A 51155-nucleotide genomic window follows, 5' to 3' on the forward strand; every position below is an offset into this window, starting at 1 on the left:
GGAGAGTACAGTAGCAGTGCTGGTTCCGCGGAACTTTCCCCGCCGAGGCAGAGTTCCCCACACCCACATCGTCGGCCAGCCGCCGTCGCTCGGTTGGGCAAAAGTCCGCGACGCGGATGTCGAGGGAAAGCACCAGCGGAACCGCCGAGGCTCAATCGGCAGCACCCCCCCCCCAAAACGATCCCAAAAACCCCTCATTCGCCCGCATCGCCGCACATGAAACCTTGTTACGTGCGATGGTTGAATGGCGCTAAGCGACCGACCTCCATTACAAGCGGAAGCTTAAGCCCCTCCTCGACAGTATGCGCATCGATTTGGGGTTCGACGGGATGTCGGACGATGACGGCGAGGGGGCGGCGGCGCCGACGGCGAGAGGACTGGCGACGAGGAATCCGAGGAGTAAAAAGCCGATTTTTATTTTTATAATAATGTACTTTTTTTAGTAATTATGTATTTTTTTTAATGAAGTATGGTTTTTTTAAAATAAAGTGGTTGCATTTTCTCCGTATTCGCGTCGAAATTTTAATTCCGTAAATTATTTAATTCCGGAAATTGTCTAATTTGTGAATTTGTGAATTTTTTTTAATGTGGGAATTCCGTCGGGAATTCCGCTACTGTGCAGTGGGAATTCCGTATGACGTGGCAGTGCAGTGGGAAATCCGTATGACGTGGCAGAAGGTGTTTTTGAGAATTCTGCAGCGAATTCCGCCGGGAATTCCGCTCCACTGCTGATGCTCTAAAGTGACTTATAGTATTTTTTTTGGAATAGGAGTAATTATTACAAATTGACTCATTAGATACGAAGAAATATTCTGAATAATTTGCATAATAGCAAAGCTAGTACTGATTAAAAATTAAATTATGATGCAAGATTGTCGTTTCTAACTCAACTGCTGTAATTCAACTCAAGGGTAAACTGGAAAGGTGTATAGACCATTTTACAGATCATACTATTCAATTACCAAAGAGGTGTGTATAGCTCAGCATATCTCAAGCCGTAGAGATTACGATTCTTATAAACTTATGTATTTGAATATGGTCTTCAAAATGGCGTACAATAAATCATTACAATCTAATCCAAATGTTATCGTCACATGCAAATTATCGGTTTAGTGAATCATCACATTTCGTGTAACTTGTATTAACTTGAATGTTTGTGCATTCTACCAGACTTTCCACCGCTTCACATAAACCTTTTGCAATTTTATCATACTATAAAATAGAAGAGTACTACTATTTTTTTAATTAATCAAAATAAAGAATTTGGCTAATTTTAGAAATTAATAGAATTAAAATTCAAAATTATGCTAATAGTCAGTGCATGTGGCAGCATCCCATTGGGTGACGGCTCTACGCGCACCAAAGAAGCAACTGAGTGATCCATTATAGGCTAGATTGTTTGTTAGAGCATTCACAACGGTGACCTATCTCTAGAGCTCATCTCATAGCTTATCTTCATTTTTTCCTGTCATATCAGCTGGCTCATTTTAGAGCCTATCTCCCTACAATGAGAGTCCATCCCATTGAGCCTATCTCAGAGCCCATTTCATTTCCAAATCATTACTATTTTTATATATTTCACTTTTAATTGTTAGTGTAAACTAAAGACAACGTAATATACACAAAAAAATAAATCTTATTAAAAAAAAATAAAACATCCTACATTAAAAAAATAAATAAATAAAATAAGATAAAGATAGATAAAATGTGAATTGATGTAAAATTGTTGAAGTTCATATCACCGTGGAGAGAAGTAGAATTGAAATTGAGATTGGAAAGGGATGTATGTGAATTGATGTGGAATGCCTCCCTCCACAGTGGAGGCCGAAGGGCGCCGATGAGGTGGCCGATCGCTCGGTTGTGGCGATCGGCCACCATTGCCCATGCCCGCGAGCGATCGGCCACCATTGCCCATGCCCTTTAGGGTATGAGAAACAAAGAATTAAAAGTGTGTAAGTGAGAAAAAAAGATACATAAATGAATAAGACTTCAGATTAATTTTCTATTTTACGTAAGAGATTAATTTCGGTGGAAGAATGAAAATTAGAGGATATAATATATATTTTTGGACAGAAATGGTATATGTTTTAACATTTTAAATGGGAATGAAATAATAATTAATAAATTAATGTTGTTCATGAAAAGAAATTGCTTGATTATTCTAAACACAGTTTTTTAAATTTAAATTTTAAGACCTTCCATCGCCTCACAAATAAATCCTTGGGTACTCATAAATGGTACTCCTACTACATTATCTATATTCTATACTTTCCACCGTATTCACATAAATCCTTTGCATTTTTATTCATTTCCTTCTTACTAAAGATATCATTGGTAGTGTAACGTGAAGTTAAAAATATTCAAAAATATAAGATTATATAAATAACTGCTTTAATTTGACAATAAAAAATTCCCTTTAAACTTCATTATCTAAGAGCATTAGCAATGGGGCGCCCTTAGACGCGCCCTATGCACCGTCACGTCATCATTTTTATCTTTCTACCCTCCCACCTGCAATGGGCCGCCATAAGGCGCGCCCTATGCATTTTCTTTTATTTGAATATTTAAATAACTATAAAAATTGAGAAAAAACTTCATTTTATTTATAAAAATTAATACATTACAATACGAATTAAAAAAATACGCAAACTCAGTGACGGCGGTTACGGGCCCACACTTCTTCAATCTGTCGTTCATGAGCTGAGCATGGTCTTGTTGGTTGCGCATTGAGGCCTGTCTAGATATAACCTTATTGAAGCCCGGTAGTAATCCTCTAGCGGTGGGCGCGGTCGCCGTGCCGGATGAGCTAGATGCACCTTCATCATCGTTCCAGTCGGTGATGCTCCCACCTTCATGCTCGACTATCATGTTGCGCATGAATAATGCACGCATACATGACATCGGCGATGACTTTCTTGAACCAGAGACGGGTCGGCCCTTTCGTATGAACAAGTGAATGAGAAACGAGGTTTAAATAGACAAGATTCGGAAAAAAAATCAAAAACGCGTGCCATCGTCCGCGAGCCCACAATGGTGCCCGATGGCCTATCGTCCGCGCTTCTTCCGCGCCCGAAGCTTAGGGCGTGGACGTAGGGCGTGCCATCGTCCGGGCACCCACAATGGAGCCATCGGGCGCGCCCGAGGATGATGGCACGCATCGGGCATGCCATCGGGCGCCCCATTGTGGGTGCTCTAAGATTTGAAAGATATTTTCTTCAAAAAATAGATTTGAAAGATAAAAGTATCTTTAGAAATTCTACAGTAAAGCCCTGATATTTTTTTTAATCTGCTTGTTGTTCTATTCAAAAGATGCGTAATCTAATATCATTACAAGAATTAAAGATGAATATGTAAATAAAATTTTTCACCGATTGATGATGAGTGTGTATAGACGAAAACTACAAAATTAAAGGCGTTACCATTTTGTAGGACCCGCACTGAGCCAACCATTTAAATAAAAATCAAGATGCTGATGTGGCGTCGTTTTCGAATTTCAAATCCCAATACACACATGGCGACCGCCCTTCTCTAGCGTGGGGCCCGCCTCGTAGCCTTTCGGTAGTCGCACACACTTGACGTGGGCCCCAGATACGTGCCGCTACATGGTGCCACGCTGGATCACAGTCAGCACCGCCCAAGCCATCACCTGACTCTGTTTGTAAACTGAATGGGCTGACAAAACTTTTTGTTTGGTAAATCTATAGATTATAACACACTAGCTTATTCAAAGCAAAATAAAATGCTGTACTGAATTTTTATTCAAAGCAAAATCAAATGGTACTGATTTTTATATGGTGTTGTGTAGTTAGTACCTAGGAATATAATAGGTGGAGAAAAGAAAATGATGTTGCTTTAAAAATGTGTCAAAATATTTTAAAAATAAATCTATACTACTTTCATTGAGTGAAACAAATATAGAATATAATGATGTAAGTACATAAATAAAAAAATTAATATAACTTTTTTGTAATAAATTTTTTGTAATAGAATATATATGTATGTTTGTCATTTCTAATTTTTAATTGACATTTGAAAATATTAATATTGGGAGAGATACAAATAAAAACATGCATGACTTTTGTAAAAACTTCAAACTATTTTCTGACGATGAATATTTGTGATCATTGCATCTTCCTTGTTGCATAAATGCAATCATAGATTTGAATCCTGGATGAAGCGATTTTTTTAACAAATCTCATTTATTATCTTCAAAGATTGACCAAAATAAGTCACCGAAACACCAAAACTTCCAATATTATCAGGCTCGTTCTCTCATCTCCTAATTTTTAATTTTCTTTTTACACAAATTCATAAACTATTCACCATTACCTGTTAAGATCAAGTCATCAAATTTTTAAGTAAAATTAAACAAATCAATATATCAACCATCAAATCTACAAAATTCAATCAAATAAAACAGCAACATAACTACAAAATAAAAAGCCCGGCACAATATACAATACATCAATGGATCTTCGATATCATAAGCCACAAAAACAAAAACAAAAACAATAACAAAATGTTTGAATCAGTAATTCTCATATGTATATTTGTTAGTATACACTGTTAGAAATGGAGAATTGAATGCAGAGAAAAACTAGGGAAGAAGACGGGGAAAACTACCTTAACAAAAGAAAAGAAACCGTCGATCAAAATGAGAGAGAAAATTGGGGATTTCCTTTAATGACTACACTCTGAATTTGTGATAAGTTTGCCTACACATTACAATCAAATGCCTTAGCTAGGAAAAGTGCTAAACACTAACTAAAGTTGCATGACAACTTCAACTAACTAATAAAATCCTAGTTACTTATATTTTGATTTTTCAGTTTTAACATACATTTTCATATCCAATCATATGCAGTTTTTTGTTTAACAACAAGTATGTGGTTTTTCAAATCGTATAACATATTGAGTTACGATTATACACTTATACACATGCAATGCAATTGTGTTTCTTTTAAGAGCACTTTAAACTGTTTTTGGCGCTAATTAAGCACATTTTTGCACTCAACTCGGCATGTATTTATAGACGTATAATAACTTGATATGTTGATTGACCTGAAAGTTGAGCATTATTTAGCTATGCACTTCCAAAGATCAAATTTAATAATGTATTGGCCATCCGTGACAATAAGAGAACTCAGCCCAAAAGACTAGCAGCCTGTTAGGTGAGGGAGTCCATTTAGTCTATATATCCCACACCAATTTTTTTTACACCCAACGTGGGACATTGAGTTCGTAACAAATATACACATTTCAAATGCCTACTTCATGATCATTAATTGGAGGCAACTGAGAATCATAATAGTACTTGCATATGCATAGCTAGAAATTCGTGAAATTAGAATATTTAAGCTCAATTAATATAGGCAAAAAATTCACAACGTTACGAAGATGTAAGTAACTATTGTTATATAGGCCATCTTCAACGGACAACACACCTCGACTTGTTAGTATTAACATGCACAAGAAACATAGCCATCCAAACAAACTTGAATTGTTAGAGTAGTAATTAACCAAACCATACAAGCCGAATGCCATATGATATATAGCTAAACCAACCTAGCTAGGCTGAAGCCGAGCAACTGCATTTGCACTGCGACAGGCACTTCTTGCAATCGGCGAGGCGCGGGTAGCCGCCGCCGCCGCCGCAGTCGCATTTCTTGACGCAGTTGGAGCGTGACGCGCCGCCCCAGAGGCAGCGCCCCATGCACTGTATTATCGGCACGCATCTGGGGCAGCCCGACTTCATCTGCCGCACGATGCAGTTTCTGCAGCCGCCGTTGCCCGAGGGGCTGCAGCCCCTGCACGGCGGTACCGCCAACAACAGTATCAGCATCGCCAAGCAAAGTATAAACGCCCCTCTCATTGGAAAATATTGTTTTTAGGAAGAGATTGGTTTTAGCAAATTATAGAGACGGTGCAGCCTTTGTAGTTAAAGACGGTCTTATCTTATCTTATGCCATCATCTGATTTAATTCTGTGTATGATGATTTTTTGTTGGCTGATTAGTTTCTTTCATTGTAGTTAACTGGATTTGACCTCTTGGTTATTTAGAGTATCAGCAGTGGCGCGGAATTCTCGGTGAAATTCCTAAAAACACTTTCTGTCACATTATACGGACTTCTTATTGCATTGTCATGTCATAAGGACTTCTCACTGCATAATGGCGGACATCCCTAAGAACTTCCCACAATAAAAAAATTTAATGTAATAAACGGGAATTCCGCGCGGACGTCCGTGTGAGTCAATGCAATGGCGGACGTCCGCACGCCCGTTGCGGCGGAATTCCGCGTAATGCCACGGAACTGCGGTGTCCTCTGCGGAATTCCGTATCCGTGCATACCATGCACAATGGCGGACGTACGTCGCGAAATTCTGGCACGCCGGTCGGAATTCCTTCGGGACGGGCACCATTGCTGATGCTATTGTTGATAAATTTAGTGTGTATGCGACATGAAAATTGAATGCGTGGAGATGGCCAGAGGGTTTGCCTTGGATTGCTAAATATTAATGGCTCCTCGAAATTGATTATCAACAGTGCCGCGTAGCTTCAGAAGAAAAACAGAAAAAAGAAATGGTGAATTTATTATTCTAACATAACGTATGATTCTTGCTATAAAAAAATAAAATATTTTTTCTTTTTTTGATTGCTTCGTTAAAAATGAAACTTTTTCTAAAATATAAATAACACTCTTTCAACCTTTTCATCTTTCTAATTTACTTTTTCTTTATTAACTTATAAAACAACGCTATATAAAGTCTTGTATCGATATCTAAATATTTCATATTTATTGGATTAAAGGGAGTACTTTATTAGATAAGTACAATAAAAAAAGGTTTTATCAACATTATCTACTCACTACCTTGGCTGTTATTGTCCTAAATTTTATGAGAGCATTCGCTTATTGTTGGCAATTGAAAATAAATTAATATATTACAACTATCCCAAATTCGTGTTCATATATACTTGAAACTATTATATAATTCTAATGAGTCACTTCTTCTATCACCAATTAATTTTAGGATGGAACCATGAATTTCTATCACTTATAATATCATTCCACAAGTTAACATGCAACACCCATAATGTCATTGCACCTAGTTCCATTCTTCAAATTAATTTGCATTATGTACTATTTATGTAAGTGTTTCAAACATACAAAATTATTAAAATTAGCCGGTATCTTTAAAAAAAGCCTACTATAACTTGAAGGGGCGTCAATACCTTGCGTCAAACTTAAAATATAATTCTAATTACAAAATGAATGGAGTACCATATTACTAATGAAATGGGTTCAGCCCATATATCTCATCTTTAGCCCAAGCGAGCATCACAAAACATTACATTTTCGTCCATCCCGAGCATTAAATCATTTACATTCACAATGCAATAAATATAGACACAATCATAGACTTCCCACAAACCTTTTTTCTCCGAGAAAAGGGTGTGATTTCATTGCTACTTCCACCAAGGTAAATCAAATCCGGATACATTTCCCATGCAAGATAACCATAACACATCTATTGAACGACTTCTAAACCTCGAAAAATAAAATATTGTTCATAGAGCTAATTTGAATCATGAATCATATTACCTCTATCTCTATCTCTGAAAGTTTGTCCCAATTTACTATTTCGATCCGTCCCTGAAAGTTTGTCCCATTTTACTTTTTACCATTTTTTGCAGTGGACCTCATATTCCACTAACTCATTCATACTCACATTTTATTATAAAACTAATACATAAAAGTAAGACTCACATTCCGCTAACTTTTTCAAATCACTTTTCATTACAATTCTTAAAACCCGAGCGGGGTCAAAGTGGGACAATATTTGGGGACGGAGGTAGTATTAAACATTACAGTACTCCATAATTTATCAATGGTGTCGAGGAAAAAGAAATCAATCCTACGGTGGAAATGATCCCGCAAAAAATAGGACCCACGTGTATATTCAACTATAGGGTTTCAGATATTCTGCTTCAAATTTCCAAAACACCCCATTTTTATCATCTCCTGCAACGTTCTTCCCATCCCTGCTGTATTCATCATCTCGAAATCAATCAAGATGAACTACAACTTTCTTCGAAACAGTGCGGCCTCGATTCCTGTAAGTTTGATTTCCAAAATTTTGCTCATTTTTGTTCTATGGTAATTAAGATCGATATCTATCAGTGTGCAACTACAATAGCGAAAGCTTCAGCAATTTAGGGTTATCTTTTCATTCCTTTTCTATGGGGAAGTCTGGGGGTAGAAAGAAGAAGGCTGCCGCCGCCGTAAGCCAGGCGCAAAGCCAAGTTAGCGGCGGCGAAAATCACTCGCCGCCTGTTGTTAATGGCGGTGTTAATTTCAATTCTGCGGTTTTCTTAAAGAGAGCTCATGAGCTCAAGGAAGAAGGTAACCGTAGGTTTCAGGCTAGAGACTTTGTAGGTGCTCTTCTGCAGTATGAAAATGCCATTAAGCTCACCCCCAAAACTCACCCCGATCGAGCCGTGTTCCATAGCAATAGGGCCGCCTGTTTGATGCAAATGAAGCCAATTGATTACGAGACTGTGATATCCGAGTGCACGCTGGCACTTCAGGTGCAGCCCAATTTCGTGCGAGCTCTTCTTAGGAGGGCTCGTGCATTTGAGGCGATAGGGAGGTACGAAACGGCTATGCAGGATGTGCAGTCATTGCTGGCTGCTGATCCTAATCATAGAGATGCGTTTGAGATTGCTGGAAGGCTGAGGATGGCGCTTGGGCCACGACAGGAGGCTCAGCAGGACCTTCAGAGCCGGCCGTCTCCAGCAGCATTAGGGGCGTCTGCAATTCGTGGGGCCCCCGTTGGTGGCCTTGGGCCGTGTTTACCGGCTAGACCTGTCCCAAAGAAACCGGTGCCTCCAGCAAATGCGCCATCTAATATGTCGGAGAAGTTGTTTCCTGTCCCTCCGATTGAGAATGGGGCCGAGGCCAAGAACCATTTGCCTAAGATTGTGTTGAAGCCTTCAAATGGCACTGCAAGAGCCAACCCGAATGCTAGCAAGGATAACAACCATAACGAAAAGTTGCCCTCTCGATCTGTGTTCTCTTCAGTTCATCAGAAATCTGAAGAGCCTGTGATACAATACAGGCCGTTGAAGCTTGTTTATGACCATGACATAAGGCTTGCACAAATGCCTGTTAATTGCAGTCTGAAAGTTTTGAGGGAAATTGTAGGTATGCGTTTTCCAATGTCGAAAGCTGTGCTGATTAAGTACAAGGACAGTGATGGGGACTTGGTGACTGTAACATGTTCGGCTGAGCTTAGGCTGGCGGAGTCATCAGTCGACAATATGATTCCAAAAGACCCTGATACTGAAAAGGGAAACGCCCCTGCGATGTTGAAGTTGCATATAGTTGAAGTGAGTCCGGAGCAGGAGCCGCCTTTACCGGAAGAGGACGAGATTGTGGAGGCTGAAGGAGATGAGAATGTGTCCCAAATTTCAGCTCTGGAATCCCTTGGAGATGCTGCGGACTCTGAGATTGGTAGCATTGACAAAGTTGCTCAAAAGGAGAAGATGGGAGGAACAGAGGATCCGGAGTGTAAGGAAGTGGAGATGGATGATTGGCTATTTGAGTTTGCACAACTGTTCCGGACCCATGTCGGGATTGACCCTGATGCTCATATTGATCTTCATGAGCTCGGGATGGAGTTGTGCTCCGAAGCCCTTGAGGAGACAGTGACTAGTGACGAGGCTCAAAGTCTTTTCAACAAGGCTGCCCTCAAGTTCCAGGAGGTGGTTGCTCTGGCTTTCTTCAACTGGGGAAATGTTCATATGTGTGCTGCGAGGAAAAGAATGCCTGTAGATGAATCAGCTGATAAAGAAATTATGAATGCACAGCTTCGAAATGCTTATGATTGGGTGAAAGACAAGTATACCCTTGCTAAAGAGAAGTACGATGAGGCTCTAATGGTCAAACCAGACTTCTATGAAGGATTGTTAGCTCTAGGCCAGCAACAATTTGAAATGGCTAAACTGCATTGGTCTTTTGTATTAGCAAAGAAAGAGGATCTATCGAAATGGGATCCGACCGAGACCATTGGGCTCTTTGACAGCGCAGAAGAAAAGATGAAGACAGCAACTCCAATTTGGGAGAAGCTGGAGGAGCAGAGAGCTAAGGAGTTGAAAGATCCTAGTGCAGACAAGGATGAACTATCGAAAAGGAAGAAGAAACAGGGTGCTGGTGCACTAGATGATTCGGGTCATGTAGGGGACGTTTCACCTGAGGAAGCAGCAGAGCAAGCTGCTGCTATGAGATCACAAATTCACTTATTTTGGGGCAATATGCTTTTCGAAAGATCTCAAATTGAATGTAAACTCAGCATGCCTGGATGGAACAAGAATCTGGACGTTGCTGTGGAGCGTTTTAAACTTGCTGGAGCTTCTGAAGCCGACATCTCAACAGTTCTGAAAAATCACTGCTCGAACGAAGAATCTTCTGTTGGGAAATCAGAAAAAGACTGAGTTGTGCCTACTGGTGTGGTTTATAAAGATGACCGAAAATCACAACAGCTGTTTGGTTCATGTGGGACTGATGCAGTGCTCGATAACCCTCTTATGATGGTATGATATACTCGATCATGGTTCTAGAATGGAGTCGGAATTTTATATTTAGCTCTTCATCAGGATCGCCTACCCATGGGATTTAAGCTCTCCCATACTTTAATGTTTCCTATCATGTCCTTAGCTTCTAGACTTGAAAGCCAGCCTAATTTTGCAATGGTCATAAAGAAAGTTTTGTTTTTGCTTGTACATCTAATTTGTCGAATCATGTTTGCTTCTCACCATCTTCGAGAAATCTGATTTTGAGCTCTTCGAGACCTTTGATTGAGTTCTTGGAGTTAAGATTTGTGATTTGTCTACATCTGAGTTTCTTTTTTCTGAAATGATTCTGCTTTATCTATCTTTGTTGCTTCATTCAAACTGTGTTCTAACAGATTATGTATGAATTGGAATTATGGCTTCTGCCAAAGTATCTGTTTTCATCTTATGCTAATCTAATTCCAAATTATTAGCCTGTTCTTGTGTTTATAATAAAATCAATTATGTGCTTATATTAAACCTAAAATGCTTATTTAATTGCTGGAATATTGATGATTTTCTTTTTGGATTTGGTTTCGATTAGCTAAATATTAATACTAGTATACTAGTGTATCTTTTAAGTTTTAGCTAAAAAATCAACATTGAGTCAGTGTCTAGTTTATAATTTGAGTATTGACAAGCTCAATTGACATTTAGAGTATTTCTCAATTATTTTGACTCAATAGCTAAAAAAACATAACGAGCAACAAGTTCTTTTAAAATTTTCAGAACACTACTACATATTTCAAAAATGCATAAAAAAACAAAGAAATAAAACAAATGGACGATGGGGTATGGCCCTAGATTTGCCACGCATAAAAAAACCATGTGTTTGCCAAAACAAAACAGAAAAGAATACAATAGAATGTTGTAGAAGCCATATCTTTGGTAAAACTTACTCCTACTACTATACGTGAATGTATAGAAATATAAAATTACAAATAATAAAAATTAAAAGAAAAAATGAAGAATGTATAAGCCGCAAATTATTTGCAAAAGAGCAAAAATGTTGAAATCCAATAAGCCTAATCTCTGTCAACCTCAGAGTCACAAACGCATGAACAAGCAACCCATCAAACACAACAAAGTAATCACGCAATTCGCCACTTTCTTCTACTCCTAATAAAACTGATCACTCTGTTGTTTTCAACCTACTCTTCTCCTCTCTAATTGGAAAATAATAACCCCAAAATCATGATTTCTTCTGTCGCTTCAACGTCCACAAAAATGGCGTCAACCGCTTCTGTCAATCAATTCCCCCGTATATTCCAGCAGAGCTCGAAATTAATCCCCAACGGCGCCTCTTCTCCGTTCAATCGGATCAATTTCCCGTCGCTCTCAGCGAAGCCGGCGGCGAATTTCTCCGTGAGAGCAGTGGTGAGCGACGACGAGTGGGGGCCCGATCCAGAGGAGCCGGCGGTGGCGGTTTTGGAGAAGAAAAAAGCGCCGGAAATCGACGAGCTGAAGAAGCAATTGATTGCCAGTTTCTACGGAACGCAGAGGGGGCTGAGCGCCTCCGCCGAAACACGGGGAGAGATCGTGGAGCTCATATCGCAGCTCGAGGCTAAGAACCCTACCCCTGCCCCCACAGAGGCTCTCACGCTGCTCAACGGGAAATGGATACTCGTGTATGTTCTGCTTCCGCCATAACTTAATTTGGGATTTGTGTCAAAAATAATCTGTCTCCATTCGAATCTAAACAATTGCAATATGGAATTACATCTTGTTAGTGAATTGATCTTGAGATGATATGTAATTGATCTCTGTAGCTATACATCGTTTTCGGGTTTGTTTCCCCTGCTGTCGAGGGGTGCTGCTCTGTCTCCGGTGAAAGTCGAAGAGATATCGCAGACCATCGACTCTGTTTCATTCACCGTGCAGAACTCCGTCGTGTTTGCCGGACCATTGGCCACAACTTCCATCACCACCAACGCTAAATTTGAACTCCGGAGCCCCAAACGCGTGCAGGTTTGCCCTTCTATCTCTTTAGCAGCGTTTGTCCCATTTAAAATGGAGCATTTTCTCTCTTTGTACATTATTGATAATGTTTTTTATTTTAGGGGATACGTCATTTTAAATAGCGCGTCTCCATAAATGAAAACGAGTCACTTTAAGTTGGACGGAGGTAGTATAACATAGTGCTTCACTTCTCTTTGTTATGAGTAATTAGGGTGTATATAAGTATTAAGGTGTCCGTTCGGTTATCATGACTCGTTATTATTATAGTATGATTATCTATATAAAATTAAGTATCAATACATTTTACAATTAAACCTGATATTGATTTTTTATATAGTACTAGTGTAATATAGAATATCTGAGTTAAATATATCAAGCTTTATCAATTACTATGAGTCTTACAGATTAAGTTCGAAGAGGGGGTGATCGGCACACCACAGCTGACGGACTCTATCGAACTGCCGGAAAATGTGGAGTTTCTGGGGCAGAAGATCGACCTCTCGCCATTCAAAGGCCTGCTCACCTCCGTGCAGGACACGGCCTCATCTTTGGCCAAGACTATCTCCAGCCAACCGCCATTGAAGTTCTCCATCCCCGATCGCAACTCTGAGTCGTGGCTGCTGACGACATACCTCGACGATGACCTCCGGATTTCGAGAGGAGATGGAGGCAGCATATTTGTGCTCATCAAGGAAGGCAGCCCCCTTTTGAATTGACTCTTTAGATGCCACTCACTCTTTTCTCTGGGGCTTGTGAAATAAATAAGTGTGAGCGATCAAGAATAACTTAGATCAGATACTATCTATGTAGTTGGAGTTATCAATGTTCAAAACAATATTATGACAATACAACGGATTGGTGATTGGTTTTAGGGCATCCGCAACACGGTGTTTGGGTCAGTCCCGAGGGACGGAACACGTCATTGGAGGGGTTTGTGGGATAGGCATCATGTAATGTCCGTTTTTTTTAATTAAAGGGTGTTTGCTTTTTGTGAATATCTTGTTTAAGATATGGTGTGGTATGTTTTATTTGTTTTACATTATTTATGGGTGTGAATATTTAGTTTATGGTTTTTGAAAAGCAAATTAATATCCTAATTAATAAATTAAATATCTCTCTCTCTCTCTCCCTCTCTCTCTCGGTTCTCTCCCTCACCCCACGATCTTCTCAACCCCCCCCCCCACTCCCACAAAACCGATATCTTTCCCTTCCCAATCACAATCAATCATCGGTTCTCTCTTCTCCCTCACAATCTCAACACCGGTAAGCTTCCTCCCTTCTCCCTCTCGGTTTTTACCTTCTTCCATTCACTCCCTCTCATCATCTTCTTGGATTCCTCAAGGTGATACCCTCCTTCGTCGTGAATCGGAGTCGTAAGAGGAAGTAAAGCTTTTACACTACGTTGAACTATCCGGGAAAGGTAATACAAGGCCTCAACTCTCGTTTAATTCGAAAAACATGCATGTAGGACGTTTTGGGAAGGTTTAGATGCTGAATAGGTTTTGTGATTATGTGTTGTTGTCGAGCATGTTTTGTTAGTAACTGACAGTGGGTTCCGACCCCGTTTTGACTGAGCAAACGATCTCCTTTTGGTACGAAATTTTAACCGTATAAACTTGGATGTGTCTTCGGTGTGGTGTGTAAATTTCAGCTTCATTGGATGTCGTATGATTTTACTATGATTTTTGCAAGTAAACTGCGCAGTTCTGCGTGTGGTGTGTTCTGGGTGATGTTTGTGTGTGCTTTGGGTGTGTTTCTGAGTGTTGTGTTTTGTGAAGCATGTGGGTGTGTTTGGCCAAGAGATGGCTCGGGAAAATCAGTGTTTGGTTCGAGGGTTTCGTGTGTGTTGGCCGAGAGTTGTAGGGTTCGGCCTAGGGCAGTGTTGTGGAGAGTTTTGAAGGGATGACCCAGGCGTTTGGGTGTGTTTTGGGACGTAGGAGGTGTGGTGTGAATGTCGTATAGGGTTTGAGAATCGGAGGTTGGAGGAAAGTGAGTGTACACTGGACTGTGCCGAGACAGGTGCCGAGCTGTGCCGAGACAGGTGCCGAGCTGTGCCGAGACAGGTGCCGAGCTGTGCCGAGACAGGTGCCGAGCTGTGCCGAGACAGGTGCCGAGCTGTGCCGAGACAGGCGGCCGAGACGGTCGGCCGAGGTGCCGAGCCAGGCGGCCGAGACGGTCGGCCGAGGTGCCGAGCCAGGCGGCCGAGACACCGAGCCAGGCCGAGACGCCGATCCTTTTTCCGAGCTTTTTCCGAACCTTTTCCGAGCCAAGTGAGCCGTTGCACAGTCCAGGAGTTTGAGTGTTGTGTGTGTGTCGTGTGCGCGTTTTGAGTACGTCGTATGCGTGTCGGGTGCGTGCGGGGTGTGTTTTCGGGCGTGTCTTTGTGTGTTTGGCTTATGAGATGTTGTTAAGTGTGTGTTCGTGTAACGTGCTAGATGTTGAAGTCGTCCACGTAGGAATCATGCATTGTCGTTTAAACATCGTCTACCCTGACTCTAATCATGATTTATTTATCTTTCAAAAGGGTGATCTTTTTCGAGGAAAGTGTGGTTGAAGGGAACTGTTTTAAAAGCTAAGCAATCGAGGTGGGCTTTTCTACCCTACTTTTATGTGGGTTATCTTTAAATACGGACTTTGTTCCGGAAATGTTTATGGAGGTGAACTGTTTGTCTTGCCAATTGTTTTGTTTTGAAACCTATCTGAAGTGGTTTACCACATATGTTTAATCGAATTCGGGTCTGTTGGGCTGCGAACCCTCAGGCTAGTGTACACGAGACCGGGAGCCATCTGAGAGCAAGTTGGCCGGTCTAGTTGACCTGGGGTGTGGCCACGCCCCTTGTCATGGTTGGATCAGATAGTGTATGATAGTGGGAATAAGGGTGGCAATATCTGAAAATGACTGCGCAGTCGAATTTATGAAATATATTTTGTGTACTTGGGTTACTTTCTTACACTTAAAACCCCAAGGTTACACTGATGTGGCATGACAAACTATGATTTTGGCGTGTGTCCACTGAGTGCAATAAGTACTCAGCCCTGCATGTTGTTTTCTTAATGTGCAGGTTGAGCGGCGATGGGGATGACGGATGTTGAGCAGTGAAAGCCAAATGAGTGTTTTACTTGGTCTTTTGGATGGTGTCGTGTCGTCATACCCGGCATCATCTGTCTTTTGGTCTTTTCCGCTGCTTTGTAATCCGATACATTGTTTTTATTTAACTCTGTTTACATTAACTTTAGAAATGTCTTCTTAGTACAATGTTTGAAGTGAACTTCTTTTTAATAAATGCTTTTGGGTCAAATATTCCTGTTCTCCCCTTTCTTCCCCGCTTCTTTATTCCTCCCCTAGTCGCGGTCCACCGTACTTCCTATCCTTAGGAAATGCGGGCGTGACACATCACGATTTGAAGTGAAGGGTAGCCTGATGTCCCGCCATGTGCCCTGTTAGTGGGCTTTGTTTTGAACTTTCTTTTATAAAAAAAAATCAAAATATTTGATTTCTCTATTTACTATGGAACGCAGGGTGTATTTGAAAAACTAATCACTAACTAAATTACAAGGTAGGCAAGATACATTGAGCTAATAATTTGATATCTTCAAGTTAACTCTCCTACTAAGAAAATATTACTAAGAATAAACGAATCAACCTTAACTCATCCAATTTCCTAAACAAGAACCAACAACATAGTACTAGTTTGCAATATACAGAAACAAACGAGTGCAGACATCATAAAACACCTCAAGTATAATCCCATGAAACTCGTCTCCATTCATCCCAAGATAGTAATTCAAGAGCCTCCTCAAATCCTTGGGCCGACGAATCCCTCCGCCCACAATCATCTGCTCCATCGACTCCCTAAAGTCCTCCCGAGGATCCCACGTTGACATCTCCTCAGCCACCATCACCCCAAACTTAGTAGCCGCCGCCCTCTGCCGCCGCCTAACTCTCTCTGCCTCATTCCTCCCTTCCATGATCATCTGATCCAGCCTCTCCTGCACCATCGCGTGCGCGATGCTTGAGATGCTCTCATACCTGCCCGAGCCACTCGAGCTCTCAGCCTCCTCGGACGAGGAAACACTGATCCTACAGCTGCAGCACAATCCTCTGCTCCGCCGCTGCTGCTTGATCGAGTTCTTGGATCTTTGCTGCATTCTTGAGTTTAAACTATTGTGTCATGTCTTTGAAAAGTGATTTTATGTGTGTGTGAATTGGTTTTTGGGGTGATCATGATTGTGTCCTGAGGTTAAAGTGTGTGTTGTGTGTGAAAAAAGGTGGAGGCGTGACTTGGTTGGGGAGGAATTGAACAGATAAGGAGGGAACCATTTGGTTTGTTTATTATGGTAATGATGGTTATGATTTTACCTTAGATCTGAACTGACTTTAGTTAATTTAGTGTGACATGTATTAGGTGGCATGTTTTCAAATGTTAAGAACATATGTTGAATCATGATTAATTTAGTTACATGATTAAGAGGGTGTGTTTGTCTAAGTTTACATTTTTAAAGTTGTAGTTATTTAATTGCAATGTGAATTAGAAAATTGGTATTGAATCAACTTGTCAATATTTGTAAAATTGCTACATGAAGTAAATTAGAAACGTGCCCACGCGATGTTTGGAAAGGATCCACATTAAGGACCACTGAACGAGTTATACTATCACACTTTGTTAAAGTTAAAAGAGACAATTCAAACATGTAGTGATGTAGTTTAGGACAATTTACTTTTTCAGGACAAAGAAATTATTATTACTAATTTACCCTAATATTGTTAGCTTATAGTTAGTGTTGGAAACTCTACACTTACAACTTATAAGCGATTACATTTCGAAACTAAACATACGCAATACAGAAGATGAGAAATACAAGAAACGAAAATTTAAAATACATAAAATAAAATAAACTAAATATTAGGAGCCTAGTCCAGAAGTTCTCTTTGTAAGATAGAGTTATTAGTTGACAGTGCTCTAAATTGGTATTGGATGGCCTCCAAAATATGAAAGGGTTTCTTCTTTTATCGATGGTAGCACAACATACTAAGAAGCTTCGACGAACGCAAATAAGGCAAGGGTGAACTGTGAAGCTCTATCAATGTGTGAAGCTAAGATTTTTGCCACCAACAACCTTTTGATGTTACGATCGATATTTGATAATTAATCGGTACACTATTAGTGGAAAGCTGGAGGGTAACCGTTAAAGGGGACACATGCACCATGACCTCCGTGCAGCCCTAAATGGACCACATGTGCCTTGCACCCAAGTGGCATGGGAGACTCCCGAGCGCAGGGAGCCGCTACGAGAACCAACGATATGAGTCGTCCTCAGTTTGGCCCCCAACGAATTTCGATCCAAAAGTGGTCTATGCCAAAAGCCCAATAGAGTCCAACAGCTAGCCCAAAGACCGATTGCAAATAACCGAGGTACAAGGTTCATGACCTACGGGCTCTGGCCTCGTGGTGCAAACACTCGACCTTTACAACCCCTTACTTGAACCGGTTTTGCGTATATTAATTAATGTTAATCAATCAACGTGGGATAACTTTGAATCTTCTTTAATGTGGATCCACATTTTCCCAAAAATTCACCATCAAGTGATTAACTTGTGATTAATTATTTATCACTTTTTTCAGATTGGAGCAAATTATTATAGTTCGATTATCAACTCATAACTATATCGATCTTGTCTTTTTATTCAACAAAATTTAATGGTTAGTCACAATAAAAAAATTATTAAAGCCACTCTTCTAATTATTTGATTTCATGATTTTCCAACAATTAGAACTAATATATTTACTATGGTGATATTAAAAAATGGCACTTGAGATAAAAAAAATTAAAAAAGTAGGTTACTTTATTGTATGTAAACGTGCTTATTTGTCCTTTAATCTATAAATTAATACATGTAGAGCTGATAACTTTAGTGTACGCCAAAGTACTTATTTGTCCTTTAATTTACTAATTAATCACAAGGTAGAGCTTACAACATGTGTAATGAGGGCGAAGAGGTCAATTTGCAAGATTGAACTCGTGAATTCATACCCAAAAGAGGAGTCATTCATGAGTTGTCAAGCTTCAGTTTTTCGAATTATCATGTGCTTGAATCCAGCATGTTGAGTCGTTAACTACAAGTTCGAAGTAAAAATAAAGCTGAAATAAAATACTATAATTACTTCTATTTAAGCAAATGAGATTATTGATATTTGAATCACAGTGCCTTCTAGTCAATCTCATAATAGTTGAAATCAAAATATAAAGTCACAATTTTATAGTTTCTCTAAAAATTGCAGTTGAAATCAAAATATAAAGTCACAATTTTATAGTTTCTCTAAAAATTGCTGAAAAAATATAATAACATAAGCACAAGAATATAATCCCAAGACAAAATTATGAACTCATCTCATGTATTGAAATATACACCAAATAATCACATTTGTCACAATGTACATGGTATTTAATTCAAAACATTAGATACTAACATATACTCCAACATACACACTACACTACTCAAAAACTAAATTAATGAACTTTCTTGGTAAAAAAGCTCCTAATACTAAACAAGTGACTCCGCCGTATCACTTCACCCGAAACGCTTCCTCCGCAGCCGCCACCACTGCCCGCGGCAGCCCGGCCTTCACCATAACCACAGCTCAAACGATTCCGGTAGCCAATACACGTAGGCACATTCAAATTCAACACTCTCGCCTTCGAGCCCCCAACTTTCGTCAAACCATAATTCCCATCTCTTTTCGCCACCTTTTCCCGCCCACCGCGGAGCTGCCACACGGGGCTGCTCCTTCGCAAGTGCACCCCCGCTCTATTAGGGCTATGCGCCCATCTCCTCGACTTCGACTCCCCCGCCGAGTTGCTCCTCGAGCACGGCGCGCTGCTCGCTTTCCGAGCCGCCGCGTACGGCCGGGAGCCGGCGGACCTGCTCCTCGAGAACGGCCATATGTTGATGTTGAGCTCGGCCGCACTCACCACATTATTCACTGCCCCACCACTCTTCTTGAATAGATGTCTCCACCGCTTCGACTCCGGTTGAGTTGCTGCGGTGGGTTTCGGCGGAGGCTGTGGCTCGGCGGGGAGATGGAGGGGGAGGAGGAAGCCGCCGGAGAAGAGCTCGTCGGCGGAGGGAAGATTGGGCTGAGGTAAAGAAGGGTTTCGGAGCATCCAAAACTCGAATTCCGGTGAATTGGTTGTTGAGTGATTTTGAGGGGAGGAACGTGGTTGTTCCATTCTCTCTCTCTGTCTATCCAGTTTTACGTTATCTTATTTTTATGAGGTCTTTGTTTCACTAACAACATCTCCAATAAGAATATCGCAGTCATAGCTCAGCCACAAACTCCTCCTGCCACATCATCAGCACTAAAACTCCTTCTGTCACATCAGGACAAGCATCCATATCCCAGCCACAATAAACAAAATTATTAAAAACAAATAATTAATAATTACATAAAATACGGAATTAAATTTACGACACATATATGAGAAAATTCAATAATTTCATTTAAATTAAAAAAAGTTCATTAAAAAAATTTACATAATTAAAAAAAAACCCATCTTCCACACACGAATTACGGAATTACAAAATTAAAAATTACAATCACGCAAATACGGAATTAAATTTACAACACAGATACGGGAAAATGCAATAATTTTATTCAAATTAAAAAAAGTAAATTATAAAAAAATTACATAATTAAAAAAATCGGCTAGCCGATTCCGGGCGCTATAGCCGATCCGCCGATCGGCTAGCCGTTTTGCCGCTCGCCGCCTACAATTGTTCGGCTATCGACCGGCCAGCCCCGGGAATCGGCTAGCCGGTCCGCTAGCCGATCATTGGAGATGCTCTAATAGGAAAAAAATGTGGGTTTTCGAGTTTGGATATAGAAAGAGACCCTACATGGAGTGAACAAGGAGTGGGAATAAGCATTCAGCAATAAAGGCAATGAAAGCGACGCATATATGAAAAGCATTCCTAGGATATCGGGAAAAAAAACACCAAATCCGTGAACATTACATATTGGCAATTCATTAATGAAATAATTTTACAAGTGAATTTAATTAGAATATATAAATATATAATTAAAAATTATGTACCCGCTATTTTAATTCCTGAAGAGGGAATGAAAAAAATCAATACTAAAGAAACGAAGTCAGTTACTTAAGTTGGTTGCTCACAACATTTAGCTGTTTCCTCCACCACCAACACTTGTTCACTTCTTCTGATTTTCTCTCTTCCGTTTCCAAAACCTAGTAAGATTTTTATTTTGAGTTTATGGAAAATGCATGCCACTGTAGTTTGGAAATCATAAACGTCGTTGAAGATGTGCTTGAAAATGTTCATTTATCCGTTTAGTTTTTATTTTGTTCATTCTAAGGAGGATTTTCGTTGCCTGAGATGCGATCTGATGGCGCACTTCGAAATCTGTGAAAAAAAACAAAATGTATGCATGTTTTGGGGATATTTTGAAGTGTTACTGTGAATGACTGATTTTGGATAATGCGTACGGTGTTTAATGAAATTTTTTGTGAGTAATCAATGCAAAATGTAGATATTTTGTTAGAGTTTACTCAGAATTTTTTGTTAGACTCAGTGGAAATTGTTATTTACCCTGAAGCGCATAAAACCTTTGCCAATTTGCTCTGTTTGCTGTTAGTAGGGTGTAAATGGAAACTTTGATGTGTTTATGTTAAGAACCTCCTGTTCTCACTTCAGAATAATCGTCCGATGGACGTACGCAACACCACAATCCGGCGCCCTCAACACAAGGGTCGGCGGACAAATGAAGAACTAGCGCGGAGATCTTCTTCGTCGGCATTGATAAAAGTTTATAGTATTACGCATGGCACGTTGGGCAATAATTCTTCATTAATCGAGAAGCATAATTAATGAAAGCCCTATTTATATATCTAAGGACTCTAGGATTGGTTCGACTTAACCTAGACATCGGGAAAAGAACCAACAAATAAAAACCCGACGGGGCTTATAAACCGCCCGACTCCATAATGTTTGCAAATATAAAATAAACAAAATATTCCAAAATAAAGCTGAAAATAAAATATGACTAACTATAGATATTACGCGCCTCACTTGGCGACGTAATTCTTGAAGAACTCCGGAGGCTTGATATTCTCCCTCGGCCTCAACTTCCGGGTGGCCGGCTCTTGCTCGTGCGCCGCGGTCTCTGGCGGTGTGCTTTCCAGTGCCGCTTCGTCCTCTCCGCTGCCAGGCGTGTGCACAGCAGGCTCTCCGTCGTTGTTGGGGGTGTTCACCGGGTTTGGAACGTTTGTAACAGTTTATAAGCTTATACTGTTTCGTTGTGGTTATATTCAACTGTTTTTATCCGTTGCTTTAGGTAATGGCGTACAGGCGTAGCATCATAGCTAGATCGAAGTTGTTCTACCAACAGCACCAGCGACTTTCGCCTTCACTTTCGCACATTAGTGGAAGAGACCGTGAAGAGTTGGCAGCAAAAAGGAATCCTGAGATGCTCAGCAATTTTGTGATATCCAGAAACAATGCAGGCAATTCTCGGCTTATGCGTTGTGAGGTTCCCGCGGGCTTTCGGCTGATTTTCCACAGAAACATGTTGAAGGTTCCTTTGGACATTGTGGTGGCTGAAAAGGCTGTTGAGGCAGCTCCAGTGGCGAATGAAGTGGCCACTGCAGCTTCAATTTCTGACTTTGACATAATTCAATTTGTGCACTGTTACACTGGTTTGGAATGGCGAGGTGAGGGTGTTTCTCTGAAGCCAAAATCTAATGCTTTACTTGAACTTAACACTTTGTGGTTGGCAATGTCATCTCATTGGGAATTTTTATTAGGTGGGCATCAATTGCAGCTGCGGCTCTTTTTATGCGTCTCACGCATATTCCTTTTGAAGTAAGTAGGATGCGATATTACCAAAATTCCAAGGAGTAAGTTCCAAACCAATTTCTATGCATATTTTGGGGATTTTCCATTAATTTGTATAATGACTGTGTAGATAGATTATTGCGCCAAGAAATTGATGTTTTGGATGTAGTGTCTGATGCAACTTCTATCTCATAACTATACACACAGTTGTGTTGTACTGTTTCGGAAGTTGCGGCCGTTGCCATAAACAGAGAAATGGTAAGGAGAAAGAATAGAAAATTGATCATAGGAAACAATTTTATATTGAAAATGCTGTAACAAGGAGTATAATGGGATATGAGTGAGGCACTATACCTTTCTTCCTTTTTCCCACTTGAAGACCTGTGTGTGTCCTTAGCTTTGATTTTTGGAGATGCATTAGAGGATGTAATTGAATATTCTCTTGCAGTTCAGTTAATTTACAGTCCTATAAATAATCTACTACAACGTCTATTAATCACTTCCAATTCAGATTGTGGAATAGGTGGTGAGATAACCCTCGTTTAAAACTGGTGGAATACTATGGCTTACGGATTTATCAGGTCCTAATTACGTGGAACTTCCAATCCTTGTGGCATTGGCATTTTGGGCTAACAAGAATGTAAGCTAACTTCTCCATCATATTCTAACTGAGGCTGTTGTTTTGAATTTGTTTTTTTTTTGAGATCTCACCCCCTAACTATCACTGATCCCTCTTCAGTTATATCCATTTCAATTTATCAAAGGCGCCAGAGCAGGCGAGGAAAGTTCCATCCATTTCGGATTTGCATTAGTATACGCTGTCGGTATTTTTGAACAATCTCCATGAAATGAATTATTATTTCGTGCGTATTTTGCAGGCTTTGCTCTTTTACATGTTGACCTATAACCTCTTTGCAATAGCATCTTCAATTGCTGTGTTCTCTTTTCTGTTCTTCTTTATTTGAATCTGTTACATGTATTTTGATCTGTTTGTAATGTTGTTTTCTCAGTGTTGAGAAAGCCTCGAGTTCAGAACTTGTTGGGGATATCATTGACCAAGCCACATAAAGCTGGAAAATAGCGATCCTGAAAGTAGATTTACTTTTTATCTCTATCTTATTTTTATCCTTTTTTTATTTAAAATTTATATCGTTTTAAAAGTTTTTATTTTTAGGAAACAGAGATAGTATTATATAGTATTCATTTAATTACAACCGAGTTGCATATTATCCTTATACTGTGAGAAAATATATTTTTATATCACTTGATTTAGATCATTTCTAGTAGAGATAGTTTACCAATTAAGTTGAATTGTAGACTTTACGTAAGAACAATGAGTCTACGTAAAATTTACATAAGATTCGGGCTTCAACCACAAGAATTTCGAGCTTGAAAGTTTTAAGTTTAAGTCATATTGTTACTTCCTATTGAACTAATCCATTCTATTTCTGAAAACTTTTTTTTGCTATATACTAGTACTACACTACTAATAACCTAGACTAACTATTCATTAACACTTTTTTAATTCTTTTTCTTTCGTTTATCGATTTTGTATTAAAACTCATGTCTTTAACAAAACCTCTATAATTAGAGGCCGGATGAAATATTTTGTAACTAAATGCAAAATACTAATTGCGTAATAAAATACTATAATTAGCACTAATAGCCCTAGCCCCGTAACATCTAATGCTCCAACACTAAGTTTTATACTGCCCCTTCCTAGAAAAAAATATTGCCCATGTTCATAAAAAAATGGTTGAAATGGTTAAAGTATTATTAATAAAAGATACACGCCGATTAATTTGGTGAAGAGACCAAAATGGAGTAACTATTTATCGTGATAATAATAATAATAATAATAATAATAATAATAATAATAATAATAATAATAATAACTACTCAAACAAAATACATTTAGTAAAACCAAAGTCCAGGTCCTCTCTAAGCATTACTACCGAAAATATATATAGCAGTGGCATACGAACTGAAAGCAACAAGCTATAGACTTTCAGCAGTTAAAAGTTAGCTACAACAATATAGACACACATACTAAATAGCAGTTCTTGGATTCATTGGTGACAAATAATCAGATCAACGTCTCGAGCCACCTCTTTAGAGGAGCGCAGGCGATATATCCATCGGGAAAGGATTGCCTAAAACATTGTCCATGTAATAGTGAGGGTGTGCCGCATCCATCACCACAAACTGCATGTCCTCAGACGGCTTCCAGTGCCGTTTCCTTTGGTTGATGAACCAGTTGTTTATCTGCTTCTGATCCAGACCGGTCGATTCAGCCAAAGCCAGCTTCTGAGATTCCTGAGGTCGAATAAATGCACTTTACAATCTTGTTGTATTAATCATTTTCATGAAACATGTTAAATAGGTGAGTGATGAGATGATTTGCATACCGATGGATATGGCCACTTGTAATGCCTGCTCCACCAGTCGAGCAGTTGTTGGCGGGCTTCTTTAGGCAGCTTTCCTTTCTTTCGTTTCTTCATGAATTCCTGCTTGAGGCTGCCAAGATATCCGCTGTATTTCCGTAGAAGCTGGCCTTTCAGCTCTCTGTCTTCTGCTTGAGGGTCTATGAAACTGTTATTAATGTCGACCTCTTCTTCAGACGAGCCGTTAGTCTCCATTGCTTCGGTACAAGCTGATAAAATGGAAGAATCATTAACCAAGTAAAAAAAATATAAGTCTTCATTATGTAGAACATTAGAAATGTTTTAGATTGGAGAAGAAAGTGAATCGTCGTCGACGAAGAATTGCAATAACAAGACATTCTTTCATGTAGGAGAAGAGTGACTTCTACACATGGCTTCTGCTAAGCAGCAATAAGATATTGTGAAATAGCAATAAAAAGTTACCCTTTTTATAGTTCAATATGTTATCCGAAATTCAATATGCTGATCTCAAAAAGGACGTGCAAGAGAGATTTTGAGTCAAGAATTTACAGTAACAATTAATATCATGTAAAACAGAAAGGGCCTTCAATCACAAAAACTACAGTTTGAATTAAGTTAAATGGATAGCTGGTAGTAATAAACTAGTGCCATGTGCATTGAAAATTTGAAATATCCTTAAAATCCATATAGTACAATCTCTAGTTTTATAAATGGAGTAGATAAATCTGTCTGACACATGTGCAACAAATTTATAATATCATATCTGTCAGTGATACTGTAGAATAAAAGAGTTCATAGACTGATAGATATCTTAATGGTAACATAGAGTATTTCTTAGAATCAAACACTAATCTGCAGACTATATATGCACATCTTTCTGACTTACCATAAAGCATAATTAAGAGCGATATTTATGGACCATATGTAAGAGTAGCCGAGTTCAACCTGAACACACAGCTTACACACATATATAAGTGTAACCACATTTAACCTATAGAGTTACGGTGAAATTTATGAAATTAGAAGTTTAAGCAAAGGAATAAGTGACTCCTTATGAGCAACTTCGATCTTTCAGTAAAGCCGGCGGTCATGTATGGTGGTCATGTATATACAAGGTTACCTACATAGATCCCATATGGACCCTAATTCACAACAAGGATGGCATTATGTGCATAGTAGTAGCATTTTAATAGTCTTCAAGAAATGCTTGATTTAATCAATACTCATTTTTATCATAAATTGTTGGGAAAGCTGGTATAGTTAAATTCCTACACATTTTATTGTTTCAACCTCCACACTTCATGACACTAATGCTGGTGCTAATCTATAGAAATTTCATAAAATAAAGAACATAGAAAAGGGCTAAACCTAATATAGACAAATGCAAAGGTGGTACACCAAAACAAATCACACAATAATTGCAAATCCATACTAACACCCCAACATATTATATTCATGACTTGAAATAAGACATTATTTAATAATCTGCATCGACAGTGGAATATCTGACAAAATATATTTCCAGACTAATGAGTCCGAAATATAAGGGTTAGCAGAGGGCTCTCTTCATGAAACTGAATTTCAGAGTAAAATCAAAATATTATACTACCATATGCCTATATTAGGATATATAGTATACCTAGAATGATTAGATCAAAATAGGGTATGATTGATGATATCACGAGGCCATTGTCCAAACAAAAGAAACATCAAAAATAGTGAAATCCAAAATTAAACAACGGAAGAAATTGCATCTGAAAAACACTAACCAAAAAATCCTAAATTTTTCTCGGAAACATGCGCATGCAGTCATCGATTAGATACAAGAATTCAATTACTAATCCAAGAGATCTGTGAAAATATGTAGAGAGAGAGAGAGAGAGGAAGAGAGAGGTTTCAATTAATTTACCAGCGGAGGCGGAAGGGGAGAGCGCGAGGGCTTTGAATTGGCACTCAATTCTGGAGAGAAAAAGCATGGCTTCCTTGAAAGGTTTGGAGAGCTCTTGCTCATATTTGGTCAGCATCTCGCAGTAGGCCTCCATGAACTGGTCCAGCGCCGGATCCTCCCCGACGGAGCTCGTGCAGTGGCGGCTCATCGCCGCCGCCGACGCGCACGCCTCCTCCAGCTTCGCCACCACCTCCGCCGGCGCTCCTATCTGTTCCAATTTCCAATTATCAATTAGAATTTCAACACTGCTGTCTCCATCAGCTCTCCCTCTCTCTCTCTCTAGAAATCAAGGGTTTCAATTAGGCTTATTAAGAGAGAGAGTGATTATACCTTTTGGCAATTGGCATAAGCAGACAGGAGGCGGTGGTAGTGAGGATGAGCCATGATTTTGGCCTTATCGTTGCTGCTCTCCATGAAATAATACCCCGTGCTGGTGATGTCATTCTTGCCGTGGTGATGATCCTCCACCATCATGGGGTGATTGGCGGAAGGGAGAGGGAGAAAAGGGGGGTTTCCGGCGCCGGGATCAGGCATGATTATAGGGCAGTATCCGTTGATATTGCTATCTCCAAAGGCCATGAAGCAAGAATTGCTACTTGAGCCACCACCACCACCACCACCACTTTCCATGTCTCTCTCTTTGTGTGATTGTGTAGTGACCTTTGGTTTTGGTTATAAACCCTTGAAGATTTGATTATGTGGTTTCTCTCTCTTTCTCTTGGTTGTACACACGCATAAGCAATCTGGCTTTATTTGAATGGGAAGCTATGCAAAGAGGCTCCCGAGTTTTATGCTTACTTGTTCAGCCTTTTTACAGAAAATCCTAAATAGTGGTTTGTTGTAGTTAGTGTTAGTCTGTAGTCAGTTTTTTTATCTTTTGCCTTCGGAAATGGGGTTTCTCTCTAGCCATGAAAGGGGAGAGAGAAAAGGGAGAGAGGTAGGGAGGGTTGGATTGTGGAGCAAAGCGTTACCTTCCCAATGAAAACTCTCGCTCTCTTTTCTTTCACTGCCACTGAAACACTGCCAAGACTGGCAAACTAGGGAGAGAGAGAGAGATATTATGTTATGTGTGAAAGAAAAAGGAAAAGGGCGAAATGAACGATCAAATCGAGAGTAGTTTAGTGAAGCAGATGTGGTTTTTGGGGCACGGAATCACAATTCCTGTGCTAATTTTTGTTTACTGACCAAACCCCTGCCATACATCTATTTGTCCACTCTTTCATTATTGGTTTTTCGTTTCTCTAAATGACTAAATCCATTTCTTTATTATTGTAAGAGCAAGGCCATCCACAGCCCAGCCGGACCGAGTCTCGCAGCGTTGGGCGGGGTTGGGCTGCGACTGGGGACTCCCCCTTTGAGGAAGAAGAAATAGTTTTTTTTTTGTTTCTTTAATTTTTTATAAATTGTTGTTTTTGAATTTTTAGGATTTTTAATTTTAAATTTTCAGGGTTTGTAATATTTAATTTTCGAATGAACATTGAAATTTTTTCTTTATTAAATTTGTCCAACGTTTTCAATTTTATAACTAAAATAGTTAGTAATTATGAATAGTGCAATTTAACGTTTGTAGTCCAGATACCCTTTTGTTGGACAGCATGGTATGGGATGCCCTTTAATCGGGCCACAACTATTTATCACATCATTATTTCCTTCATTTTCTGCTTCAGATCATAACTCCCACAATAAGGCGTACACTCCCCGCACCTCTTCACGTGCCTTACACGATAATTTATCATATTCAGTGTTTTAGTTGTAAAATTGAAATACAATAAACAATACTAGCATGCAACACAAAATTGCTTCATTTATACTGAAAAATAAAAATGAAAAAGCACGTCAGTGTTAGAAAAAGTTGGTGCGTGTCCAAGTACCTCGATCAAGTCTTCTTGGAGGATGGTGAGAATTTGTTCTTCGCGCACAACGGGCTTCAAACTCACGTATAAATTCGTCGGAGCATTGAAGGAAGTACTCGTCACGAGCAACTACTACATCAACGAATGCACAGAAATGTTTCAGTCATGCATGTTAATTTACTATGTTAAGCTTTGGTACAGCTTGCATGTTTACACTTGAATTATAGAAGTAAGTAAGTGTAGTTACCTTTAACAATTAATCCACATCAAAATATTGCGTCATAGAGTATTTTTCAACACAGACTAGTCACGGCCCCTATCTACGCAGATATTTGTAGTAGTAATGAATTGAATAGGGCAAATATGTACTCCTAGTATAGGAAAAGCAACCAAATAATCTTCTTTTTTTTAAAGCACTAAATAACAATTTTCCTCATCCTCCTCTCCCACCACATATTTAAGTCAACTTCAACAGTTACTATGTTAGATTAAATCATGAATACTACTCTTTTCATTTTACCGTAGTTGAATATTGGTAGTTCTATTATACTCCGTAGTAAAAAGTAATTTTTTTCATAAAAAAAAATTAATACTTATAAAATCCTTTTTACTAATAAAAAATTAGCTTTTAATGAACTTATGTTTTAAAATATTGAAACAAGTGCTAATCATTTTGAATAAACTTTATATACACACGTCATGGTTAGAGAAAGTATAGTAAGATGTTGAATTGGTGCAATGAGCTGTGCAGCAATAAATGTAAACACAAGCCAAACTAAACTAAAAAGATTGATTGGAATAAAGAGTAGACACACGAAAAACCAATTGTAAATAAGGAATGCAGTTTGATAAAATTTGAAAAAGAACAGACTACCATATATGTGGTTGAAGCAGAAAAATTGGTTTAACTAAGTGGTTTTCCACTGCACTTGTCTATGTGCAACACAGTAATAAAAACAAAAGAAACAGATAGAGAAAACGATGAAGTTACTTTTGCGTCGCGGAAATGTGAGTCCGACACTACTGTTCATTTGATTTTGTGGTTTTTGGGTATCCCAAAAAATAATATCGTGACAGCAAATAATCATATGGAGTATTATTTGTCTGGTTCCAATTTACACAGGGAAAAGTTTCATTCATCATTTTTTTTAAATTCATGTATGTTACTGCCTCCGTCCCACGAGAATCTGCACTCTTTCCTTTTTAGTTCGTCCCACAAAAATATGCACTTTCTAATTTTGGAAAGTCTTTTCTTTTTAATGAGGTGAGACTCGTTCTCCACTAACAATACTTTATTTACTTTTCCTCTCTACATCTCTCTTACTTCACCAATTTTATATTTAAACTCATGCCGACCCCAAAGTGCTTATTCTTTGGGGACGGAGGAAGTATATAATAAGAGAATCATATTGCATATACTATATGGCTTTAGACTGTAGTATCAATTTTGGTGTCCCATTCAATTTTTATAATTTTATTTCATCTATTTTCTTTTATAATGATTTTGTTTGTGTTGATTTCATTACATAATCATCCATCGAAGGATCCAATTTTCGGAAATGGAGGGGGCCATATATAGCTATTTTTTTTGGTCACAGGGGCGACGTCGAAAACAAACAAGGGTAAACATGGAAACCCGCCCTGAATCGGTCGTTGTAATCATTGACTAAGTTACTTCCACCAAATTAAGGAATATAAATATATTTATAAATTGAATACTCAATAGACACTCCCAAATGTATACATTGACGAAAATAAAAATTATGATATACTCATGTAACCGCAAAAAAAAGAGTGCTATTTGTATGTAAATATATTAATTTTAATATTTTTATTCTTATCATAAATACATGAATTTTGGATTTTTTTTTCAAAAAAATTCATACATGAAAAATCGAAATGAACGGAGTAATTTATAAATTATGTGGCAATAAAAGTTTATAAGTCATCTTGAGTAATAATCTTTTCTTGCTCTTTCTCTTCCTTTCCATTATATTCCGTGTATCTTCCGAGACTCTCTTCCCACATCTCTTATTTTCTTCACACTCTCTTCTCCCATCTCTCATTTCAGATTATGGGGGGAATATTGAAATGTTAATATTCGTATCTTTTAAGAAAGTATTGTCGCAGACGTTGAATGAAATACATTGGAATATGTTTATTACATACAATACTTAGTTATATATATGAAATAAACTTTTGGGTTATCGGGTTAATTTTAACAATTTATTGTTATCATACCAAGTTTCATTCGAGGAATTGATACATTCATATGGTGTAAAAGAAAATGCATGAAGAATAAGAGCATCCGCAATGGCGCACGTCGGGGCGGAATTCCCACCGGCGTGCGGGAATTCCGTCGCTGACGTCCGCCATTGTGCATGACCGCAACGGATACGGAATTCCCCCGAGGACGTCGTAGGTCCGCGACGTTAAGCGGAATTCCACCATTGTGTCGACTCCCGCGGAATTCCGCTTTATTTCATTTTTATATTGTGGGAATCCCGTCGGGAATTCTGCGGGGAATTCCGCCATTGTGCAGTGGGAATTCCGTATGACGTGGCAGTGTAGTGGGAAGTCCTTATGACGTGGCAGGAGGTGTTTTTGGAATTCCGCGGGGAATTCCGCAGGGACATCTGCGCCACTGCGGATGCCCTAAGGAAGGAGAAGAGACACAAAAGAGAGAAGGGAGATTTAATTTTATTTTTAATTATTTACATCAAAATTCCATATCTGTGTTAATTTGTTATTTACGAGAAAATTTAGAAAGTTCAAGTCTTGTGTTCAATAACTAAAGTGAGGAAAATTTCATAAATTTAATATCTCATTTTAAACTTTATTTTTTTATCATAAATTTAATCCCTCATTTAAATACACGGCGAGAGTCTTCTTTTCAACCAAAATTTTATTTTTCAGTTGCCACATCATCCAACCTCAACTAATTCAATTTTTCAAAATTAAATTCCTGAATTCAAAATAAATTAAAGAATAATGAAATATGGTCTCAATTTTATCTAAAATACTTATGGATAATTCAAAATGACAATGGACGGGTGGAGCATTGAAAATAGTAAGAAGGGTTCAATTATTTACCTGAAAATATTGACGAGAACTGTTATTTAAAGCTGATGATTTGTGGGGTAGTCTAAATGTCTATTCACATTCGAATTTTTCATTTTCCCAATACAAAATAATTATTGTATTCTATGTAGAGAGTCGAGGAATCTCTATTCCACTTGTCCAATGACAGTGGTGAAGAGATTTAAATTGAACATTTTTTTGTCTGAAAATATTCTGGGGAACACTGTACTCAAATTCTTTCCATGCATAAGACCATATACAATAACGCCTAGCCGACCGCCCAGCTGAGCGCCGGCGCTGGGCAGTTCGCTAGACGGTCTATTGCAGTCGCCCAGCGGACGAATGGAGAGAGAAACCACGCAGCGCTAGGCGGTTTCGTAGCGCTGGGCGATCCGCTCGGCGCTATTGCAGCGCCCGGATCGCCCAGCGCACCGCCGAGCGCGAAATTTAAATTTTTTTTTTCCGAAACCCTATATATACAAGATCAACAATGAGAAATGGATCTCAACAACGAGCCTAGTTCCGGGAGTAGCGGATCACAAACTCCGTCGATTAAATTTTTCTCGTATATGTCTCGTAAATTAAATTTCGTATATTGTGTGATTGTTAATTATTTCATTTTGTATATATTTGTTAATAGTGATGTGGATATTACGTGACTAGGCTATGACTGGGCTATTGTTGGGCTATTTGCTTGTTTTGATGATGTGGCAGGAGGATTTTTAATGTTGATGATGTGGCAGTGGCTAGGCTATGGCTGGGCTATTGCTGGGCTATTCCTATTGTGGATGGACTAAAAATACATACTTATATACTAATCAAATGCAGTATTATACGGAGTAGTACTTGTATTTATTTAATGGCAACTTTATGTGTTGTTACAATTGCATACAATCAATGTAATTTATGTTTTCTTGTCATTTTATGACAGCGATATTTGAAGAAACATTCCAACCTTTTTAGGAGTTACTGTATGTTTCATTTCAGTTGTATGAAATCTATAGATTATACAATAGTCCCAAAAACAAGCTTACGTGATAAAAGTTTTCTATTTATGTATCAACTTTTACTGCAAATCATACTCTGTTTAATTATTTTTTAAATCATTTTTTTCTGTTTTTAATTATTTTTTTGAATTTTTTCTATGTGGCATTTCTAAAGAAAAATGTGTGGAATGAGGAAAATAAATTATTAAGATTAAATAGTGCGGGGGAGGAAAATTTATAGGATAGTGGAAAATACTTGCTATTACTAGTGACCGAGGTACTATAAGATTTCTAAATCAATTTCAGTTTTACTTATTTTTTATGAGTTCGGGATTGTACCAAGAAGATGGTATCCCCATTAAGAAAAATATTTTAAATGAGTCATTTACCTATAAACAGTGAAATATATACTCCCTCTATAAGTCAATAGGAGTCTCGTTTTTCCATTTTAGTCCGTCTGTGAATAGGAGTCTCGATTCACTTTTAACATAAATGGTAATAGGGTTCCACTTTCAACTAACTAATTTTACTCACATTTTATTTAAAACTAATATATATACAAGTAGGACCCCTATTCCACGAACTTTTTTTCCACACACTTTTCTTAACATTTCTTAAAACCCGTGCCGCTAATAAATGAGACTCCCAATAGAAGACGGAGGGAGTAGTTAAAATTAAGACTCAAAATCTATGCATTTAGGGTTTACCATGGTCATCATCCCAATCAAGGGAGAATAATTGTAGTGGTAATTGCCATCATCCAAATCTTTTATACGCCAATTCTAAGACCATCCACTACGGGTCTCGCCGGCGTCTCGTGTCCCGTCCCGGAGAGACGGGACCCCGGCGCGACGCGTTGCAGCTCGCCGTCCCGTCCCGCGTCTCGTTCCGCGTCGCGTCCCGTCGAGCCAAGAGACGGGTTGTCTCGCCACGCGCCTAGGCGACGTGCGTGACGCCCACTCGCCGGCCCGCGAGTGGGGCGTCGTCACGTGCTGACGCAATAAAATTTTTTTTAAAAAAATTGAATTTAAAAAAAAATAAAATAAAAATAAAAGAAAAAATTTTTTGTAACGGTAATAATACCGTTTTTTTGTTTTTTTTTTAATTTTTTTATTTTTAATTAATTTTTTTACTCTATAAATACTCATAAACTCATCCTCATTTCATACACAACTACACATCTATTCTTCCTATCATCTAAATTTTCTCTCAAATTTTCATATAACAACTCAAGATGTCCGGAGACGGCGACGGCGACGGCAACTACGGCGGTTCCGGCTCTGGCAGGTGGGATCTCAACGCATTCGGCAATTGGGTGACCATAATCAACAAATTGGGCGGTTCCGGTTCGTCAACGCCGGGGACCCAGGGTTCGGCGACGCCGGGGGGTACCAACCACCCAATTTTGACCTTGATGCATATGTCAGTCCCTCCGCCCCGCGGTATTCGCAGGGATTATCCCAGATCCGGGAGGATTTTCCCGTTGATCCCACGCCGGGAGTAGGGCGAGGCGGTGGAGGTGGCCGAGGCGGTGTACAACCCCAGGCGGGCGAGTACGAGGAGGAATAGGAAGAGGATCTAGGCCGGCATCCGTACAACAACCTCGAAACGCTGGTGGTGTACAACGTCTGGATCACCGTCTCGTACGATCCCATCGTCAGGAATCAACAGTCCCGGAAGTGTTTCTGGGAAAAGGTCTGCGAGGTCTACCAACAGATAAAGCCGAAAGGCTCCCGCAAGCGCAAATTTAAAATGCTCCGCTCTCACTTTGACCGAGTCGACCGACAAGTTAAAAAATTCTGCGGCATCTACTAGGCCGAAGAGGCGCGCTACCAAAGCGGCGCCATGGCAACCGACATTTTGACGTCCGCTTTGCGCGCCTACTACCAGGACGAACGTCATCAATTCAGATTTGTTGATGTTTGGTAGGCCGTTAAGGACGAGGAACGGTGGGCCGACGGTTTTCGCTCCAGCTCGGGCTCAACCTCGAAGCGCACGAAGCATACGGTGAGTGGCCAATACTCGTCTGGTGGTGACACCGCTGAGGGAATCAGCCAACCTGAGGCTGAATCCCAGGAGTTTGCGGGTACGGTCGGTGATGCTGGAGGATCCGCGAGTGGGCGTCGTCGGCCGCAAGGGACGAAGGCGGCAAAAGCGGCTAGAGCAAGGAAGTGCCGAGGCGAATCAAGCCAGCCGGCCTCGGGATCGGGCTCGCGGGGAGGCTCGGACACACTTATGGTGGCGTACATGACCGCCACAATGGCGGACACTTCCCGCTTCTCGTACGCCCAATTCACGGCCTGGTGGAACGGAATTGTGCATATGGCAGCACAACTTGGCCTTCCGACTCCCCCTCAACCTCGACCGCCTCCGGAGAATGATTAGCCGGCGGAGTAGTTTTTTTATTTTTCTTTAAATTTGTATTTTAAAGTATGTTGTGTGTTTTTTTATGTTGTGTGTTTTTTAATAAAGTGTGTTTTTAATAAAGTGTGTTTGTTTTAATTGAATTGGGTTGGGAAAAAAAATAAAAAATGAAATTGAATGAATAGTATTTAAGGGACGGAATAAGAGATGGAGCGTTCCAGGTTCCGTCCTCTAGTTAAGGGATGGAGGAAAAAAGAACAGTGAGGCCCTCAAATAGTGGTCAAATAGTATTTACGGGACGGTATAGAGACAGCGTAGTAGATGGCTATGCTCTACATGCCCCTTCATAGATATTTCGTGACCAATGAGATGATAGAGGAACCTAAAATGCAAACAACTAACTAAACCAATGAGATGATAGAGGAACCTAAAAAGCAAACAACTAACTAAGTTGTTAATTGGCTTCATGGGCAAACTAAGATATTCATGGATATCTCATCTAAAATGATTGATAGATTGAAGAACTTTGAAGAACATTTCCGTCATGGGATCTACAATACTGTCCATAACACCAAAACTTAGATAACAGAGATAGTTACTCAAATTTCCACCTCTATTGGACTTTAACCACAAAAGGAAGAACAATGCAAAACTCGGTCTTACCACCTCTAATATAATTAAGAGTCATAATCGGATGTTGGATTCATAATTGAATTACTGATGAGTCAATGAAATTAAAATCCCACTATTTGAATGTTTAAACCTCGATAATTTATCATTATCTTCAATTTTTTTTATTTATTTCTTTATAAATTTATGAATAATACTACCCTCTCCGTTCCTTATTATGTGCCCTAGCCTTTTATTTTGAAATATATCTTATCTGGGTAGTGATAAAATACAAACTCTAAATATCGTACAAACTTTGATCTAGACCGTTAGAAAATATCATAGATGACAAAATAACAGCAACAAAAAATGTCAACACAACATCAACCATTGAAATTGTGTTGACATTTTTTGAACACAACATCAACCGTTGAAACTGTGTTGACATTTTTTATTGCTACGATTTTGTCATCTGTTGATATTCCAATGATCATAGTTTGAGATTTGTACAATAAGAGTTTGTATTTGATTATATCTCTATCTTATTAATTATTCCACTTCATTTACTACTATTTTGTAATAGACCCATTTTTCCCTAATTTATATTATTCAAATTTTATTACGAAATTAATATACTACTCCCTCCGTCCCGCACTACTTGAACTTATTTCCTTTCTGAGCGTCCCAAGTTATTTGCACTCTTTCCATTTTTAGTAACAATTTATACCTACAGCCGTAATTGTTGACTTTATCTATCACTCATTCCTTAATCTCCGTGCCCAAAAGGAAAGGTGCGAGTGGTGCGGGACGGAGGGAGTATAAAAATAGGGTCTATATTATATTAATTTTTTCATTCACTTTTCTCTGTATTTTCTTAAGGGTAAAATGAATGCTGGATAATGGGTGAAGGGGCTAGTAATATTTCATATGGAAAAATATCACGTCAAAATGCAGGTGTAAACTAGATCAGTAGTACCATGTAGAAAAAGCAGTGAAGCTGAATTGTTGATTGAAGGCATGGTGGAGACAGTAAGAATATTGAGCTGTTCAAAGCTTAGGTTTTAAGTAATGTACGATTATCATTATGTTCTGTCAAATTGATTTTACAACCCAATTAATTTTTTATGAAGAAACCAATTTTATTTAGTGTAGAGATGTTACGGAGTGTATGAAAATTGAAGACTGATTTGCAGCTAAATTGCTACTGATATAAGTACTCCAGTAGTATAATCATATACAGTACGGAGTAATATTTATATAGACGTAGATATATTTGTAGGTAGAAAAATATAGGAAGCTAGGGTTTATGTAGGATAGCTTTTCTGAGTAGCATTTGCTTTAAGTCTTGTCTATCACCACCAGTCTATCTGCCTATGATAGAAGATGAGGAAATAACAAATTAAATAAACACATACTCACATCTACAAGAAAACTACAAAATGGAAATGTTACCAGTTTTTTAATTAGTACTGTCCCCTTCTTAACTTTAAAATTTTATTTCACTTTTACCATAAATAATAAATAGTTTCATATTCCATTAACTTATTTCACTTCTATATTATTATAAAAGTAATATATAAGTGAGACTCATATTCTATTAAATTATTCAATCCACTTTTCTTTACATTTCATAAAACCCGTGTCATAACTAATTAGAACTCTTTAGTTGGGACAGAGGGAGTATTAGTTCGTCTAAACTAAATATTGAGTCATATTTTTTTTTGGATGACTCAATTAAGTTGAGTCATTTTTCTTTTGATAAAAAAAATATTTAATTGCTCTTACTTTATTCCATTACCTATTTTACTCTATTTTTATTTTTCCTACCATATCTTCAACTTTTCAATATAATTTCTTAATCTCTATGCTTAAAAATTTTGACTCAACTTAATTGGAACAGTAATGTATTATTTTACATTAGTGGCACATTTTCAACATACATAATGAAAAGACTGATGAATAGATATAAGATCGTTATTTTTCAACATACATAACGAAAAGAGTGATGAATAGATATAAGATCGTTAATTCTTTTCTTAAATAGGAGTAGTTTGGAAAATGACGTTGGATAATGAAATCTAATTCGTTATACTTCCAAAAAAATAAGTCCAGCAAACAATAACCTAGTTACAATGCCAAAAGGCCATTTAGATAGTAGGAGTAATTAGGCCTGTCGAAACGGGTAGCGGGTATTTTTCAACCCGACCCGATACCCGTCGGGTATCGGATACCCGTTACCCGCAAAAATCGGGATCGGGGTCGGGATCGAGTAGTAAATTTTCAAAATATCAGGTATCGGTATACCCGAATACCCTAATAAATACCCGATTAGAATTGTAGAGTAGATTATATCCTATATTTATACTGCACAAGTCCTTTATCATTTATCTTACTTTCAATGTGGGACAACTTGGTTAGCCATCACCTCTAGCTACTACCTCAAATATCATTCAAATTCAAATAGTAACATATAAATTTGAATCAAGTGAATGTATAATTTGGGAGGACTTGATCAAACAAACATAAATTTTTATTATTAATTTCGAATATTTAAAATGAAATAACTATCAAAAGAGTTTACAAAAATATTTGGACTTAAGACTAAAATATAATGTATCTAAAGGTGTAAACAAACATTAAAATTGTAAGATAAAGTCAAAGAACATTTTTTCAAAATATTTATTAAATATAATTGTAAACTAAGAAATTAGATTAATATTCTACATGTAACTATATAGTTTACCAACTTAGTATCTAACTTTTGTTAATTACTGTATATAGAAGGTGTGTCGTCTTATTTAGTTTCTACTCCATTTCATATTTAAAATTTTGTTAAAATATTAATCATTGTTACAATTGATTCTCTTTAATTTATGTTGAGTGTCTCTTCGCATGATGCTAATATCAGAAAATATAAATAAAAACATGAGTTGTGTATAGATAGATATAAGATGTTAATGAGCTTATTCACAAGGTTCAAATGCTATCCCACATCGCCTAAGTACTTAATAGTAGTCCCTTAACCAAATCTATACAAATATTGGCAGATGAACACTAATTAAATTAACTACGCCTGCGGGTGCGGGATACCCGCAATGCCTTGCGGGTCGGGTATTGGGTAGTATAAAATGTGTTTTTCGGGTTCGGGTACCTGTGAAATCGGGTGCGGGTACCCACGGGTATCCGTTTCGACACCCCTAGGAGTAATTATTTCCTCTATGCAATAATTCATTTTAGTGTAAATGTCACATGTGCAACCATTTATACTAAACTTAAATTTATATGAATATTCGTTATACTATGCATTTTTAGTTTTTAGTTTTGTTTTAGTGTAAACCTAAAAATATGTATTTTTACTAAAACACTAAAATTGAGATTGATTTTGAAATACTATTGAAACTAATTATCTATCTCATTTTAGGTTTTAGTGTACTAATATAAATAGTCTTTGGCCATCCTAGAAACATGTTATTAAACCTTCTTTTCCTTGCACTTTTTATATGGTGATGGATAATATTTCTATTCCAAGTGCACGCAGTCAAATGCCCTTTTTAGCTAAAACACTGCCCTAATGTTCTTTATCTCTTTTGATTTCTATCAACTCATATTCAATTGATATTGATCTTTATAAAGTAGTAATAAAAAATGGTTTACTCCCTAAAGTGTGATCACTTCTGATCGGAAAAACCCCTCTGGTAGAATACAAGAAGGCAAAACCCCTTTTCTGAGTAAGCTATAAATGCTTAATTATTATTCGGGGGAATATTTCTTTTGCAGTCTATTATTTTTTTAGATGGAAAAAAATGCTACGTCATATATTAATCTGATCTCTTTGGTGTTGTATTAATATTGGAGCTCAACACTTTCTACTTTACGCCAAATTAAAATTAACCACTTAGGTTTGTCACATTGGTTTTTGAGGTGACCTTTTTTCAACAATATTATGCTTAAAATCAAGAGAGAAATTGATTAGTGGGGGGAACTTGAGGTGACCTTTTTTCTTTACATTTTCTGTGTGCTAATTATCTTCTATTTGAATGAGGATCATATTACGCAATTTCCCTTTTTATGGAGTATGTTATTTTTCCAGGGGAAAAAAAGTTGCTTAATTTAACAAATAACACCATAAAGTGGGAAAATCAACCACAACCATCATGTGGCTCATGATTAATTTATACATATGAGCTATATAATTAAAATCTCTAGTAACGTTTGTCACCTTACATAAGTAATAGAAGAAACCCTCTTTGTCTGTGAACATAGACTGATTAATTATCATTGAACCACATATGTGTAACAACATATAAATACATAAATCAACTTATAAAGTTTTTCCATGCAATAGGTGATCACAATTAGTGCACATGTTAAAAAGGGTTAGTAAATGAACACTCTTTCTGAAAGAAAGAAGTTGTTGTCAAATGATTATTTTCACTATCTCTGCTGTGGACATGACTCTCCAAACTCACCTCCAAACCTTGTAGTATATGTGATTGGGCAGCAACGAATAAGTAGAAATAGTTACAGACTTACAGGAGACCACCTTTTACCAATAATATAAGTAGGCCACACATCATAGACATATGTCTAGATCACCATATATAAGGTAGCTGAGAAAACAAGACATTCTTTAATTTGCAGAGACAGCCCAGAAAAAAGAAAACAGAAACCCCCCAAAAATTAAATTAAAAAAAAAAGAAGAAGCTGCAATTGGAACAAATGGGATAAATTCCAAACTTATCTGTCAAGAATATAGTACCCTATGTCTGGGTGTTGATGGGATTATTTTGCAAATAAAAGCTATTTCAAACTTTTTCCAATTTGCATTTGTGTAGTTTGTTGTTTTTCTCGAGAGGGAAAGACACCCATTACTGATTACCCCATCCTATTCTTTTTACATGACATGACTAATAAAAGCACTCTACTCCATCACCATGTAATTTTCTTTCTTTTTACTCATATTGTTATCAAATTATTATTAAAAAAATTGGGCAATTTTAGTAAACTATTATTAGGCACGGTTTTGGTGCTGAGAAAACCCTAGATGTGGAGAAAAATAGATTTTGAAGATAGCTAGTACAATCGAGAGTATCACTTTTGACCGACAAACTTATTGCTTTTCTTCATCAATCCATGCCACTATGAATGGAGAAAATTGTTGTGGGGATTGTATACCTCATCATACTATATATTCTTTGATATCTTTTGTAATTAACACTAGTTAAAGTGTATAAGCCTACTACACACACAAACATATATATATGGGTTTTTATACTATAAAACCCTATAAAACACTAAGGATTAGGAGTATATAAATCTAAGGTCAGTATTAATAAATTTAATTAATCACTTATTCGTTGATTATTTACATATATATGCACTCGTTTTCAAGTAATATATACTGAAAAACTGAAATGTGACATCATCGACTTTCCGACTATATGATTCCCACTCCATTCATTATGAGAATAACACTTGATGGTTGTCTGTTTGAAAAATAATGATATTATACTGCTTTTGGGCACATGCTGGAATCGAGAGTATTTTGATTTAAAGAACATTTTAAAAAATGTTACTATATGAATAATTTGTTGGGGAAAAATGGACTTCTAATATGGATTATAATATAAGGCCCATCCCAAGTATTCGTTAAGAGTTGATTTTTTCAAAAATATAAGGCCCATGCCAAGTATTCTTTTGGTTAAGACTCGAATTCTTTGAATATAAGGCCCATCATAGGCCTCGATGATCCTAGGTAGAATGGGATTTAGGTTTGGAGGAATTCTAGGCAGCCTAGGACTATGTTTATTAGAGTTTTTTAGTTGTTATAAATAGATTCAATTGTAATTGTAGAACAATTGTATCGCCTAGGTAGAATGGATTTAGGTTTTGAGGAATTCTAGGTAGCCTGGGACTATGTTTATTAGAGTTTTTCGTGTTGTGATATATAGATTCGATTATAATTGTAGAACGATTGTACCGAAGAATAGTTCCTACATCAGATCATAATATATGTTTGTACCAAGATCAATAACTTATATAGAAAGATTACATCCCACACACTTTAAGGTATCCAAGAAAATCCACCAAAGTTGCCTTCAGTGCAAAAGAACAAATTTAAGACCACACCTAGTAGAAAGAAAAGAAAAAATGAACAAAATTAAGAGTTCATATTTATGTAGAATAAAGACAATAATTCAATTGCCTATATAGTTACATTATATAGATTCATTTGCTAGCTCTTCATCCAACTGCAAGGAAGCAAGAAATTTCTTGAGACAACTATTGTAGACACAAGGCCTTTCCAAGTGAACCAAGTGACCTGCTTTCTTTATGCCCTCAAATGTGGCCTTGTTTCCCAACTGCCTACATCACACAAACATCATAAATCAAAATTTTAAATTAAGATGACCTTTTTCCCTACAATTAAGTGTTCTAGCTAGTATTCATGAACATACTCTTTCATTTTTTGGGCAAGTTCCAGCTTAAATATTTGATCTTCCTCTCCCCATAGAAGATGTATTCTCTATAAGAAATGAAGATACATGATGTTATAGATCATATGTTTTTATTAGATGCTTGATTTTTATAATACCTTAGAAAAACATGGGATGATTGTCTCTTTGGTGCTAACCACAAGGCCTTCCAGCAGCTCAGCCCTTTCCTTTCTGTTGCTAAACATCACCTGTTCATTACCATTAAAAATGAAACGTTTCCTTTTTAAGATTGTAATACTAAAAATGACAAATTTTCTAAAATATAAACAATATTATCTCTATTTTTTCACTCTGTAAATTATTTTTTCTCTAATTAACTCACAAAACAGCGCTGTATAAAAGTAAGCGCAATCCACCTCGAGGAAGTCTCTATGGAGGCGATCGGGGAACCATAATTTCTTGTACGCGGCGACTTTGAGAAGCGCCTTACAACCCTTGACGGAGGTGGGGAGGAGAAGCTCGGAGGAGGAAGAGAAGCCGAGGTCCTCGAGGGTGGCGTTGCTAATGGAGTCCGTCATGGCCAGTATCGACCCGGAGATGACCATGGCGTCCACCATCTCCGGGTGGAGCTCCGCCATCTTGAAGGCCACCATGCCGCCGTAGCTGAACCCCACCACCGTGCATCTCTCTACACCCAGCTTCTTTAAGCCCTTCAGCAGACACTGTGCCTGGAACGTCGGCGACCTGTCCGAGCTGTCGGAGAAGGAGCCGCCGAAGAAGAGGAGGTCGGGGACGTAGACGGAGTACTTCTTTGTTAGAGATCCCACCTACCAATTCCAAAACATGTCATTTTTCGAACATACAATTCTTTCAAGATCGTTATTGAGTTATAAGTACGCAGCTGAGTTGGTAAGACATTTTCACTTACTATGTTATTACTATGTTATTCCCTCCATTCCTATTAGGAGTTCACATTTGACGAGATTTAAAAAATATAAATAAAAGTGGATTGAAAAAGTTAGTGAAATAACATGAGTTTCACTTTCATATTGTTTTATAATGAAATGTGAATAAAATAAGTTATTGGAATGTGAGACATACTTGTAAAAGTGAAAAGTAGACTCTAATTTTGGGTATGACTAAAATGGCGAAAGTAGATTCTTAATAGGGTACGAGGACAGAGGGAGTATAAAATAAATTATACCTGGAATTGCCAGGTGACTATGCCCTCACCGGCGAAGCCATGGACGAGCACTACTACTGGTTTAGTGCTCGTCTTGGGTTTCTTCTTTTGAGTCTCTCGAGGGACCCAAATGTTCATGACGGTGCCCTCGTCGATTTGGACAGTGTGAGGGACTATGCCGGCCATCTTCATCAGCCCATGTATGAGTGGCTTCTGAGCTGCTACTAGATTCACCATCGATCCTCTCTCTATTCCGTGTTTTTTTGTTGAAGTTCAGTCAGCTACAAAAAATATAGTTGATGGTAGATATATTAGTTATAGCATTATCAATTCTCCCTACGTCGAATTTGATGAACATTATGTATATGCATCATGTGATTGAGTGATCTCTCCAATTTCAGAGCTTAATTAAGATCTTAATTTGGAACTTACCTACTGATTTCGCCAGTAGCAGGATTCACCAAGTCCGAATTTGGAACTTTGCAGATATGAGTAATGGTGAGGTTGTAGCTATGAATATGATTTTTGAGACGAACCCCTTTAACGGCGGTGTTGTGTCAATATAATGGAATGGAATAAAGGTTAAGGCCATGCGAAATGACTAAAAGAATGTTCAACTTCAATATATACTATACTAGTAAAAATATCTCAATCATGCCAAAGCCCAAATATTACTTTAAGAAAAATTCAATAAAAAATGATTGTGAAAAAGTGGAAATGTTGAAAATTAACCATTTGATTAGTCAATATATATTGATAGTAAGTTTTAAAATATATAAACTGTAGTAATTTTTTGTGTAAATAGATTGTTGTATACATAGATCAAAAGTTTACACTATCACGAAAATTGAACAGCTTTGAGTAGATTGTATAGCTTGTTGTAAATAGATTGTTGTATACATAGATCAAAAGTTCACATTATCACTATCAAAAAGTACATGAGTTCTTGCATGAACATGAATCTTGATCTGTATATATGTCGGTGAGTACAATTTGTTATTACAGTTGAAGATCGGATTATATATCTATGCGAGATCATATTCCTAAGATCAAAGGATTAATTACATGAACTTTCGATTTCACAAGAGAGCCTTGAATTCTTTCTTTTCAGGTTTACACATGTTTATGAACTATTATTTCACCAAATTAGATGTGTATAAGTATAATACTCCGCTGAAAGTAATATACGGAGTATATTCATACCATATTTAATCGGTTAATTTCATTATGGGAGTGGGCCCTCCTCCTACTGTCCCTTGCACAAACCAATCCAACATATGACAAAAAAAATATCCTTGCTTTGTCACGCCACCAAATTCATTGTTCCTTGCACGAAATCATCCTTAAATAATTGTTGAATTTGGGTAACTAAGATACACAAAAAATTATACGTTAGTTGTTTGAGTTTTGGTCAACCACAACTGACAACCCCTCCCCATAAAAATGTAAATAAACGAATTTTTCTTATAGTGCGTTGTATCTGACTGAAAATTATGAAAGATATACTTTTACTTTTTCTTGGATAGAATAATTTACTTTTCTTGATATAATATAGTATCTAAATGTAAGATGCGAATTTTATAGAATGATTGATCGAGCAATACAAATCTTCAATTCAAGCTCAAATTCACTTTTTATGTTTAACATTAATTCATGATAGTATTATTCTTACGAATAGATGTGATCATATAATTTCATGTTTTTCACTCTAAAGAACATTAAATAATTTTAAAAAATGACCCACTGATATATGATCAAGGTTTTTGTTTTTAATGATAAAAAATTGAACACTCTTATTTTTCTTAATTGGCAGAGAAAATTAATTTAAAATGAACAAATATATTATACATTTGTAAATTCGTTAACAGGGATTATAATTTTGCAGGTTATTGTCGGCTGAGATTCAAGTAGTCACTATAAATCTATTCTTCCTTAAAAAGAAAAACAAAGAAATGTAGTTGGCGGTAGGGTAGCCAATATGAGAAACAAGTGTTTTTATTTGATGATTATTCGTTATTGTCACTCGATTTCAATATAATTAAAATGTTGGATCCTCGTTAATTTCTTGTTACTAGTAGGTTACCTACTTATGATGTTGCTGGTAGTTGAGGTCAAAATAAGGCGCTTGCTATATTATTATGTAATTTATCTTTGATATATCTCTTCCAAATATTGATATTGATGCTTTGGTTTGGTACATGTTTTGGCCGACGCCTATCAGTAGAATCTACTCAATTACGGGATTGTTACAACTTTAATAATTTTTCAACTGATTGAGTTTTTGAATGGGTAAATGAATCATGTTTATATTAAAATTAAAGTCAAATATGGACCATGAAATCAAAAAATAAATGGTGGAGATCTAAAATTTTCGGCGGTCATCATTTTAATGTGAATAGGACATTAATGGATTAAATATCTGAGATATACATATTCAATTCGAAAACCCTTCCAAAAGTTGTGTATTTTTATACAATTAAATCTAGCTAATATAAAATTATATAATAGTACTAATAAACTACGAAATGGGAAAAATGTAAAATAACCAAGTCCAACTTCGGGTCAAGCTTTTGTGGCCCAATAATAAAGAACCACCATCAACCTAAGGGCTTTTGGTTATAACTACTTTAAAGCCCAACAAAGAATAATCTTTCTCAGATTCAAGCTCTAGTTAATGGCCCAAAACATTGGGTTCAGTATATCTTACGAAACATATGGAGTACTCCTACTAATTTTTAATAAGCAACATAAAATTTTTAATAGCACTATAAAATATTTGAAATTAATTATTTTTCTAATATTGTACCCCCTAATCGTTTTCCATTTTGAGTTGTGATAGTACGGATGATAAAAAAAATTAAGTGATTATTTGGTCACCAAATAAATAGTGCTCCCTTCTTCCGATAAATTTTCCATTTCGCCATTTTTGTTCGTCCTCGAATAAACTTCTCATTTATTTTTTACTATTTTTTATAATGGATCTCACAGTCCATTAAATTTATCTCACTCACATTTTATTATAAAAATAATACACAAAAGTAGGATCCAACTTCTACTAAAGTTTTCAAACATCTTTCTACTCCATTTGTCTCATCTCAAGTGATTGACTGTTTTTCGACAAGTGTTTAGGGAAAATGATAATAAATAATTAAAGTGAAGAGAAAGTAAAGTAAGCAAGAGAATAGTGTGAATACGACTCTCTTCTATATTATTTTATCTCTTACTTTACTTTATTTTCACTTTAACTATATATTATCGACTTCATAAAACAACGGCCAAAAAGAAATCAATCATTTGAACTGGGATAAATGAAGTACTATATTTCTTAAAACTCGTGACGAATCAAAATTTCCCTTGTATATGGACGGAGGAAGTGTAAGTTTTTATGGCAAATTGTTGATTATGGTTTTCTTTGGTTTATTTAACACTGTTAGTTAATTTTGCAAAATGCAAATTTTAAAATTGACAAATTCTACCGACACCTTTTATTTATAACAAATACTCATATTTATTTGTAAATGCAATAAAAATGAAATATATATAGAAGAGAATCCAATTCATTGACGAAGACAGAAAATATTCATTGTCAGTGAGTCAATTATCTAACTAGTAGCCTTGATTTAAATATTATTATAATCCTTCCAGCACATAATTTCGTTAAACAGCATCTGTGTTGGGTAGAATCTAACATTAAACTAGTTAAGACTTATACATGCATATTAATTGGACACACTCACATTATACTATTATACTAGTATATAACAATCAGTCACCAGATGGTACAACAAGGTAGACTTTCTAAAATTTTATTAAATTAGAAATTATATAATAATTGGACAAACTCTCATTATATATTAAGTCAATTAGTGTAGTTGAACTGCCAGCTCCAAGGGAGTAAGTAGGCAAAAACAATGTAGGAGTAATAATACAGCAATTGAAAAGACCAAAGACGGATTATGATTTCAAACAGGAATGGTTCAATAATTAATTGAGATCTGCATGAAATTGAGCTAATTGAAGACGTTTCTAGAAGAAGTGATAAAAATATTATACTACTATAAAAGACAATTCAAAATTTTAAACTATATTGGATTTAAAATTTAGTGGCATTATGTACATATACAATATATGTATATTGGTTTGTGTTAAAATGACACCTCTTAAAGTGACACTGTGACACTACGTATCCATCATTATTAACGTTACACAACAATAGTATAAACGCTAGACAGCAATCTATAGATTGCTGTCTAGCTTATTGGATATTGTTGGGCGAGAAAAATTGTTGTATAGTGTATTGGATATTGCTGGCCGACAAAATTTACCATTGAACATTTTTTATGATTGCCACATGGTAGCTGATTATTCATCCATATGTACAAATGATTGGCTAAGAATGGTGGTATGATGTTACTTTAAGAGGTGTTGTCATTTTAACGCACCCCATATATGTATATTTATCTTTATTCTTCATAATATTAACGATTAAAAAAACTATCCTACATAATATCTGGACAAATTAAAAATGATCGTATATTTAATTGTCTTTCCGTAGACAAATTAGTAGTAGTATATTAGTAGTATCATATATATAGACATTACTATAGCGGATTCACGTTATTTATGCTATTAACAAAAAGAAGGTTGTTCAATTCGAGCAACGTGATTAATAAATTGGGTTTTAATTCCTTATCAATTAATAGCAAACCCGGGAATATACGAAATTAATTATAAAATTAGCGACAACAACTATAAAATTGTTCGTGATTATCGTTAAATTCCATGCTCCACCAAATTAGAGTTTATAGGAGTACTTTTTTTGGACCTCTAACTAACTCCATTAAAGATTAGAAACAAACTTTTTGACATTTGGATAACATAATCACTTCATGTTATTATATATTTTTTTATTCACGCAACATAAAACTCAATTATTACGACAAACAAATTGCAATTTAATTGATCGACGTTGTTCGTTTAAATTTTTGGTTGATGTAAGTTATAACTTAGTTATCATAAATTTTACTCCATTGCTTAAAGTAAATGTCGATGTGACCGGTGTTGATTTCAGCAACTACTTGTTTTCTAGGTTCAAACAAACTACTTCATGGTGTTGATATTTCACCTATATTAATTTATATGAATAAAATAAATACTACATCGGAAGAACAGGTGAAGAATGGTTGAGTATGGTTATGGCACAATAACATAATTAATTCAAGTATTAATTATGTAGTGAATTTTCGTAATAACTTTTTAAATTTATAATATACATATGGAACTTTTGGAGTGTCCAAAAAATCAAATGTACTTAAATAATGTATGTTGAAGTTTATTCATACCAGGCTAATGAAAACTACACACACATAAATATATTTATAGTTAATAAAATCAAAATGTTTGAATTTAAATGTGTGGGAATCATTCTCAATTGATTTTGGAAGAAATCGAGGTGTAAACTATGATAGTTGTATAATTGGTTAACAAAGGAATTGCATGGTTGCCTTTACAGCCAAATTATAGTATTAGTATCATTGATGCTGCCTCTATTCTCAAGTCAAGCTTTCTTGATTCTAGAATATATCATCCAATAAATTGAGGTTTGAGTGCAAAATACATTATTGTGTTGCGTAAATGCTCATATCATTGTGTAACACAATACAACTGATATCGTATTTTAATTTTATAAACCAACTATATTCTTTTTTCTCTTAAATTAGTATTTTGACGGTAAGATCAGACTATTTTGGATTCACTATTTACCGAGACCTCTTTGGTTTTATACAAGATAGCTCAGTCAAACTATCAACCAAGCGACTGATTTACAAAGAGCCCTAGCTATTACAGCAGTAGCTAGCTAATTATCTCGGACTTGCAATCTTGGACCCGAAGCTCCAAGGAATCACCGAGAACCTGCACACTTTATACTCAAGTTAGTAACACAACACAAGATCCTCTCGGATCTGAACAAGTAATACAGAATATAGAGAGAAATCAAAGGAATCGCATAGATCTAAGAGATATGGCTCAGCCACCCGCTAATAGTACAGATCTATTCACCAAAAACCACGATCCAAGGGAGCACCGTTGAATCCAACCGAGAAAACACTTCTCCACCACAGATTCAACCCAAAACCACTCCACAGCCTCTGATCTATTCACTCTCGGAACCACACTTCACAAGAAACCTCTCAACAGAAAACCCTAGCTTCTCCAGAACCCAAGCAACCGAACTGGTTGCTTTCCCCACACACGTTTTATCACTCAAATATCTGTGAAAAACTGTAGTCAGAGGTGAGCAAAAAAACCGGAAACCGAATATCCGAACCGAACCAAACTGAAATTTTGAAATTCGGTTCGGTTTTTTCGGTTCTTCGGTTCGGTTCGGTTTTAAAAATAAAAAATTCGGTTTTTCGGTTCGGTTCGGGCGAAGAAAAAAACCGAAAAACCGAATTATATATATATTCTATTGATTTAATATATTATATTATATATAATATATATTCTTTTAATATATTCTACTATATAATATATATTTTATAGTAATATTAATTTTATATTATATATAAATATTCTATTAGTAAAATAAAATAAAATACACATATATAAATATATATATCTATATTATATTTATTTTTTCAGGTTTTTCGGTTTTTTTTCGGGTTTTTCGGTTTTGTTCGGGTTTTTCGGTTTTCAATTTTTCGGTTTTTCGGTTTTTCGGGTTCGGTTCGGTTTGGATTTTGAACTAAATTCGGTTTTTCAGTTTTGGTTCGGTTTTGGCAAAAAACCGAACCAAAATCCGAATGCACACCCCTAACTGTAGTGAAACAACCGGAGAAACCATCGGAGAAGAAGAACAGTCAAAGGGAAACTAAATCGCCAGAGAGCAAAGAGAGAGAGAAGTGAGAGAGTGTAAAGTGTAAAAGTGAGGCTGTGGAGTGGAGAGAGAGTATATATATCACCCAAATAATTGGGCTAGGGCAAAGCAGAAGCCCAAGCTTCCTGAATAATTGTCCACCAACATAACAACCCACATAATCAACATTGACGAAACGAGTTCTCATGATCAATTGGTCTATATATAACCTAATTAGACTTGGTAAAGGAGATTCAAAATTTTTAATTGTGCATCTAATTTCTCTCTTCCACTCTATTTTATTTCAATTAAGTCTCTAAAAATCATTTTCTTAAATCATGTGCCAAAGAAACACTTAATTACATATGGAAGAACATAAGGAATACTATTAAATTATTATTTACAAATTAAGAATATGATGTAGTAATATTTTTTTGAACAGAATCCGTAATAGTAATTCTCTATTAATTCTGTAATTGTGATAACTCAATCTCAATCTACTAGCTAAATAGAAAACATCTTACAAATCTAGTTATACTTCATCGTCGAAGATAAAGATGACTTTGAGTACTCATACCAAACTTGCAACTGATGGCTGGGAGAATGACGCAATGGGTGGTCAAATGTAAATAAAATCAGTTGGGATTTCACATAGAGTTATAGATTATGTACTAAAGCAAAGATTTTTTTTTGGATTGTCAAGATTTTTTGTTTGGTTTTTGCTGTATAGCATAAAAATTGCACTTTAATTGAAGATCTGAAAATTTATATACTAGAAATATGAAACAATCATAAACCCTAACAATTTATTACTACTACTATTAACTACAGAATGCAACTTTAACGGCAAAAAAATTTATTTTAATTGATCCAATCCCATTTAATAATCGTAAAAAAAAAAAAAAATTGAGATATATGGGTGTGACACCTGGTGTCTCAAATAGTCGTTTTCATGAATATGAGATCTGATATTTTGCATTCATGTTATTCACAATCGTTACATTTTCGTTGT

General features: G+C 37.0%; 6 protein-coding genes and 1 long non-coding RNA gene across 8 annotated transcripts; 3 read left to right on the plus strand and 4 right to left on the minus strand.

Annotated features, from left to right (window-relative positions):
- The first annotated feature begins 8003 nt into the window (after nt 1-8003).
- LOC121786589 (protein CLMP1-like) lies at nt 8004-10890 on the plus strand. Its single transcript, XM_042185223.1, has one exon. It carries the CDS (start codon nt 8240-8242, stop codon nt 10490-10492), a length of 2253 nt encoding a protein of 750 aa, XP_042041157.1. The 5' UTR covers nt 8004-8239; the 3' UTR covers nt 10493-10890.
- A 725-nt stretch (nt 10891-11615) lies between these two features.
- LOC121786590 (light-induced protein, chloroplastic-like) lies at nt 11616-13610 on the plus strand. The gene is made up of 3 exons (XM_042185225.1): nt 11616-12237; nt 12379-12577; nt 12973-13610. The coding sequence occupies exons 1-3, from the start codon at nt 11804-11806 to the stop codon at nt 13282-13284; spliced, it is 945 nt and encodes a 314-aa protein (XP_042041159.1). The 5' UTR covers nt 11616-11803; the 3' UTR covers nt 13285-13610.
- A 5313-nt stretch (nt 13611-18923) lies between these two features.
- Nucleotides 18924-19826, minus strand: LOC121786381. Its single transcript, XM_042185001.1, has one exon. The coding sequence runs from the start codon at nt 19796-19798 to the stop codon at nt 19079-19081; it is 720 nt and encodes a 239-aa protein (XP_042040935.1). The 5' UTR covers nt 19799-19826; the 3' UTR covers nt 18924-19078.
- Nucleotides 19827-21776: 1950 nt separating this feature from the next.
- Nucleotides 21777-23502, plus strand: LOC121787902. The gene is made up of 5 exons (XM_042186747.1): nt 21777-21841; nt 21922-22297; nt 22958-23061; nt 23161-23245; nt 23432-23502. Exons 2-5 carry the CDS (start codon nt 21925-21927, stop codon nt 23500-23502), a joined length of 633 nt encoding a protein of 210 aa, XP_042042681.1. The 5' UTR covers nt 21777-21841; nt 21922-21924.
- A 787-nt stretch (nt 23503-24289) lies between these two features.
- LOC121786467 (homeobox protein knotted-1-like LET6) lies at nt 24290-28121 on the minus strand. The gene is made up of 4 exons (XM_042185111.1): nt 27105-28121; nt 26736-26982; nt 24830-25074; nt 24290-24737 (listed from the first exon to the last, which is right to left on the minus strand). The coding sequence occupies exons 1-4, from the start codon at nt 27402-27404 to the stop codon at nt 24534-24536; spliced, it is 996 nt and encodes a 331-aa protein (XP_042041045.1). The 5' UTR covers nt 27405-28121; the 3' UTR covers nt 24290-24533.
- A 72-nt stretch (nt 28122-28193) lies between these two features.
- Nucleotides 28194-28983, minus strand: LOC121786468. Its single transcript, XR_006047198.1, has 3 exons — nt 28875-28983; nt 28646-28759; nt 28194-28490 (listed from the first exon to the last, which is right to left on the minus strand). It is a non-coding gene; the product is annotated as an uncharacterized LOC121786468 (long non-coding RNA).
- Nucleotides 28984-41678: 12695 nt separating this feature from the next.
- LOC121786311 (epoxide hydrolase 4-like) lies at nt 41679-43869 on the minus strand. Of its 2 annotated transcripts, XM_042184920.1 has the most exons (7): nt 43720-43869; nt 43309-43568; nt 42521-42931; nt 42263-42352; nt 42126-42193; nt 41885-42033; nt 41679-41796 (listed from the first exon to the last, which is right to left on the minus strand). In XM_042184920.1, exons 2-6 carry the CDS (start codon nt 43522-43524, stop codon nt 41886-41888), a joined length of 933 nt encoding a protein of 310 aa, XP_042040854.1. In that variant the 5' UTR covers nt 43525-43568; nt 43720-43869; the 3' UTR covers nt 41679-41796; nt 41885. The 2 variants fall into 2 exon arrangements, with proteins under 2 accessions (XP_042040854.1, XP_042040853.1); XM_042184919.1 differs by having other exon boundaries at nt 41679-42033.
- Nucleotides 43870-51155: the final 7286 nt, after the last annotated feature.

Source organism: Salvia splendens, chromosome 22 (assembly GCF_004379255.2).
Source record: "Salvia splendens isolate huo1 chromosome 22, SspV2, whole genome shotgun sequence".
NCBI classification, from domain to species: domain Eukaryota; kingdom Viridiplantae; phylum Streptophyta; class Magnoliopsida; order Lamiales; family Lamiaceae; genus Salvia; species Salvia splendens.

Bases quoted from the DNA above. Each gene is read 5' to 3' on its own strand.
- LOC121786589 (XM_042185223.1), top strand. From the start codon at position 8,240: ATGGGGAAGTCTGGGGGTAGAAAGAAGAAGGCTGCCGCCGCCGTAAGC.
- LOC121786590 (XM_042185225.1), top strand. From the start codon at position 11,804: ATGATTTCTTCTGTCGCTTCAACGTCCACAAAAATGGCGTCAACCGCT. The intron at 12,238-12,378 runs GTATGTTCTGCT...TGATCTCTGTAG, and splicing joins AACGGGAAATGGATACTCGT to CTATACATCGTTTTCGGGTT. The intron at 12,578-12,972 runs GTTTGCCCTTCT...TGAGTCTTACAG, and splicing joins GGAGCCCCAAACGCGTGCAG to ATTAAGTTCGAAGAGGGGGT.
- LOC121786381 (XM_042185001.1), bottom strand. From the start codon at position 19,798: ATGGAACAACCACGTTCCTCCCCTCAAAATCACTCAACAACCAATTCA.
- LOC121787902 (XM_042186747.1), top strand. From the start codon at position 21,925: ATGGCGTACAGGCGTAGCATCATAGCTAGATCGAAGTTGTTCTACCAA. The intron at 22,298-22,957 runs GTGAGGGTGTTT...TGGTGAGATAAC, and splicing joins CACTGGTTTGGAATGGCGAG to CCTCGTTTAAAACTGGTGGA. The intron at 23,246-23,431 runs GTATTTTTGAAC...TTGTTTTCTCAG, and splicing joins TGCATTAGTATACGCTGTCG to TGTTGAGAAAGCCTCGAGTT.
- LOC121786467 (XM_042185111.1), bottom strand. From the start codon at position 27,404: ATGGAAAGTGGTGGTGGTGGTGGTGGTGGCTCAAGTAGCAATTCTTGC. The intron at 26,983-27,104 runs GTATAATCACTC...AAATTGGAACAG, and splicing joins CTTATGCCAATTGCCAAAAG to ATAGGAGCGCCGGCGGAGGT. The intron at 25,075-26,735 runs GTAAATTAATTG...CCATTTTATCAG, and splicing joins CTCCCCTTCCGCCTCCGCTG to CTTGTACCGAAGCAATGGAG.
- LOC121786311 (XM_042184920.1), bottom strand. From the start codon at position 43,524: ATGGTGAATCTAGTAGCAGCTCAGAAGCCACTCATACATGGGCTGATG. The intron at 42,353-42,520 runs GTGGATTGCGCT...GGTAATGAACAG, and splicing joins TCCATAGAGACTTCCTCGAG to GTGATGTTTAGCAACAGAAA. The intron at 42,194-42,262 runs GTATTATAAAAA...CATTTCTTATAG, and splicing joins TCATCCCATGTTTTTCTAAG to AGAATACATCTTCTATGGGG.